We start from the raw sequence: 72,089 nt of genomic DNA, 5'->3' as shown, positions 1-72,089 counted from the left end.
ACACCAAAACTGCTTTATTCGAGGACAGGCCCATATCATATGGATTAAATCCGCTGCTGGGTAAGCACATTTTGGACAAGTATTGAAGTTGGAATTACACCATTTAAACCCTTTCAGTGGGGTGTAATAGGACCTATAGAGTAGCTTAATGTGTGACTCTCTCCAATTTGCCGATAGAGTCGTTTGAGTTATTGTAGCTATAGAATTTTCCACTTGATCTACCCTAATTTCTAGTTCGGGGGACAAAAAGTTCCATTTTTGTGTTATGTAGTGCAGATTTGATTCACCATTTTGGGAAATAATCAAATCATACCAGGTTGAGATGGCGAATAAATCGTTTTTAAACAAAATAGGCCAACTATCTAACTTTCCCCATGACCAGGTCCAGCCAAATTTCTCAATAAGTGAAAAGAGATAATGCCTAGCCTGGAGATACGCAAAAAAGTCCTTATTACTTAGATTAAATTCCTCCCTTAACCTCTCAAAAGTTTTTATTGACTGTGTCCCTTGATCTATAAACTGAGTAAGGAAAGTCAAACCTAACTCATGCCACTTTTGAAATATTTGAGACTGAGTACCTCTTTGAAATTCTGGGTTACCACACAACCCTTGGAATTTAGGAATAGAGAGATCTATGCCCAATTTTTTCCCCAGTTTTTTCCAAGCCTGTATGATCGCATAGATGGAACTTAGACGTTTCACTTCTTTCGGGATCGAGTGAGTCGGACAATGAATTAATGCTAACGGGTTATAAGGATAAAGTATATTCGTCTCAAGACTGTTATTCGTAAAATAGTCTTTCTTCAGAATCCAGTCTATTATGATACGTGAAAGAAACACCAGACTATAATTGCTAAGATCAGGAAGAGCCATACCACCAAACCTTCTAGGAAGGTACAATCTATTCATGGAAATTCAAGGTCTTTTGCATTTCCAAACGAAATACCTAAGAGCCTTATTCAGGCTTTTCCAGTCTTTAGTTTTCAGCGCAACTGGTATGTTTTGTAAAGGTAAAAGAATTTTTGGAAGGAGGACCATCTTGAAGAGAGCAATGCGCCCGGTTAGTGAAAGCGGAAAATTTTGCCAGCTTCTCATATGTTCTTTTATTCTAGTTAGGATCGGAGGAATATTAAGATTATACCACTCTTGTGGATTTACTGATATGTTAATTCCTAAATATCTAAAATGAGAAACCACTTCTTTAAAAGGCGTCTCGGATAGAGAGACCTCATTTTTCCTAGCCCACATTAATTCTGACTTGGACATATTGACCTTATATCCTGTGAAAGTTCCAAAGGAGTTTATAATCGAAAGTAATCTAGGAATATTTACTCTCGTATTTGATACGTAAACTAGAACGTCGTCAGCATATAGGGCAATTTTCTGTTCAATACCACCAATTTTTATCCCTTGTAGTGTCTGTCTTATCTTAAGAGCTAATGACTCCATAGCCAGGTCGAATAAAAGAGGCGATAGTGGGCAACCCTGTCTAGTGCCCCTCTGGAGATAAATTAAGTTAGATTCTAATTGATTAATAGTCAATTTTGTTGAAGAATTCTTGCATAGATTACTAATGAAAAATATAAAATTATCCTTAAAACCAAACCGAGACAGGGAAGTCAAAATATGCTGATGGTATACTGAGTCAAACGCCTTTTCTGCGTCGAGCGCGATAATTGCTAAGTCTACTTGATTTTGTAAAGGGGACTCATGAGAGTTATGAATGTAATCCAGGATCAAAAAGAGTTCTCTAATTTTAGCTGCTAGGCTTCGTTTAATTAAGAACCCTGCTTGGTCCTTATTAATAAGGATCCAAATCTCACACTGTAGCCTTTTTGCCAGAATTGACGATAGTAACTTATAATCAGAGTTAAGCAGTGCAATGGGCCGATAGGATTCCTTTTTTAGGGGGTCTTTGCCTTGTTTTAAAATTAGTGATGTGGTAGATGCAGCAAAGTTTAAAGGAATAGGATTACCCTCTACATATAAATAATTAAAAAGGTTTTTTAGATGGGGAGTGATAATCGGAGCCAAAATCTTATAAAACTCATTGGGAAGTGAGTCTGGTCCAGGGGTTTTATCTAAACGCGCGTCCTTAATCGCTTGGAGAATCTCTTGCTCAGATATGGGGGCATTTATTTTATTTGCTGCATCTTCACTCAGAGAGGAATAATTAAGACCATTCCAAAAATATTCTGATACCTCCAAGTTGGGGTTTTTGAAGGAGTAAATCTCCTTATAATAAGTAGAAAAAATTTCAAGTATTTCCTTCGGATCTTTAACTAGGGAGTTTTGTTCCAAAAGTGAATCGATGGCAGAACTTCCCTGTATATTTTTACACAACTTAGCCAAAAACTTACCTGCCTTATCCCCATGACGATAGAATTTTGCTTTAGCTTTCAAATCGGCTTGAGCTGAAGTATGCATTAATAGAGTATCTCTCTCTCTCTTGGCAGAGGTGTATCTTCTCCAGTTTGCATTTGTGGGCTGAGATAAATATTTGTTATATGAATTAGTTAATGCTCTCCTTGCTTCATTGTCTCTAAAACCGGCTTTCCGTTTTAAATTAACCATGTATGCAATTATCTCTCCTCTGATTACTGCCTTGCCTGCTTCCCAGAGTGAGTTTGGGTCATTAACTGAACCTAAATTAAGAGAAAAAAATTCCTCCATTCTGTCATTTAGCCAATTTTTGAATTTTAGATTTTTAAAAAGAAACTTAGAGAAAAAAAAACGGCGTGAATTAACTGACTTAGTATGCATCGGAATATCTAGTATTATTGGGGCGTGATCTGAGATAGTGATTTGTGTGATTTTGATTGTAGCGCCAATTTTTAATATATTATCACTAACTAGGAATAGGTCAATTCTAGAAAGAGAATTAGCATTCCTAGCTTTACATGTGAACCCTCTTTGAGCTGGGTGTTGGATCCTCCAAATATCTTTAAGGGCGAGATTCCTGTACAAAACTTTGAATATTTTAGCTTCTATCTTATCTCTCTTAGGCCTAGATTTAGAGTTCGGCGGTAGCCGTCAAAACCAGCGTTAGAGGCTCCTAACGCTGGTTTTGGCCGCCCGCTGGTATTTGGAGTCAGTGATTAAAGGGTCTAACGCTCACTTTACAGCCGCGACTTTTCCATACCGCAGATCCCCCTACGCCATTTGCGTAGCCTATCTTTTCAATGGGATCTTTCTAACGCTGGTATTTAGAGTCGTTTCTGCAGTGAGCGTTAGAGCTCTAACGACAAGATTCCAGCCGCCTGAAAATAGCAGGAGTTAAGAGCTTTCTGGCTAACGCCGGTTTATAAAGCTCTTAACTACTGTACCCTAAAGTACACTAACACCCATAAACTACCTATGTACCCCTAAACCGAGGTCCCCCCACATCGCCGCAACTCGAATAAAAATTTTAACCCCTAATCTTCCGACCGCCACCTACGTTATACTTATGTACCCCTAATCTGCTGCCCCTAACCCCGCCGACCCCTATATTACATTTATTAACCCCTAATCTGCCCCCCACAACATCGCCGCCAGCTACTTAAAATAATTAACCCCTAATCTTCCGACCGCAAAGCGCCGCCACCTACGTTATCCCTATGTACCCCTAATCTGCTACCCCTAACACCGCCGACCCCTATATTATATTTATTATCCCCTAATCTGCCCCCCTCAACGTCGCCGACACCTGCCTACACTTATTAACCCCTAATCTGCCGAGCGGACCGCACCGCTACTATAATAAAGTTATTAACCCCTAACCCGCCTCACTAACCCTATCATAAATAGTATTAACCCCTAATCTGCCCTCCCTAACATCGCCGACACCTAACTTCAATTATTAACCCCTAATCTGACGACCGGAGCTCACCACTATTCTAATAAATGTATTAACCCCTAAAGCTAAATCTAACCCTAACACTAACACCCCCCTAACTTAAATATAATTTTAATCTAACGAAATAAATTAACTCTTATTAAATAAATTAATCCTATTTAAAGCTAAATACTTACCTGTAAAATAAATCCTAATATAGCTACAATATAAATTATAATTATATTATAGCTATTTTAGGATTAATATTTATTTTACAGGCAACTTGGTATTTATTTTAACTAGGTACAATAGCTATTAAATAGTTAAGAACTATTTAATAGTTACCTAGTTAAAATAATAACAAAATTACCTGTAAAATAAATCCTAACCTAAGATATAATTAAACCTAACACTACCCTATCAATAAAATAATTAAATAAACTACCTACAATTACCTACAATTAACCTAACACTACACTATCAATAAATACATTAAACACAATTGCTACAAATAAATACAATTAAATAAACTAGCTAAAGTACAAAAAATAAAAAAGAACTAAGTTACAGAAAATAAAAAAATATTTACAAACATAAGAAAAATATTACAACAATTTTAAACTAATTACACCTACTCTAAGCCCCCTAATAAAATAACAAAGCCCCCCAAAATAATAAATTCCCTACCCTATTCTAAATTTAAAAAGTTACAAGCTCTTTTACCTTACCAGCCCTGAACAGGGCCCTTTGCGGGGCATGCCCCAAGAAGTTCAGCTCTTTTGCCTGTAAAAGAAAACATACAATACCCCCCCCCAAACATTACAACCCACCACCCACATACCCCTAATCTAACCCAAACCCCCCTTAAATAAACCTAACACTAAGCCCCTGATGATCTTCCTACCTTGTCTTCACCATGCCAGGTTCACCGATCCGTCCTGGCTCTAAGATCTTCATCCAACCCAAGCGGGGGCTAGACATCCACTGAAGAAGTCCAGAAGAGGGTCCAAAGTCTTCCTCCTATCCGGCAAGAAGAGGACATCCGGACCGGCAAACATCTTCTCCAAGCGGCATCTTCGATCTTCTTCCATCCGGTGCGGAGCGGGTCCATCTTGAAGCAGGCGACGCGGATCCATCCTCTTCTTCCGATGTCTCCCGACGAATGACGGTTCCTTTAAGGGACGTCATCCAAGATGGCGTCCCTCGAATTCCGATTGGCTGATAGGATTCTATCAGCCAATCGGAATTAAGGTAGGAATTTTCTGATTGGCTGATGGAATCAGCCAATCAGAATCTAGTTCAATCCGATTGGCCGATCCAATCAGCCAATCAGATTGAGCTCGCATTCTATTGGCTGATCGGAACAGCCAATAGAATGCGAGCTCAATCTGATTGGCTGATTGGATCAGCCAATCGGATTGAACTTGATTCTGATTGGCTGATTCCATCAGCCAATCAGAAAATTCCTACCTTAATTCCGATTGGCTGATAGAATCCTATCAGCCAATCGGAATTCGAGGGACGCCATCTTGGATGACGTCCCTTAAAGGAACCGTCATTCGTCGGGAGACATCGGAAGAAGAGGATGGATCCGCGTCGCCTGCTTCAAGATGGACCCGCTCCGCACCGGATGGAAGAAGATCGAAGATGCCGCTTGGAGAAGATGTTTGCCGGTCCGGATGTCCTCTTCTTGCCGGATAGGAGGAAGACTTTGGACCCTCTTCTGGACTTCTTCAGTGGATGTCTAGCCCCCGCTTGGGTTGGATGAAGATCTTGGAGCCAGGACGGATCGGTGAACCTGGCATGGTGAAGACAAGGTAGGAAGATCATCAGGGGCTTAGTGTTAGGTTTATTTAAGGGGGGTTTGGGTTAGATTAGGGGTATGTGGGTGGTGGGTTGTAATGTTGGGGGGGGGGGGTATTGTATGTTTTCTTTTACAGGCAAAAGAGCTGAACTTCTTGGGGCATGCCCTGCAAAGGGCCCTGTTCAGGGCTGGTAAGGTAAAAGAGCTTGTAACTTTTTAAATTTAGAATAGGGTAGGGAATTTATTATTTTGGGGGGCTTTGTTATTTTATTAGGGGGCTTAGAGTAGGTGTAATTAGTTTAAAATTGTTGTAATATTTTTCTTATGTTTGTAAATATTTTTTTATTTTCTGTAACTTAGTTCTTTTTTATTTTTTGTACTTTAGCTAGTTTATTTAATTGTATTTATTTGTAGCAATTGTGTTTAATGTATTTATTGATAGTGTAGTGTTAGGTTAATTGTAGGTAATTGTAGGTAGTTTATTTAATTATTTTATTGATAGGGTAGTGTTAGGTTTAATTATATCTTAGGTTAGGATTTATTTTACAGGTAATTTTGTTATTATTTTAACTAGGTAGCTATTAAATAGTTCTTAACTATTTAATAGCTATTGTACCTGGTTAAAATAAATACCAAGTTGCCTGTAAAATAAATATTAATCCTAAAATATAATTATAATTTATATTGTAGCTATATTAGGGTTTATTTTATAGGTAAGTATTTAGCTTTAAATAGGAATAATTTATTTAATAAGAGTTAATTAATTTCGTTAGATGTAAATTATATTTAATTTAGGGGGGTGTTAGTGTTAGGGTTAGACTTAGCTTTAGGGGTTAATACATTTATTAGAATAGCGGTGAGCTCCGATCGGAAGATTAGGGGTTAATAATTGAAGGTAGGTGTCGGCGATGTTAGGGAGGGCAGATTAGGGGTTAATACTATTTATGATAGGGTTAGTGAGACGGATTAGGGGTTAATAACTTTATTATAGTAGCGCTCAGGTCCGCTCGGCAGATTAGGGGTTAATAATTGTAGGCAGGTGTCGGCGACGTTGAGGGGGGCAGATTAGGGGTTAATAAATATAATATAGGGGTCGGCGATGTTAGGGCAGCAGATTAGGGGTACATAGGGATAACGTAGGTTGCGGCGGTTTACGGAGCGGAAGATTAGGGGTTAAAACTGTAATGCAGGGGTCAGCGATAGCGGGGGCGGAAGATTAGGGGTTAATAAGTGTAAGGTTAGGGGTGTTTAGACTTGGGGTTCATGTTAGGGTGTTAGGTGCAGACGTAGGAAGTGTTTCCCCATAGGAAACAATGGGGCTGCGTTAGGAGCTGAACGCTGCTTTTTTGCAGGTGTTAGGTTTTTTTTCAGCTCAAACAGTCCCATTGTTTCCTATGGGAGAATCGTGCACGAGCACGTTTTTGAGGCTGGCCGCGTCCGTAAGCAACTCTGGTATCGAGAGTTGCATTTGCGGTAAAAATGCCCTACGCTCCTTTTTTGGAGCCTAACGCAGCATTTGTTTTAACTCTCGATACCAGAGTTAAATTTATGGTGCGGCCAGAAAAAAGCCCGCGGAGCGTTAACAGCCCTTTTACCGCCGAACTCTAAATCTAGGCCTTAGTTTGGAGTGTAATCTGTGCTTGTCTGAGTCTATCGAGAGGGCACTGTGGTGCCATATTGAAATCCCCAGCTAAAATAACGTTCCCTTCACTCCACTGTAAAATTTTAGCTTGTAAGAATTCCCAAAAGGCTGACTCAAAATTATTAGGAGCATAAATGTTGCAAAGTGTAAAAATAGAGTTTGCCACTTTAATTTTCAAAATCAGAATTCTGCTTTCTGGATCAAGATATTTAGATATTACTTCATATGTTATGTTTTTCCCTAGTAAAATAGCCACCCCCCTCTTCCTACCTAAACTAGGTGTAAAAAAAATCTCCCTAACCCACGAGGTTTTCAACTTCAATGACTCTTCTGTGCTAAGACGAGTCTCCTGTATAAAGGCAATATCAGAGTTACACTTTCTCAGATGCGAAATAATCATTTTGCGCTTTATTGGGGTAGAAATACCTCCGACATTCCAAGAGGTTAAAACCAATTTTTTAACTTTAGACATTACATATCTTTATTAAGAGAGGAAGAGAAACAACAACAAAAAAAAAAAAAAGGGGGAGGGACCCCGTCCTTCCTCTCCCTCTGCTCCATCCTTGAAACCTGGTAAAAATGAAGAGAGTACAGAATGTCTAAACCTAGAAAAAATATGTGGATTCTGATTGCTATCATCAGTAAAAAAATAATCAATTACCATTTATATTGGAACATATCAAACTATTTAGCACATTTTTCAGAATAAAATTTTTCTGCCTCGGCAGCTGTTTCAAAAAAATATCTGAAATTCCACCTTAAGTTTGGCCGGATATATTACTGTGGCCGACAGTCCCTCTCTAATCAATCTACCGCAAATTGGAGAAAGTTCTCTTCTTTTCATGGATGTTTCATATGCAAAATCTTGAAAGATCAACATTTTGGTTCCTTCTAAAAGAATAGGTGCGGTTTTGCGGGATGACTGTATGATTCTAATTTTATCCTGGTAGTTTAGATACTTCACTATTATAGGTCTGGGCCTAGAGTTATTGTCGTCTGCAGCAGGAAGTCTCCCAATTCTGTGAGCCCTTTCCACTACTAAAGGTAGCATTCCTTGGGGTATGTTTAATAACTGAGGGAGAGTTTCAGCTGCAAATTTCAACAAGTCTGTATACTGACTGGATTCAGGAACCCCAATTATTCTCACATTGTTCCTCCTGGAACGATTTTCTAGATCTTCGATTTTGTTCTTTAGCTCTATGATAGACAGAGAATTTAGCTGTAGTTTAGTGTTGTGAGAGACCGTGAGGTCTTCCAAATCTGATATTCTCTGTTCAGCTTCCTGAATTCTTGTCGTAAACTGCTTGACCTCATTAGATAACGAATTCAGATCATGTTTTATCTCCAATCTAAGGGACTCAAATTTCGGATTTAAGGCTTCTAAGATGTTGCTTACTAGTGTTTGTGAATTTGTAATATCATAGGACTTTGTGATGGATCCCGCTTCAGGGTGTGAGTCGACTAAGGTCTCTAATGCCATTTTGTTCTTCCTATCCCTGGGTCTGGAAGCCATGGCTGGTGAAGTGGATTTGTGTTGTGGTGAATTTAAATATCTATCCATGCGTAAGATAAAAAAAAAAAAAAAAACCTGTGACGCGTGTGACGCTCTTAAAGTGAATTACTTGTGAGAGGGAAGAAGAAAAAAAAAAAGGGAAGGGAGGGGGGTGAGAGTGAAGTGGGGTAGAGTGAGGAAATGTTCTATCGACTTAAGTGATAAAGGGGTGATCTAGAGTGCCACGGGTTCTCACTCCCAGACGATAGGAGACGATTCTTATGTCAATTGACCGCCGAAACACCTCTTGTTAAGATAAAGTCCCTTAAAATTCCACCACGGTTAAGAAAAGAAATTTGTACTAACTTAGTAGCCTCTGAGAAATCAGTATATCCTGGACTAGATAAATAATATAGAGTTATCTTAGCTTATTAGGTCTCACGGGGTCTTTAAGCTTCAATTTAGGCTTCAGCTAAAAAGGTTCAGACCACCTCAAACTCTGTTAATTTAAAGCCTAGATCAGAATTAACCGATCACTGTCAGGCTAAGAGAATTCGTATGTATATCTGTGACCCTTAGTCCAGCAGATATCTACCAAGTAAGTGTCTAGATCATAGGCTTAGTTTTCAAGCCCACCTCAGTTAGCAAAAAAAATAAAAAATAAAATTATAACAGGTATAGAATATTTATAGAATTCCCTGTAACCTTTAGATAGGGTTTTTTTGTTTTTGTTTTGTTTTTCCCTTTTGCCCCTGTCTCCCAGGGTCTTACCAGACCGTTAAATCCAAAATTAAGATTAAGATACTGAACACCATAAATAACACAACTCTAGTGATCTACTGTAATATAATCAGATAATACCAGTGACTTTGATTAATTTAGTTGTCAGGTGTTTTGTGATTCTAATGTTCAATTTGAACACAAGAGTTGACAGGTGGGATCTTAGGCTATACTGCCAAAAAAAGAAAATATTTGTAAAGTATAAATCATAAGTCCATGTTCAAGGAACACACTACTATTTAAATTTAGACAATTCCCCCAGTGATACTAAGTCTTGATACAGAGTCCTAAGTTAGATTATGCAACAACCCCAATCGATTAATTTAGTTAGAATCATCAGGCTGTACCCCCAAAGATTTTTTAACAGTCAGGGCAAACAAGAAAAAACAGCATATTCCTCATTAATCTAATCACATGTAAAAGACAACAATCTGATCCATAATCTGCCGATAAGGTAATTTTATCAAGGTTGCTGCAGGCCAAGCCTCGTATTTTATGGCCGTTCAGATTTATTTGTAAAGTACTCAGGGGGACCCAAAAGCAGTCTCAATATAATAATTGCTTATAACGGCACTTCAGTTATTAGCGCTTTCCCTTAGCGGGGAACATAGGAGAAGAGGAGGAGAGTCCACTGCTGTATTTAAATACTTTGGCGTTTTCAGCACATAAGCACAAGAGTTAATCTTTTAGTTGTTCCGGACTCACCTCTCTGGCGCTGAAGGTCCTCAGGAGATCTCACTCAGGGCTCTGAAGGACGTAAGTATATGCACTCAGAGTTCCGTATCTGCCTTTCAGGTTCTTAACCAAATTTAGCCTCTGAGATAGCGAAACTCATATGGAAGCCACCAATGAGAGGGAGTGCCAGGGTTTCACCACGGGCCACCAGCGGTATTCCAATATTACCTTCAGATTAGAGGCTCTTTCCACTTTTTCCTTTCCCTTCGTATCGTAGCCCTGATTCCTGTCAGTCATGCAGGCAAAGGTAGAGATCAGGGGTACAATCCATGTTCTGTGCTTGCATCTACAGCGCCGGTCTCAATATGATTCACAGCTTCCCTTCACAGGTAGTTTGTTCTCACCTGTCCAGGCTGTCTACTCCCCTCACCCTCACGGGGTTGTTGTGTGAGTGGTGGGTTTTACTGTTGGGAGGGTGTTTGTATTTTTTTTACAGGTAAAAGCTGATTTCTTTGGGGCAATGCCCCGCAAAAGGCCCTTCTAAGGGCCATAGGTAGTTTATTGTAGGCTAGGGTTTTTTATTATGGGGGGGGGGCTTTTTTATTTTGATAGGGCTATTAGATTAGGTGTAATTCATTTTTATTTTTGATACTATGGTTTGTTTGTTTTTGTAACAGTGTTTTTTATTTTTTGTAACAGTGTTTATTTTTTTGTAATTTAGTAATTTTTAATTGTAGATTTAAATAATTTGAGTAGGGTTAGGTTTTTAAATATATAATATAGTTAATGTAATTGGTAGTTTAATGTAATTTTAGTATAATAGTTAGGGTAGGTCAATTAATAGTTTAATATAGTTTAATGTAATTGTAGTATAATAGTTAGGGTAGGTTAATTAATAGTTTAATATAATTTTAGTATAATAGTTAGGGTAGGTTAATTAATAGTTTAATATAGTTTATTTTAATTCTAAAGTTAAGTTTTAATTTATTATAAGATAGGGATGAGGTAATTTTAATGTAAAGTTACCGGATTGTTACGTTTAGGGGTTAATAGCTTAATTTTAGTTTATGGTGATGTGGGGGACTCGCGGTTTAGGGGTTAATAGGTTTAGTAAGTGGTAGTGATATGGGAGGCCAGGGGTTTAAACATTTATTTAGTGGCGGTGGGGTCCAGGAGCGGCGAGATAGGGGTTAATACATTTATTTAGCTGCGGCGGGATAGGGGTTAAACATTTTAGTATAGTTGAGGTGTTTAGTGACAGGGTATAAATAAGGTTGGTAAAAAGCCGAATAGCAGCGAGATCGATGACTGTTCATTAACAACAGTCCGCTGCTCATCGCCCCGTACTTGGTGCGCGGCTTTTTGCCAGCTTTTTTTTATAAATATGGAGAGCGTATTCAGGTCCGCGGCCGCGATGTTAGGCGAGCGTATTGGTGCCGACGAATGCAGCATAGTTGATGGCTTGATAAATAGGCCTCTCTGACTCACTGAAAGCTCAGATGATGCTTAGCATTTCTTTTAGCAATTAAGTATTTTTAATTAAGGTATGTACATTGTTTTTTTAGACATAATGCAATTGCACACTTAATAGACTACATTATAGTGTAAATATAACTTTTATATGCAGCAGGAAACAAAACAAAACAAAAAAAATTGTGTGACTCACTTTATTGCTATATCCGCTTTATTGCAGAAGTCTGGAATCGAACCCACAATATCTCTGAGACAAAAATCAAGTTCCTTGAAACTTGTCTAAGAGTATTTCACAGGATGGTAGTTTTTCATTACATCTTACCGAGTCATCCAAAAGCATTTATGCTATTGTGACTCAGCTCTCCCTTTATAATTTGCATCCATTGGCACTAGATGTTTTAAATTGGTTTTCACTTGTATTCTTACAATTTGTCATTTTAATATAAATACTTATTTACTAGTGAAGCTTTATTAAAATAAAAAAAAAATATTGAAATAAGTATTTTATTTATTGTACAATATAAATTACATTGATGTCCCAATGGCAAACTGATATCATATTTAAAATATATGATGTTTTTTCCTTCGCAAATTGACTTGTTAAATGTGTATTATTTTAAAGACTAACATTTTTGATAATATGACAAATGTTTTAATTTCCATAAAACATTTAAATAACAAATTGAACAGTTTACTTTACAACAACGTATTTATAACCTAAAACTAGCAGCTTGCATTTCAATGTATAGAAATGACGTATCGTACAAAAAATAAGAATAATATCATGTACTTGCTTTGTTATTTGCAAAGGTGAGAGATGGTTCTTTAGTAAGAATACCAAGCACATAAGACACAAAAGTTTAGTCTATTAATTGTATATACTTCTATCTACAGATAGAAAGTGATCATATTAAATAGTAGCAAACACTACATTTATGTGATAATAGACATTTCTTCACGATCTCTACTCTCCGACAAAGAGTTCATCAATCCTCTGAGGTACTTTATGAATTCCATTCTAAGGTCCTCTGGGTCTTCTTCTAGATTGGAGTGTACAAGTGGTAATTTACCTAGTGAGGGAGCTTAAAAAACAAAACCCTTTGATTAGAAAAATATTTTATCAGTCATTTAACAAATGTATCTCCACCTGAAATGTCCAGTTGTTAAGCAGATTTTATTTTTGTTTTGCATCATATATTGGGGCACTTATAAATAATGGGAGAAAAGACAGCAAGGCTACCATGTTAAAGGTTGTTTGAGTTTATGAAAGAGATGATGAGGCTGAAGGGTGTCTGAAACCACTAGACAAAGCTGCACAGTGAAGCAAACAAATAGCAGAAGTTAGAAAACACATAAAGCTGTACAGTATGCCCACCTCAGCAGCAAGTGAAGCAAACAAATAGCAGTAGTTAGAAAACACATAAAGCTGTACAGTATGCCCACCTCAGCAGCAAGTGAAGCAAACAAATAGCAGTAGTTAGAAAACACATAAAGCTGTACAGTATGCCCACCTCAGCAGCAAGTGAAGCAAACAAATAGCAGTAGTTAGAAAGCACATAAAGCTGTACAGTATGCCCACCTCAGCAGCAAGTGAAGCAAACAAATAGCAGTAGTTAGAAAACACATAAAGCTGTACAGTATGCCCACCTCAGCAGCAAGTGAAGCAAACAAATAGCAGTAGTTAGAAAACACATAAAGCTGTACAGTATGCCCACCTCAGCAGCAAGTGAAGCAAACAAATAGCAGTAGTTAGAAAACACATAAAGCTGTACAGTATGCCCACCTCAGCAGCAAGTGAAGCAAACAAATAGCAGTAGTTAGAAAACACATAAAGCTGTACAGTATGCCCACCTCAGCAGCAAGTGAAGCAAAGAAATAGCAGTAGTTAGAAAACACATAAAGCTGTACAGTATGCCCACCTCAGCAGCAAGTGAAGCAAACAAATAGCAGTAGTCAGAAAACACAAAGCTGTACAGTATGCCCACCTCAGCAGCAAGTGAAGCAAACAAATAGCAGTAGTTAGAAAACACATAAAGCTGTACAGTATGCCCACCTCAGCAGCAAGTGAAGCAAACAAATAGCAGTAGTTAGAAAGCACATAAAGCTGTACAGTATGCCCACCTCAGCAGCAAGTGAAGCAAACAAATAGCAGTAGTTAGAAAGCACATAAAGCTGTACAGTATGCCCACCTCAGCAGCAAGTGAAGCAAACAAATAGCAGTAGTTAGAAAGCACATAAAGCTGTACAGTATGCCCACCTCAGCAGCAAGTGAAGCAAACAAATAGCAGTAGTCAGAAAACACATAAAGCTGTACAGTATGCCCACCTCAGCAGCAAGTGAAGCAAACAAATAGCAGAAGTTAGAAAACACATAAAGCTGTACAGTATGCCCACCTCAGCAGCAAGTGAAGCAAACAAATAGCAGTAGTCAGAAAACACATAAAGCTGTACAGTATGCCCACCTCAGCAGCAAGTGAAGCAAACAAATAGCAGTAGTTAGAAAGCAAATAAAGCTGTACAGTATGCCCACCTCAGCAGCAAGTGAAGCAAAGAAATAGCAGTAGTTAGAAAACACATAAAGCTGTACAGTATGCCCACCTCAGCAGCAAGTGAAGCAGACAAATAGCAGTAGTTAGAAAACACATAAAGCTGTACAGTATGCCCACCTCAGCAGCAAGTGAAGCAAACAAATAGCAGTAGTTAGAAAACACATAAAGCTGTACAGTATGCCCACCTCAGCAGCAAGTGAAGCAGACAAATAGCAGTAGTTAGAAAACACATAAAGCTGTACAGTATGCCCACCTCAGCAGCAAGTGAAGCAAACAAATAGCAGTAGTTAGAAAACACATAAAGCTGTACAGTATGCCCACCTCAGCAGCAAGTGAAGCAAACAAATAGCAGTAGTTAGAAAACACATAAAGCTGTACAGTATGCCCACCTCAGCAGCAAGTGAAGCAAACAAATAGCAGTAGTCAGAAAACACATAAAGCTGTACAGTATGCCCACCTCAGCAGCAAGTGAAGCAAACAAATAGCAGTAGTCAGAAAACACATAAAGCTGTACAGTATGCCCACCTCAGCAGCAAGTGAAGTATACAAATAGCAGTAGTCAGAAAACACATAAAGCTGTACAGTATGCCAACCTCAGCAGCAAGTGAAGCAGACAAATAGCAGTAGTTAGAAAACACATAAAGCTGTACAGTATGCCCACCTCAGCAGCAAGTGAAGCAAACAAATAGCAGTAGTTAGAAAACACATAAAGCTGTACAGTATGCCCACCTCAGCAGCAAGTGAAGCAAACAAATAGCAGTAGTTAGAAAACACATAAAGCTGTACAGTATGCCCACCTCAGCAGCAAGTGAAGCAAACAAATAGCAGTAGTTAGAAAACACATAAAGCTGTACAGTATGCCCACCTCAGCAGCAAGTGAAGCAAACAAATAGCAGTAGTTAGAAAACACATAAAGCTGTACAGTATGCCCACCTCAGCAGCAAGTGAAGCAAAGAAATAGCAGTAGTTAGAAAACACATAAAGCTGTACAGTATGCCCACCTCAGCAGCAAGTGAAGCAAACAAATAGCAGTAGTCAGAAAACACAAAGCTGTACAGTATGCCCACCTCAGCAGCAAGTGAAGCAAACAAATAGCAGTAGTTAGAAAACACATAAAGCTGTACAGTATGCCCACCTCAGCAGCAAGTGAAGCAAACAAATAGCAGTAGTTAGAAAGCACATAAAGCTGTACAGTATGCCCACCTCAGCAGCAAGTGAAGCAAACAAATAGCAGTAGTTAGAAAGCACATAAAGCTGTACAGTATGCCCACCTCAGCAGCAAGTGAAGCAAACAAATAGCAGTAGTTAGAAAGCACATAAAGCTGTACAGTATGCCCACCTCAGCAGCAAGTGAAGCAAACAAATAGCAGTAGTCAGAAAACACATAAAGCTGTACAGTATGCCCACCTCAGCAGCAAGTGAAGCAAACAAATAGCAGAAGTTAGAAAACACATAAAGCTGTACAGTATGCCCACCTCAGCAGCAAGTGAAGCAAACAAATAGCAGTAGTCAGAAAACACATAAAGCTGTACAGTATGCCCACCTCAGCAGCAAGTGAAGCAAACAAATAGCAGTAGTTAGAAAGCAAATAAAGCTGTACAGTATGCCCACCTCAGCAGCAAGTGAAGCAAAGAAATAGCAGTAGTTAGAAAACACATAAAGCTGTACAGTATGCCAACCTCAGCAGCAAGTGAAGCAGACAAATAGCAGTAGTTAGAAAACACATAAAGCTGTACAGTATGCCCACCTCAGCAGCAAGTGAAGCAAACAAATAGCAGTAGTTAGAAAACACATAAAGCTGTACAGTATGCCCACCTCAGCAGCAAGTGAAGCAGACAAATAGCAGTAGTTAGAAAACACATAAAGCTGTACAGTATGCCCACCTCAGCAGCAAGTGAAGCAGACAAATAGCAGTAGTTAGAAAACACATAAAGCTGTACAGTATGCCCACCTCAGCAGCAAGTGAAGCAAACAAATAGCAGTAGTTAGAAAACACATAAAGCTGTACAGTATGCCCACCTCAGCAGCAAGTGAAGCAAACAAATAGCAGTAGTTAGAAAACACATAAAGCTGTACAGTATGCCCACCTCAGCAGCAAGTGAAGCAAACAAATAGCAGTAGTCAGAAAACACATAAAGCTGTACAGTATGCCCACCTCAGCAGCAAGTGAAGCAAACAAATAGCAGTAGTCAGAAAACACATAAAGCTGTACAGTATGCCCACCTCAGCAGCAAGTGAAGTATACAAATAGCAGTAGTCAGAAAACACATAAAGCTGTACAGTATGCCAACCTCAGCAGCAAGTGAAGCAGACAAATAGCAGTAGTTAGAAAACACATAAAGCTGTACAGTATGCCCACCTCAGCAGCAAGTGAAGCAAACAAATAGCAGTAGTTAGAAAACACATAAAGCTGTACAGTATGCCCACCTCAGCAGCAAGTGAAGCAAACAAATAGCAGTAGTTAGAAAACACATAAAGCTGTACAGTATGCCCACCTCAGCAGCAAGTGAAGCAAACAAATAGCAGTAGTTAGAAAACACATAAAGCTGTACAGTATGCCCACCTCAGCAGCAAGTGAAGCAAACAAATAGCAGTAGTTAGAAAAAACATAAAGCTGTACAATATGCCCACCTCAGCAGCAAGTGAAGCAAACAAATAGCAGTAGTTAGAAAGCACATAAAGCTGTACAGTATGCCCACCTCAGCAGCAAGTGAAGCAAACAAATAGCAGTAGTTAGAAAACACATAAAGCTGTACAGTATGCCCACATCAGCAACAAGTGAAGCAAACAAATAGAAGTAGTTAGAAAGCACATAAAGCTGTACAGTATGCCCACCTCAGCAGCAAGTGAAGCAGAAATAGCAGTAGTTAGAAAACACATAAAGCTGTACAGTATGCCCACCTCAGCAGCAAGTGAAGCAAAGGAATAGCAGTAGTTAGAAAACACATAAAGCTGTACAGTATGCCCACCTCAGCAGCAAGTGAAGCAAAGAAATAGCAGTAGTTAGAAAACACATAAAGCTGTACAGTATGCCCACCTCAGCAGCAAGTGAGGCAAAAAAATAGCAGTAGTTAGAAAACACATAAAGCTGTACAGTATGCCCACCTCAGCAGCAAGTGAAGCAAACAAATAGCAGTAGTTAGAAAGCACATAAAGCTGTACAGTATGCCCACCACAGCAGCAAGTGAAGCAAACAAATAGCAGTAGTTCGAAAACACATAAAGCTGTTCAGTATGCCCACCTCAGCAGCAAGTGAAGCAAAAAAATAGCAGTAGTTCGAAAACACATAAAGCTGTACAGTATGCCCACCTCAGCAGCAAGTGAAGCAAACAAATAGCAGTAGTTAGAAAGCAAATAAAGCTGTACAGTATGCCCACCTCAGCAGCAAGTGAAGCAAAGAAATAGCAGTAGTTAGAAAACACATAAAGCTGTACAGTATGCCCACCTCAGCAGCAAGTGAAGCAAACAAATAGCAGTAGTTAGAAAACACATAAAGCTGTACAGTATGCCCACCTCAGCAGCAAGTGAAGCAGACAAATAGCAGTAGTTAGAAAACACATAAAGCTGTACAGTATGCCCACCTCAGCAGCAAGTGAAGCAAACAAATAGCAGTAGTTAGAAAACACATAAAGCTGTACAGTATGCCCACCTCAGCAGCAAGTGAAGCAGACAAATAGCAGTAGTTAGAAAACACATAAAGCTGTACAGTATGCCCACCTCAGCAGCAAGTGAAGCAAACAAATAGCAGTAGTTAGAAAACACATAAAGCTGTACAGTATGCCCACCTCAGCAGCAAGTGAAGCAAACAAATAGCAGTAGTTAGAAAACACATAAAGCTGTACAGTATGCCCACCTCAGCAGCAAGTGAAGCAAACAAATAGCAGTAGTCAGAAAACACATAAAGCTGTACAGTATGCCCACCTCAGCAGCAAGTGAAGCAAACAAATAGCAGTAGTCAGAAAACACATAAAGCTGTACAGTATGCCCACCTCAGCAGCAAGTGAAGTATACAAATAGCAGTAGTCAGAAAACACATAAAGCTGTACAGTATGCCCACCTCAGCAGCAAGTGAAGCAGACAAATAGCAGTAGTTAGAAAACACATAAAGCTGTACAGTATGCCCACCTCAGCAGCAAGTGAAGCAAACAAATAGCAGTAGTTAGAAAACACATAAAGCTGTACAGTATGCCCACCTCAGCAGCAAGTGAAGCAAACAAATAGCAGTAGTTAGAAAACACATAAAGCTGTACAGTATGCCCACCTCAGCAGCAAGTGAAGCAAACAAATAGCAGTAGTTAGAAAACACATAAAGCTGTACAGTATGCCCACCTCAGCAGCAAGTGAAGCAAACAAATAGCAGTAGTTAGAAAAAACATAAAGCTGTACAATATGCCCACCTCAGCAGCAAGTGAAGCAAACAAATAGCAGTAGTTAGAAAGCACATAAAGCTGTACAGTATGCCCACCTCAGCAGCAAGTGAAGCAAACAAATAGCAGTAGTTAGAAAACACATAAAGCTGTACAGTATGCCCACATCAGCAACAAGTGAAGCAAACAAATAGAAGTAGTTAGAAAGCACATAAAGCTGTACAGTATGCCCACCTCAGCAGCAAGTGAAGCAGAAATAGCAGTAGTTAGAAAACACATAAAACTGTACAGTATGCCCACCTCAGCAGCAAGTGAAGCAAAGGAATAGCAGTAGTTAGAAAACACATAAAGCTGTACAGTATGCCCACCTCAGCAGCAAGTGAAGCAAAGAAATAGCAGTAGTTAGAAAACACATAAAGCTGTACAGTATGCCCACCTCAGCAGCAAGTGAGGCAAAAAAATAGCAGTAGTTAGAAAACACATAAAGCTGTACAGTATGCCCACCTCAGCAGCAAGTGAAGCAAACAAATAGCAGTAGTTAGAAAGCACATAAAGCTGTACAGTATGCCCACCACAGCAGCAAGTGAAGCAAACAAATAGCAGTAGTTCGAAAACACATAAAGCTGTTCAGTATGCCCACCTCAGCAGCAAGTGAAGCAAAAAAATAGCAGTAGTTCGAAAACACATAAAGCTGTACAGTATGCCCACCTCAGCAGCAAGTGAAGCAAACAAATAGCAGTAGTTAGAAAACACATAAAGCTGTACAGTATGCCCACCTCAGCAGCAAGTGAAGCAAACAAATAGCAGTAGTTAGAAAACACATAAAGCTGTACAGTATGCCCACCTCAGCAGCAAGTGAAGCAAACAAATAGCAGTAGTTAGAAAACACATAAAGCTGTACAGTATGCCCACCTCAGCAGCAAGTGAAGCAAAGAAATAGCAGTAGTTAGAAAACACATAAAGCTGTACAGTATGCCCACCTCAGCAGCAAGTGAAGCAAAGAAATAGCAGTAGTTAGAAAACACATAAAGCTGTACAGTATGCCCACCTCAGCAGCAAGTGAAGCAAAGAAATAGCAGTAGTTAGAAAACACATAAAGCTGTACAGTATGCCCACCTCAGCAGCAAGTGAAGCAAAGAAATAGCAGTAGTTAGAAAACACATAAAGCTGTACAGTATGCCCACCTCAGCAGCAAGTGAAGCAAAGAAATAGCAGTAGTTAGAAAACACATAAAGCTGTACAGTATGCCCACCTCAGCAGCAAGTGAAGCAGACAAATAGCAGTAGTTAGAAAATACATAAAGCTGTACAGTATGCCCACCTCAGCAGCAAGTGAAGCAGACAAATAGCAGTAGTTAGAAAACACATAAAGCTGTACAGTATGCCCACCTCAGCAGCAAGTGAAGCAAACAAATAGCAGTAATTAGAAAACACATAAAGCTGTACAGTATGCCCACCTCAGCAGCAAGTGAAGCAGACAAATAGAAGTAGTTAGAAAACACATAAAGCTGTACAGTATGCCCACCTCAGCAGCAAGTGAAGCAAACAAATAGCAGTAGTCAGAAAACACATAAAGCTGTACAGTATGCCCACCTCAGCAGCAAGTGAAGCAAACAAATAGCAGTAGTCAGAAAACACATAAAGCTGTACAGTATGCCCACCTCAGCAGCAAGTGAAGCAAACAAATAGCAGTAGTTAGAAAGCACATAAAGCTGTACAGTATGCCCACCTCAGCAGCAAGTGAAGCAAACAAATAGCAGTAGTCAGAAAACACATAAAGCTGTACAGTATGCCCACCTCAGCAGCAAGTGAAGCAAACAAATAGCAGTAGTTAGAAAACACATAAAGCTGTACAGTATGCCCACCTCAGCAGCAAGTGAAGCAAACAAATAGCAGTAGTCAGAAAACACATAAAGCTGTACAGTATGCCCACCTCAGCAGCAAGTGAAGCAAACAAATAGCAGTAGTTAGAAAACACATAAAGCTGTACAGTATGCCCACCTCAGCAGCAAGTGAAGCAAACAAATAGCAGTAGTCAGAAAACACATAAAGCTGTACAGTATGCCCACCTCAGCAGCAAGTGAAGCAAACAAATAGCAGTAGTCAGAAAACACATAAAGCTGTACAGTATGCCCACCTCAGCAGCAAGTGAAGCAAAGAAATAGCAGTAGTTAGAAAACACATAAAGCTGTACAGTATGCCCACCTCAGCAGCAAGTGAAGCAAACAAATAGCAGTAGTCAGAAAACACATAAAGCTGTACAGTATGCCCACCTCAGCAGCAAGTGAAGCAAACAAATAGCAGTAGTCAGAAAACACATAAAGCTGTACAGTATGCTCACCTCAGCAGCAAGTGAAGTAAACAAATAGCAGAAGTTAGAAAACACATAAAGCTGTACAGTATGCCCACCTCAGCAGCAAGTGAAGCAAACAAATAGCAGTAGTCAGAAAACACATAAAGCTGTACAGTATGCCCACCTCAGCAGCAAGTGAAGCAAACAAATAGCAGTAGTCAGAAAACACATAAAGCTGTACAGTATGCCCACCTCAGCAGCAAGTGAAGCAAACAAATAGCAGTAGTTAGAAAACACATAAAGCTGTACAGTATGCCCACCTCAGCAGCAAGTGAAGCAAACAAATAGCAGTAGTCAGAAAACACATAAAGCTGTACAGTATGCCCACCTCAGCAGCAAGTGAAGCAAACAAATAGCAGTAGTTAGAAAACACATAAAGCTGTACAGTATGCCCACCTCAGCAGCAAGTGAAGCAAACAAATAGCAGTAGTTAGAAAACACATAAAGCTGTACAATATGCCCACCTCAGCAGCAAAAGAAAAACACATATTCACAAATCAACAGCATTACTCAGTGATGTTCATCATTAACTAATTTGTTGTTCGCTTTAGTAAATACACAGACGTTTAGTGATGCACATACACTTAACTTGGACTCAGTTTTAGAAAACTGCTTTCACTGTATGATCTCAGAGAGTAAACAATAATATATATAGAAAGATGGACAGGTGATATTCTTAAAGGTGTTGTATGAGATTGGGAGTTTCCTACTAAACAGTTGAGAGCACTTTAAAAAGGATATTTATGAGGCTAGGAAGGAAAGGTACCTTACCCTTAAAGGGCCAATATAGTCGAAAAATTACATGATTTAATTTGTTTGTTTCTAATAAAGACCAGCAGTGCTCTTTGGATCATGTGTGGTACTTTAACTATGTGTGAACGCCCTCTGTAAGGGGGGGGGGGGGGTTAAACACATAGAGGTGCGGGGTTGCAAGTTTTATAATGACATGTTCTAACAAATTACAGCATGTCATTTGTAAACTGTAGTGGGACAGTTACATTAAATTTATTCTAAATGTGTGTGATAGTGTTTTCTCTGACTAGATTTTTAAAGTTCATTCAGAAATTATATTAACTATTGTGTAATTAAAAATGTACAATAGTTTGGCAGCTTTGAATTTAAAGTAGTTATTTTTGGTTTGTCTATGAAAATGTTATTTGTAGGTACATGACTAATGTACTTCTTGTAGTTCTAGTTATACTATGCTACCACCTAGTGGTAAAATATTAAATTAAATTACTTTCATTTTCATATGAGAAGCTAAAACTACATATTTTCTTACTCAGCATTTTTAAGCATCCATAGAATCCATTATAAGTAGCAAAGTTTGGCGACATCTAGATTTATTTAAACCATGATGTGGTGTTTTTGGATCTACAATATTTAATAAGCACAGTATTTTGAAAAGGAAACACTAGACTGTAGATGTACAATACCATTTTGAAGCCTAAGGAAAGGAGATAAGTAGGGATGTAAATGATTATGGCATTTAAAAAAGGCAGAAGTCACATATTTACAGTTTATGTTAAACACATACAAACTAATAATATTTTTACATTGCAAATGGAAGCAAATTGTATCCTGGAATTATAAAAATATGCAATGACATTCAATCAACTGAATAAAAAGCTGTAAACTTACAATATAGATAGGCCTTTACTGAACTTTAATAGAGCAAATGAATACTGTTCAATACATATTGTATCACAGCTGGTCTTTTACTTACCAGTACAGGTATATGCAAATATAAATTTTTTCCCCCTCATATGGATGATAGAAAGTAGTTTTGGGGAAGTGAACACAGCTCATTAATAGCCTTGAAGTATGTAGATATAGTAAACATACAGTATATGCTCACAGTATGCAAATATAGTAAACATACAGTATATGCTCACAGTATGCAAATATAGTAAACATACAGTATATGCTCACAGTATGCAAATATAGTAAACATACAGTATATGCTCACAGTATGCAGATATAGTAAACATACAGTATATGTTCATAGTATGTAGATATAGTAAACATACAGTATATGCTCACAGTATGCAGATATAGTAAACATACAGTATATGCTCTCAGTATGTAGATATAGTAAACATACAGTATATGCTCACAGTATGCAAATATAGTAAACATACAGTATATGCTCACAGTATGCAGATATAGTAAATATACAGTATATGCTCTCAGTATGTAGATATAGTAAACATACAGTATATGCTCACAGTATGCAAATATAGTAAACATACAGTATATGCTCACAGTATGCAGATATAGTAAACATACAGTATATGCTCTCAGTATGTAGATATAGTAAACATACAGTATATGCTCACAGTATGCAAATATAGTAAACATACAGTATATGCTCACAGTATGCAGATATAGTAAACATACAGTATATGCTCTCAGTATGTAGATATAGTAAACATACAGTATATGCTCACAGTATGCAAATATAGTAAACATACAGTATATGCTCACAGTATATAGATATAGTAAACATACAGTATATGCTCAACGTATGCAAATATAGTAAACATACAGTATATGCTCACAGTATATAGATATAGTAAACATACAGTATATGCTCACAGTATGCAAATATAGTAAACATACAGTATATGCTCACAGTATATAGATATAGTAAACATACAGTATATGTTCACAGTATGTAGATATAGTAAACATACAGTATATGCTCACAGTATGCAAATATAGTAAACATACAGTATATGCTCACAGTATAGATATAGTAAACATACAGTATATGCTCACAGTATGCAAATATAGTAAACATACAGTATATGCTCACAGTATGTGGATATAGTAAACATACAGTATATGCTCACAGTATGCAGTTATAGCAAACATACAGTATATGCTCACAGTATGCAAATATAGTAAACATACAGTATATGTTCACAGTATGCAGATATAGTAAACATACAGTATATGTTCACAGTATGCAGATATAGTAAACATACAGTATATGCTCACAGTATGCAGTTATAGTAAACATACAGTATATGCTCACAGTATGCATTTATAGTAAACATACAGTATATGCTCACAGTATGCAGATATAGTAAACAAACAGTATATGCTCACAGTATGCAGATATAGTAAACATACAGTATATGCTCACAGTATGCAGATATAGTAAACATACAGTATATGCTCACAGTATGCATATATAGTAAACATACAGTATATGCTCACAGTATGCAGATATAGTAAACATACAATATATGCTCACAGTATGCAGATATAGTAAACATACAGTATATGCTCTCAGTATGCAGATATAGTAAACATACAGTATATGCTCACAGTATGCAGATATAGTAAACATACAGTATATGCTCACAGTATGCAGATATAGTAAACATACAGTATATGCTCACAGTATGCAGATATAGTAAACATACAGTATTTAAGAAATTAAATAGAATCTAAAACCCAGGATAAACGAGAGCTATTTTGCCCAAGACCATAAAGAAAAAAAACGAATTGCAGGTGGAAAGGGATGCTGGGTATAGAAAGATCCAAATCATTCAGTTTTTTTCTTCTTATTACTTTGATATTTAATAAAACAAAACACAAAACATCAAAACCTTTATTGTTGAAACTAATGAATATATTATAATGTCTTAATATTTTAAATCTAGTGGATGGAGTATTAGGTTTATTTTGCCTCCAAATGCTGGTGAACTTTTTTCATCTTCTCTTGACAAGCAAGCATCACTTTTATTTCATCAAGTTTAAGGATCCCCTTCCTCAAATGTTGAAATGTATAGCAATAAAATTAAATTCATCTATCTAAACCAATTGAAAAGGTCATAGTTGCCAAAATATTAAAACAAATTTCCATGGACACTTTGCAGAAGAGCTCTGCCCACTCAGACCGCCAAAACCAGCTCATTAAATACTAGTATAATTTCACCATACTAATTGCTTAAAGTGATAGGAGAGTCTAATTTAACCTTTAATGATTCAGATAGAACATGTAATTTTTAAATTCACATGAATGACTTTTGTCTGGTTCTTTCTTGAAAATAGTATGTACATATGCTTAACAGCAATACACTACTGGTGGTTGGTAACTAGTTACACACTTTTGTCTTTTGTCATTGGCTCACCAGACAAGCTCAGCTAGCTCCCAGTAGTGTATTGCTGCACTAGAGATGACTTTAACAATGTATTTTATACCTTTGCAGAGGTTAAACAGATGGCTATATGCAAGCAAACATGCAAAAATAAAATTGCTCCAATATATTAGAGAATTTTCTTTACTTACTATTATAGCCTTTAACGCAGGTTAAATCATCAAGCTCTTCATCACCTCCCTTATTCTCAAGAACATAATAGGCTTGGGAAGAATATATTTACAGCAAGTACCAACATAAGCAACCAAGGGTTAAATTATTAACCTTTCAGCATATGTGTAGCAGGACACCAAAACGCACACTTGTTTATATAGAGGTTCCCACAGCCTGAAATTAGACAGTGATATTACCTCAATATGTTTAACCTGCTGACTACTGTTTTGGGGCTGCAGGAATTGAAAACAATATATGTAGATATACGGAGGATATGTTTTTTAATTTTTACTTTTGCTAAAACACTATTAAAAGTTTCACAAGTAGGTGCAATTTTATGAGGTACACAGTCCTTCTTTATCTTTGCTGCAGCAGTAATAGATCCGGAATTGCCCCAAGAAATTATTTAATTTACTTCCTTCTCTTGTTATACTTTATAGAAAAACCTATCTAAATAGGCTCAGTAGCTGCTGATTGGTGGTTGCACATAGATGCCTTGTGTGATTGTTTATGTGCTGGGACTGGAATTTAAAAAAAATATATAAAAAAAAAAAATCTATCTAATTTGCTTCCTTCTCTTGTTATCCTTAATTTAAAAACATATCTAAATAGGCTCAGTAGCTGCTGATTGGTGGCTGCACATAGATGCTTCGTGTGATTGGGTCACCCATGTGCATTGCTATTTCTTCAACAAAGGATATCTAAAGAATGGAGCAAATTAGATAATAGATTGTAGAGAAAGTAGATTGGAAGAGAATGAAGCAAATTAAATAATAGAAGTATATTGGAAAGTTGTTTAAAGTTGTATTCTCTATCTGAATCATGAAAGAAAAATGTTGGGCTTCATGTCCCTTTAAAGACTTAGGGTATTTTTCTAAAGTGACTTTCATTTTTACAAACAGTTCCCTTATTACACATTTTTGTGCTTCACTGTTGTCAATAGACAGATTTGAATTAAAATATTATTTCATAATGCTTAAGATGTATTCTCATCACATTAACCTCTGAACCTAATGGTTTGAAAAATGGTTCAAAATTACGGAGGTTTACAGTGTCAAATTATTTTAGAGAGTTGATATTACAGTTAAAATGATCTATTCTATTTTCCTGGCTTTCATATATATAATTCTTATTTTAGAGTACTTTGTCCAGATTATTTGAGGTTTTCCTTTGAAGATTGTGTTAAATATTTAAAGATTTTACTTTCCTCATGGTTATTCTGATAATATATTACATAGTTTTCTCAGTGGACCCACTGGCATCACTATGGGGTCAATCCCCTCAAGTGTCACGTCTCCACACCGGTGAGATAATGTGTCATTTTTATACCATTATAGTAAAATTAAATACAGGAAAAAAGGAATTAAATATCTAATCTAGAATATATATATATATTCCTGGATTTTATTAACAAGCTTAAAGTGGAGGTAAACTTTGATGAATGAAAGTCAGTTTTTTAAAAATACTATTAAAAACAGGGGCACTTTCATTCATCAAAGTTTACAAATCAGCCATTTTGATTAAAAACTTACCTTTGTTTCTTTTCACAGCTACAGCAGCTTTCCCCTCCTGGAAATCCTCTCTTCACACGTCAGCAATGACTAATCCGGCTTCCTCCAATCACGGCTTTCCCCCCAGGGTGGTTATTGCCTGAGGCCATGCTGTGATTGGAGGAAGCCGGATTAGTCATTGCTGACGTGTGAAGAGAGGATTTCCAGGAGGGGGAAGCTGCTCTGGCTGTGAAAAAAAACAAAGGTAAGTTTTTAATGAAAACGGCTGATTTGTAAACTTTGATGAATGAAAGTGCCCCTGTTTTTAATAGTATTTTTAAAAAATTGACTTTCATTCATCAAAGTTTACCTTCACTTTAACAAAAGCTCTAGAAAGTTTCAGTCAATGCACCACCATAACCAGGCTTACGTCAATTTCTGGACTATTTTCAGAGAATGGCGATGTTCCCTTAACATTACCTAAGTATAAAATAGAAAAATACATAAGCTAAAGTAAAAAAAAGTGTATTCTCTTAAGCGAACATTTTATAGATGATAGCAGTAGTAGAAAGGCTAGTGGCGCTATTTCATGAGTGAAGCTGTCCCCTCAAAATAACTCAACACCCAGCCATTAATATCTAAACCGTTGGCAACAAAAGTGAGTACACCCCTAAGTGGAAATGTCCAAATTGGGCCAAATTGGGCACAAAGTGTCAATATTTTGTGTGGCCACCATTATTTTCCAGCACTGCACTAACCCTCTTTGGCATGAAGTTCACCAGAGCTTCACAGGTTGCCACTGGAGTCCTCTTCCACTCCTCCATGACAACATCACAGAGCTGGTGGATGTTGCGCTCCCCCAGCTTCCGTTTGAGTATGCCCCACAGATGCTCAATAGGGTTTAGGTCTGGAGACATGCTTGGCCAGTCCATCACCTTTACCCTCAGCTTCTTTAGCAAGGCAATGGTCGTCTTGGAGGTGTGTTTGGGGTCATTATAATGTTGGAATACTGCCCTGTGGCCCAGTTTCCAAAGGGAGGGGATCATGCTCTGCTTCAGTATGTCACTGTACATGTTGGAATTCATGGTTCCCTCAATGAACTGTAGTTCCCCAGTGCCGGCAGCACTTATGCAGGCCCAGACCATGACACTCCCACCACCAAGCAAGACACACTTGTCTTTGTACTCCTCACCTGGTTGCCGCCAAACACGCTTGACACCATCTAAACCAAATAAATTTATTTGTCTCATCAGACCACAGGACATGGTTCCAGTAATCCATGTCCTTAGTCTGCTGGTCTTCAGCAAACTGTTTGCGGGCTTTCTTGTGCCTCATCTTTAGAAGAGGCTTCCTTCTGGGACGACAGCCATGCAGACCAATTTGATGCAGTCTGAGCACTGACAGGCTGACCCCCCACCCCTTCAACCTCTGCAGCAATGCTGGCAGTACTCATACGTATATTTCCCAAAGACAACCTCCGGATATGACGCTGAGCATGTGCACTTAACTACTTTGGTCGACCATGGCGAGGCCTGTTCTGAGTGGAACCTGTCCTGTGAAACTGCTGTATGGTCTTGCCAACCATGCTGCAGCTCAGTTTCAGGGTCTTGGCAATCTTCTAATAGCCTATGCCATCTTTATGTAGAGCAACAATTCTTTTTTTCAGATCCTCAGAGAGTTCTTTGCCATGCAGTGCCCATTGTCCAGTGACCAGTATGAGAGAGTGTGAGAGCGATAACACCAAATTTAACGCACCTGCTCCCCATTCACACCTGAGACCTTGTAACACTAACGATTCACATGACACCGGGGAGGGAAAATGGCTAATTGGGCCCAATTTGTCATTTCCACTTAGGGGTGTACTCACTTTTGTTACCAACGGTGTAGACATTAATGGCTGTGTGTTGAGTTATTTTGAGGGGACAGCAAATTTACACTGTTATACAAGCTGTACATTCACTACTTTACATTGTAGCAAAGTGTCATTTCTTCAGTGTTGTCACATGAAAAGATATAATAAAATATTTACAAAAATGTGAGGGGTATACTCACTTTTGTGAGATACTGTATAATGGGCAGGGTTCTAAGCTTTACCATCCTGCTTTTTCAAATAAAAAAAAGGTCTTCTTGAATAAGCTGGGCTTTGTCAGCGAAACGTACATCGGAGTATTTGCATGGACTAATCACCAGGAGGGGTTTACTTTGAAAAACAGCACGGCACTTTACCCACAGTGTTATTATACGTTCAATACCAAATTACTTACATTACATTACAAACATACATTATGTGAGTGTACGCCCAAGTGTTATACCCTAAGTGATGTCTGTCTGTTTTAATTAATTTTAATAAATTGTATGCTGCTATCCGGGAGATTTATTTGTTGAGAGCTTACCCTCGAGCTAGTTGTAGCTCTCGATCACGTGAGTAAGATCAGCTCTGGTGTGATACTGTATTACATTATATACAGATTTATGCTATGTTACCTTTCTCTTCCTTTGAGGATCACCTTTGATGATCTTTCTGCAATAAAGACTGTATTATATTACATCTAAGGACTGTTGACATTGGATATTTGTTTTATGGTCGGTATCGCAGTGTTAACCTTTATTCATCACTTTAAGCACATTTTTATTTTCATTTTTTTTTAATTATTTTATTATTTTAGAAAGTTGCTTAAAATTGCATGCTTTATCTGAATCATTAAATAAAAAATTGGGCTTAGTATCCCTTTAATAAGATGATCTACATTTTATTGTATTCTTCTTTGTCCTATTGCAAACTGTCTCCATAATATATAGCATTGATAGGTAATGAAGAAGGCAAAACAATTTAGAAAATCAAATAAACTTTGTATAGCCGTAAATCAGCAAATGTACAATATGGTAATAAATTAAACATTACAGTGAGTGAGTATGAGGTTATTACAATTATTACAAAACACGAGATATGTTTCTAACTTACATAAATCTGGATGCTGCCTTTCATCTCCTGATCCAGGCTTGTGATGTGCTATTAAAAGACACTGATTCTCCTGCAATCGTTGCTGCTGGATGAAGTTGGAATACCACATTTCAATCTCTTTGAGATGACTTGGAATGTCCATATTAAATACTATTATTACCCCATGTGAGTCTTTCATAATCGCTGGCCAACAGCTTTCAAATCTTAAAAAGAGAGTATGTTAGACAGTGGTTAGACAAATAAAAAATGTCTTTAACTAAGACACTTGTGACAGAAAAATGCTTAAAGTCAACATAAGGAAATAGTAAATATCATGCGTCAAATATAGTGCAAAACACATCCTTAAGAATTATTATGTAAAACAACATATGTATTTGTAATATTATGTACTGTGAAAACTGAAATTCTTGGGTATTCTCAAAGCTTATGACAGAAGTAGTGCACTCTCACAGATCAGTGGTGTTGCCAGCTGTTTGACAGATGTATCATTTACTTTGGACCAGTGTACATGAAACAACAAGTGATTTTTACATTTTGTATGCAGTTTTAAAGTTACACAAAATATATTAAAATAACAGAGCAATGTAGATGCTGCAAAAATGTACAGCTCTGTATCATGTACCCTAAAGCACATTATACGTTTGTCAAAAAGTCTGCAACATCACTGATCTGTAAGTGTGCACAGCTTGTGTTACAAGCGGTAAGAATACCTGTGCTCCAAGATGGCAGCTCCCATTATGAAGAGGCGGAGCTTCACCATCTGACAACTTTATGGAGTTAAAATAGAAGAAAAGCTTTGAAGACAGCTGCAATAACTGGAGGAAAATAAATAGTACAGTCGGTAGCAAAAAATACTGTTGTGCCCAGCAGTTTAATGTTCCTTTAAAGGAATAGTCTGGTCAAAACTAAAACTTTCATGATTCAGATAGATCATGCAATTTTAAGCAACTTTCTAATTTACTACGATTATCAATTATTATTTTTTTGCATACGAAGAGAGAAGCGCTCTACCAGGAACGAACCAGCCACCAATCTGCAAGCGCTACCCAGGTTGTTCTGAACCAAAAATGGGCCTGCTTCTAAGCTTACATTCAAATAAAGATAACAAAAGAAAGCAGAAAAATTGATAATATGCATACAAAGAGAGAAGTTCTCTACCAGGAACGAACAGCTCATCAGCTAGTTCTATGGCGATTTACCACCCAGGAGCAGCCTCTTTTAGACCAGTGTGCTTTTCACATTGGAAAACTTTCCTGTAGTATATCAGTCTGATCCTGCCAAGTAAGGTCAGCCCAGCCCCGAAATACCAGGCAATTCTCTTCTGAACAAGGAACAGGCCAACCCCAGACAATCGTTTTGGCGCCCTATGGGCCCATGGGAGGCTGAAACGATCGTCTGGGGTTGTTATGTTCCTTGTTCAGAGGAGAATTGCCTGGTATTTCAGGGGCTGGACTGACCTTACTTGGCGGGATCAGACTGATATACTTCAGGAAAGTTTTCCTCTGTGAAAAGCACACTGGTCTAAAAGAGGCTGCTCCTCGGTGGTAAATCGCCATAGAACTAGCTGATGAGCTGTTCGTTCCTGGTAGAGCACTTCTCTCTTTGTATGCATATTATCAATTTTTCTGCTTTCTTTTGTTATCTTTATTTGAATGTAAGCTTAGAAGCAGGCCCATTTTTGGTTCAGAACAACCTGGGTAGCGCTTGCAGATTGGTGGCTACATTTAGACACCAATCAGAAAGTGCTACCCAGGTGCTGAACTAATAATGCGCCGGCTCCTATGCTTACATTCTTGCTTTTTCAAATAAAGATACCAGGAGAACAAAGAAAAATTGATAATTGCTTAAAATTGCATGCTCTATCTGAATCATGAAAGTTTAATTTTGACTACACTATTTCTTTAAGCAAGCATATCCGATTACTCAAACAGTACTAACTGAATTTTACATTGATAGCCATCCTGGAAGGTTATGAGACTTTGCCACACATCAGTTAACCCATCAGTTCATTCACACATAAGACAAGGAACTTTTGTAAGTAATGATCCCCTACAAAGATTTGTTGTGTTATAAGCCTATTCTAAATCTTCTGTAATCACGGCTTTCCACATCTGGTAACTTTTTTTTGTTTTAAAAACAATATTGTTCTCTTAGTCCAGTCTGTCGTTTACTATCTGGCACAGACAAAATTTTATTACTTTGTCTACGCTTAAATATAACCACATATCATGGATTTTCACGGACCAAAGACACAAAGTCTTGTGGTATTACCAAAAAAAATCACAAATTATGCTTACCTGATCATTTTCTTTTCTTCCGTGGGAAAGAGTCCACAGCCGCATTCATTACATATGGGAAATAAGAACCTGGACACCAGGAGGAGGCAAAGACCTACCAGCCAAAGGCTCAAATACTCCCACTTCTCCTATCCCCCAGTCATTCAGCCGAGGAACAAGAAACAGTGAAAGAAGCATCAAGGTGAAAAGGTGCCAGAAGATGAAACAACAACAACAACGCCTCCAAAATGGGCGGGGGGCTGTGGACTCTTTCCCATGGAAGAAAAGAAAATTATCAGGTAAGCATAATTTATGTTTTTCTTCCTAATGGGAAAGAGTTCACAGCCACATTCATTACTTATGGAAAATTTATACCCAAGCCAAAGAGGACACAGAATGCCAACACGGGAGGGTAAGAGGCGGACCAATGAAGGCACCTACCGAAAAACATATTCCCAGAAAACAAAATCCAGTTTCGTCCGAAAACCGGGAACAACATTATTGAAAGAAAAAAACAACACAAAGTCACCGACAGTCCAAAGGACCTGAACAGTTTCCACGAGTATATGCAACCGAGACATAAGCCTTGAAGATCCCACTCTCAGGGGCAACAACCCAGTCACAGCCCCTGAAAACAACAAGGGGACCCGACTAATAGGACAGAAAGACCAACTCAGGTCTTCAAGAAGACAACCAAGATCCGCTCGCTGAGCTCACCAGGACAAATGTCAGGACAGAGAAAGACAGCAGCAGAAAACGGAAAAACGACCATAGAGAAACCAAAGAATCCTAAGGACCGGCGGAAGCATAAACCGCTACACAGCGTGGACTAGCGACAACCACCGATCAGGATCGCAAAGGGAAAATCCTTTACCGCAACCAAAACCCACCCCCAGGCCACAATAGACTGAGTATGTCTCACAAGCTAGGAAAAACTTCCGCAGCCGGAGAAGATTGTGAAAAAGATGATCATGCTAAATGCGTGAAAGAGGAAGCACAGCCGCCACCTGAAGGAACACAAAACATCACGCTCCTACGCAACCTAGACGGTGTAGACCAACAAAACACCCCTATAGGCCACAGAGCAACCGAAACTCATCCGAGAGCCAATCCTCTCAACGACCGAGGAATCCCTAAGGTTCCCCCATCTCCGGAGGGAGCAAAGAAACTCCTCTAACGGACCCATAAAGTTGGTTAGCAACCAAGGTGCAACAGCATCAGCAGAGCCAAACTGCAAATCCACCGCTCGCTAGGTAGCGAAGCTAATCAACAGGCTCTTACATCTGACATAAAGCCCCACCCCTGCACAAGGAGAGGGAGAAAAAAACAACCAGGCACGCGTTGGAGAAAAAAAAGAACCCCCGGGATAATTCCCACAAACTGGAGAACACGGAATCCCAAATGGTGAGCCCACAAGGCAACATAAGTGTAGAGAAACCAGTCGGAATCGAACCCCGATCTGAAGGAGCCATGAGATGGCTAGATCTAAGTCGAGCATCCAAATTAACAAGATGTATTCTCAGAAAAAAACAATAAGCACCAACGTGACCCTTCCTTCCACGGGGAACCAGAGTCCCCCAGATGAAAAGACTATAGGACGTAGCCCCGAGACACCTAAACGATCTACCGATGAATGCACAGACACTGAAAGCCTCAAAGAGCAGAGAGGCAGCAAACCCAAAAGGCACCCCCCTCCAGGGGAGTCTGCCACAGGCCATAGGAGAAAGGTCAGACAGACCATCCAGAGCCCAACCAAAAAAGGAATAAGATCTATGAGAAACAGTCTCTCAAGCCCCCACAAAACCGTCAGCAAGGCAACTAACATGCAACCACCATGTGCCGAGCAAAGGTCCGCAAAAGGCAGAGACCAGAAAGGGAAAGGTCAAACAGGCTAGAGTCAAATCCTAGACCAAATGAGGACAATAGGGCAACTAACCCCTAAGAAAGGAAGGCCCAGAAGCCCGACCTCACCACAGGTACCCAATCTGCCAACAATTCCAAGCCCCACAAGGAGAACAATGTAACCCATCCTGACCCAACCCCTAACACCCAAGGGGATAACAGGGACAAGGAGAAATAGCCCGAACTTGGACTAATGAGACCGAACCCTCAGAAAAAGAGGCTGGGAAAGCTCATAATAGACCGATCAGAGATAAAATTAACTCCATCTTATATTCCGAAGAACCGTGCAAGAACTGAGAAGTCCCCAGACGAAAAAGCAGAGAATTCCCCAACAAATCAAAAAGACGTTGTAGTAGGACACGCAGCCACACAATCCTATAATGAAACGCACAACATGGGAGAACAATCACCCCCGGGGGGAATATTATAGTGCCGTTCACGGTTTGAACACCCGGGAAAGGCAGGCAGGCACAAAACTGCAAGGAAACCTCAGGATCTTGCAGACAAATCAGCGGCAATAAAATATTAAAATGAAAATGTCTCGCCATCTCCGGGGGAAACAATCCACACTGCGTGGAGGAGACATCAAAGTCAGGGTCACCTGCGAAAGCAAAAGTAGTGTGCGATCGGGAAGGCGCCACCTGAAGAACAGAGCCCCCATAGGGCGATGGCTCAGCAGATCCAAGGTCCCCCGAGCCCAAGGGACCAGGAAAACTATGAAGGCCCAAAAGACAAGAGTGGTAGACTTGCAACAACAGGGCCAAACGACAGTCCTCGTCCGAGGACGACTCATCATCTGATAAAACAATAGTCCCGGGAATTAGAATCTTCCATGGCTAGGACTAATCTAAACGCCAATATTGGAAAACAAAAAACAAACGACTGGCACCTGACACACAATGGCTGGGGCACTCATCACCTCCTATGACCAGACCTCAACGGAGCAAACTCTTTTCCTCTGTCGCCACTCGGTCAGGAATGCGGAAGGGGAAGAACCCCACCCACCCAAGCGTAAACATGCACGGTCAGCAGATGCCCCGCAAAATCCAAAAAGGGTGCTACCGAAAGGCGGCAAAACTAGGCCCACATAAAAGGATACGCAAGACTATACAAACAGACATAAACCCAGAACCCAAAGTTTTTTAGTCATAGATCTGCATTCACAAGCCCAGAAAAAAGCCTCTATGCACTGCATAGAGTAACGCTACTTGTCTCAGCCTCAGAGCCCGTACACACATAACCAATGCAGGTTGAATCATATAAGAAACATAATAAGAGACCCATTCCCCGTTTACCAAACCACCCTAAGGAGGAAATATCCCTTGATTCCAAGATCTGTACTGAAGGTGCCTCAGCAAGGCCCATACTATACTGTCCTAATAAATCACATTACAGACAATGTAATAAAATGAAACAATCTTACCGAAATCTACGCCGTGGAACAGGAACACGGCCCTTCAAGGGTGACGAATAGTGGCAGCGCCTCCGTCATGGATTAGAGAGAAGACAGAAGGTAGCGAAATGAAGCTCGACAACGCCAAGTGCCGAAAGGAGCTGTTATAATGAGTCTGGATGGTGTCACAGGGGAAGCTCCCACTGCACCTCCGGACTCTAACTTTCGCCCAGGCCCTCCACGAGAGGCTAACAGGACTACTTAAAACTCATGTCCCATGTCGAAGGGTAGCACCCTCCATAAGAGACATATTAAAATAAAATAAAAGTAGAAAAAATGGAAAAAAATAAAATAAAACAAACTTCTGACACTTCTCTGCCAACCTCCTGGGATGAAAAGCAAAGAATGACTGGGGGATAGGGGACGTGGGAGGAGTATTTGAGCCTTTGGCTGGTGGGTCTTTGCCTCCTCCTGATGGCCAGGTTCTTATTTCCCATAAGTAATGAATGCAGCTGTGGACTCTTTCCCATTAGGAAGAAAATCCTGAGAAAGGCCTCTTTTTTATGCTGTATATAAAAAGAATATTTCAATATTTCAGTCATTCAGCTGTAACCGATGAGCCCTTATAAAGCTTGGATCATGATTTCTGTACATAAGAATCACTTGGTAATTCTGGGGAATAAGCTCTAAACTGATTTTCATTGTACCAATAAACACATATATTCTATCAGAGCATTTTATATTTACACATATCCCATTTTTATACCAGCTGCAAAGTTTATAATATATGGGATATTGTTTCTCTATGTATTTTTGTATATAAAATGATGGCTTCTGCTAACTGAAACCACAACCCAATAAAGGGCTTGATTACAAGTAGAGCGAAAGCAATAAAGGGTTTATCTTGGGTATTTGCGAGTGTCGGATTTTTCACTCGAATTACAAGTTGAAAGTAAAAACATTACAAAATACAGTTACGCTTCTAATAACATTATCTAATAAAAATTATTTAAAAAAAAATATTACACAAAAAGTTATAAGGGCTCAAACATATGAAGTCTCAGGAGTTAGAGAAATAAAAAGGTAGGCAAATGGCTTTAACATAGAGATACATACATATACATGTTTAATGATCTATATGTATGTATGTAGGTATATATATATATATATATATATATCCTATATAATAATTGGCCAAGTATGTTTGTCAGATGCAGTCATGCGCAGTAGAGACTGCACGTGACAAACATACCTGGCCTTGATCAGTGTCGGCTTGGAGCGAGGCCAGTAACAGCTGTGAGAAGCGGCCGCGCGCTACATGGGAGGTGAGTGACAGCGGGCGTGCGCGAGGTACACAGCATACAAGCTGAACAGCTGTGAGGTCTGGAGAGCGCGAGGCAAGCTGTCACTCACCTCACCTCCCATGTAGTGCCGCGATGGGGGCGTGGCCGGGCGGGTGTCACCGCGATGGGCGTAGCTGTGCGGATGTCGCCGCGATTGGGCGTGGCCGTGTGGGTGTTGCCGTGAGGGGCGTGGCCGTGCGGGTGTCGCCGTGAGGGGGCGTGGTCGGGCGGGGTGCCGCGATGGGGGCGTGGCAAGAGAGGGAGCAAGAGAGGGGGGAGAAGGCCCAAAGAAGGGGGGTGAAGGGCCAAAGAAGGGGGGGAGAGAGCCAAATATATGGGGGAGAGAGCCAAATAGAGGGGGGAGAGAACAAAAGAGGGGGCAGAGAGAGCCAAATAGAGGGGGAGAGAACAAAAGAGGGGGGAGAGCCAAAGAGGGGGGAGAGAGAGCCAAAGAGGGGGGAGAGAACAAAAGAGGGGGCAGAGAGAGCCAAAGAGGGGAGAGAGAGAGCAAAAGAGGGTAGAATGCAAAGGAGAGGGGGGAGAGAAAGCAAAAGAGAGATGGAGAGAGAGCAATAGAGAGGGGGTGAGAGCAAGGGGTGGGACCGCTGTACTGCAAAAAATGGCCCGTGTACACGGGCTTTAGTACTAGTATATATATATATATATATATATATATATATATATATATATGTGTGTGTGTGTGTGTGTGTGTGTGTATACACATATATATTTCTGTAATTATGTGTATTTATGTATTTACAGACATATATAAACAAATACATACATATATACACATATATAGACATACATTTAAATTTGTTTGCAACTGCCACTGCTGATTGAATCTCCAGCCATTTTCCCTTGGGATCAGCAGTTCTCTGTGCTCCCAATCAGTACTTTACCTATGTGTTTATACATTTTGCAGTGTTTAAAAACAGGGTGCAGGGTCACTAGTGCTACAATTACATGCTCTAAAGAATTAGAGCTTGTCATTTTTCCACTATAATGACCCTTTAATATATAAGTAAATCAAACACAATAACCAATTGTACTTACTTATGATCCCCTCCACAATCCCATAATTCAACTTCACAGCTGGAGCCTTTATTCACATTTGGACATTCAAATTCTAGAATCCTATAAATATAACCAATAGTTATTCTTCAGATAAATATTCCAGGACACATTAATCTCATTACATAACACAGCAATCATCAAACTTCTCTTATTTACCACATTATGGGCCAAATAACAAGTGGGGGCTATCTGGTAAAATTTTACAACAGAATGTTAACAGGGCCAACATTTTTATATAAACACACATTTACTGTCTTAACAGCCAGTCACATCAATTTCCTCGGCCATAGGCGCTGTACACACTCCACACCCATTTTTTGTTTCTTCCAGGGCTAGTTAGGAAGCCTTCTGTGCACAGCTAGAGGAATATATCCTAGCGCTTGGTCACTATTACCACTTAATTATCACATTATGGCCCAGATAACAAGTGGGGGCTATCTGGTAAAATTTTACAAGAGAATGTTAACAGGGCCAACATTTTTTAATGCCCCATATTTCAAAAGAAAATTGCAGTGTGCACTAACATTGATCATATTACAAGTGATTAGAGCACCTTGAAACCTGAAGTAAAGTGTTAAGGCTAGAATAAATATATATATATATATAAATAAAGAATTTTATATATATATATATATATATATATATATATATATATATATATATATATATATATATATATATATATATATATATATATACATAAATATACACACACACACAGTATCTCACAAAAGTGAGTACACCCCTCACATTTTTGTAAATATTTTACAATATCTTTTCATGTGACAACACTGAGGAAATGACACTTTACTACAATGGGAAGTAGTAAGTGTACGGCCTATATAACAGTGTAAATTTGCTGTGCCCTCAAAAAAACTAAACACACAGCCAATAATGTCTAAACTGCTGGCAACAAAAGTGAGTACATCCCTAAGTGGAAATGTCCAAATTGGGCCCAATTAGCCATTTTCCCTCCCCGGTGTCATGTGACTCGTTAGTATTACAAGGTCTCAGGTGTAAACGGGGAGCACGTGTGTTAAATTTGGTGTTATTGCTCTCACACTCTCTCATACTGGTCACTGGAAGTTCAACATGGCACCTCATGGCAAACAACTCTGAGGATCTGAAAAAAAGAATTGTTGCTCTACATAAAGATGGCCTAGGCTACAAGAAGATTTCCAAGACCCAGAAACTGAGCTGCAGCATGGTGGGCAAGACCATACAGTGGTTTCACAGGACAGGTTCCACTCAGAACAGGCCTCACCATGGTCGACCAAAGAAGTTGAGTGCACGTGCTCAGCTTCATATCCAGAGGTTGTCTTCGGGAAATAGACGTATGAGTGCTGCCAGCATTGCTGCAGAGGTTGAAGTGGTGGGGTGTCAGCCCATACGCTGCACACTGCATCAAATTGGTCTGCAAGGCTCTCGTAGCAGAAAGAAGCCTCTTCTAAGGATGATGCACAAGATAGCCAGCAAAAAATTTGGTGAAGACAAGCAGACTAAGGACATGGATTACTGGAACCATGTCCTGTGGTCCGATGAGACCAAGATAAACTTATTTGGTTCAGATGGTGTCAAGCGTGTGTGGCGGCAACCAGGTGAAGAGTACAAAAACAAGTGTGTCTTGCCTACAGTCAAGCATGGTGGTGGGAGTGTCATGGTCTGGGCCTGCATGAGTGCTGCCGGCACTGGGGAACTACAGTTCATTGAGGGAACAATGAATGCCAACATGTACTGTGACATATTGAAGCAGAGCATGATCCCCTTCCTTCGGAGACTGGGGCGCAGGGCAGTATTCCAACATGATAACGACCCCAGACACACCTCCAAGACGACCACTGCCTTGTTAAAGAAGCTGAGGATAAAGGTGATGGACTGGCCAAGCATGTCTCTAGACCTAAACCCTATTGAGCATCTGTGGGGCATCCTCAATCGGGAGGTGGGGGAGCGCAAGGTCTCTAACATCCACCAGCTTTGTGATGTCGTCATGGAGTAGTGGCAGAGGACTCCAGTGGCAACCTGTGAAGCTCTGGCGAACTACATGCCCAAGAGGGTTAAGGCAGTGCTGGAAAATCATGGAGGCCACACAAAATATTGACACTTTGGCAACCAATTTGGACATTTCCACTTAGGGGTGTACTCACTTTTGTTTAAAACAGTTTAGACATTAATGGCTGTATGACCTCTCTGTAATCTCAGTCAAGTTGTTAATAGAATTTATAAAACTTACTAATTATAACATTTAATGTGAGGGATACTCGCTAAGCCACTTCGGCACTCATAGCCTGTTAATTTGTAATGCTGAACTTAGAACAGCTACAACGCTGAACCCAGAACAGCGGCAACCTGTGTCCAGTTTGTAGGGAGACGTAATAGTTTCCTAGCTATCTATTTCCTTTAAAATATAGTGGTAGATTACACAATATTATCCTGAAATAATACTATTAGTCGGCGTATCTTTCTCAGATTACTATTTAGAATGCCGAACCTTATATTAAGTTACTAACAAAGACGTTCTCCAAAGCCATTTTATTTTTTGGCTAGTAATAATAAAAGCAGTAACTGAACCTATTGTAATATTGTTACAGAGAGACATTTGCTAAGTGATTTTCGGCACTCCCGATCGGCAATATAGAATGCTGAACGTGGATCAGCTGCTACACTTTTCCGAACTAGTAGGGAGATGAGATTGCCACTGAGGTATTAATTATATCTAGAAGCTTTAGTATTACAACAAGCGCATTACTATTTAGAAACTAAACCGTTAAGCTACTTTAATATTCTCAGCTTATGCAATAAAAACGTTTAAATACTAGGAATAATATACTAGGCTGAGATATAGTAAACCATAAAGGTGCTTGTACTACGTGGTATATACTTAAATCATACTATCAGATGTTACTGAGCTAGCTCCCTGTTGCTTAAAAAGCTTCACAGCAGTAAGAATTTATCCACTTTGTTTATGAATAGACAGAGATGAAGAGTTAGCAATACATACTATTACCAATATACTGCGCTGAGTAAAAATAATTTTACAGAAGTTTCTGATATATACATGGGTAAAACCAGATACCACCAAGTTGTTTGCAAACCTACGCTACTTAAGAGCAATACATGAATTATTAATTCATAAACAACTCATAACCTGTGTATATAAACAGGATGACACCAAATAATAGAAAGTTTGGGTGAACATTAACAGTAATAAAAACGATAAACTGTTCGTGTACACAGGAGAATATTATCTATCTGTCTGAAATTTATGGTAATAGGCACAACTAAGTACCGTTGTCCATACAGGTACAACGAAAACACAGTCTCTCAAGACCCTTTATGTACACACATATATATAGGTGCTTAATACACAATAACCAACACAATTTTCAGCATTGAGGACATATAATTTTTTACACAATTATCAGGAGTGGAATGATTGGTCAGCCATTCGTTGAATTAAATTCCTGTAATCAGACACAGTCCCAGTGTTTATGATAGTTTCAACTGGGTGTTGACGGTTCATACAATTACAGATGGTATCGGTATATATTACACACGTCAACCCACAGTAGGTGTCTGATATCAGGATATTATAAATCCATTTGATTTTATACTTGAGACACCTATCCTACAGAGAAACTCATTTGTGACTGACACTGTGCATATATATATATATATATATTATAACTCGAACATATCTATATACTGAAGTAAGTTGGGCTTAGACTGAGTAGCAGTACATATGCGCTATTTTCATTATAAAGCCAGACAGCCCAGTCAATTCTTATCTCAGGTACCTGACCCCAGGTGGCTATTGGGAGTCCCCCACTCAACTTTACTGAGGATATCATAATTTCTATAGGTGATAGCATTATTTACGAGGCCAATTTCTGGAATACTATAGCAATCACCCAAATATAGAAACAACACTTAACAGAGTGTAGATTTTAACAAATGTTTGTGTGTTTGTGTGTGTTTTTAACGTTTATTAATAAAAGTTATGTTTTAATTACACCCGGACCGCACGCCTTCTAGTCTAGGCATAGAGTGCTGCTTGCATTCTTTCAGTGGATCTCTATCCGCTATCGTTTTGTTTTATGTACTGTGACATATTGAAGCAGAGCATGATCCCCTCCCTTTGGAGACTGGGGCGCAGGGCAGTATTCCAACATGATAACGACCCCAGACACACCTCCAAGACGACCACTGCCTTGTTAAAGAAGCTGAGGGTAAAGGTTATGGACTGGCCAAGCATGTCTCTAGACTTAAACCCTATTGAGCATCTGTGGGGCATCCTCAAACGGGAGGTGGGGGAGCGCAAGGTCTCTATCATCCACCAGCTCTGTGATGTCGTCATGGAGGAGTGGAAGAGGACTCCAGTGGCAACCTGTGAAGCTCTGGCGAACTACATGCCCAAGAGGGTTAAGGCAGTGCTGGAAAATCATGGAGGCCACACAAAATATTGACACTTTGGTGCCCAATTTGGACATTTCCACTTAGGGGTGTACTCACTTTTGTTGAAAACAGTTTAGACATTAATGGCTGTATGTTGAGTTATTTTGAAGGGACAGCAAATTTACACTGTTTTACAGGGTGTACACTCACTACATTACATTGCAGCAAAGTGTCATTTCTTCAGTGTTGTCACATGAACAGATATAATAAAATATTTACAAAAATGTGAGGGGTGTACTCACTTTTGTGAGATACTGTGTATATATATATATATATATATATATATATATATATATATAAAACAGAATTTATGCTTACCTGATAAATTTCTTTCTCTTACGGTGTATCCAGTCCACGGATTCATCCTTACTTGTGGGATACTTTCAATCCCTACAGGAAGTGGCAAAGAGAGCACACAGCATAGCTCCCCTCAGGCTCCGCCCCCCCAGTCATTCGACCGACGGTTAGGAGAAAAAGGAGAACCATAGTGTGCAGTGGTGACTGTAGTTTTACAAAAAATAAATTTGAACCTGACTTAATTGCCAGGGCGGGCCGTGGACTGGATACACCGTAAGAGAAAGAAATTTATCAGGTAAGCATAAATTCTGTTTTCTCTTACATTGGTGTATCCAGTCCACGGATTCATCCTTACTTGTGGGAACCATTACCAAAGCTTTAGGACACGGATGAAGGGAGGGAACAAGTCAGGTAACCTAAACGGAAGGCACCACTACTTGCAAAACCTTTCTCCCAAAAAAATAGCCTCAGAAGAAGCAAAAGTATCGAATTTGTAAAATTTGGCAAAAGTATGCAGTGAAGACCAAGTCGCTGCTTTACAAATCTGTTCAACAGAAGCCTCATTCTTGAAAGCCCATGTGGAAGCCACAGCTCTGGTGGAAAGAGCTGTAATTCGTTCAGGAGGCTGCTGTCCAGCAGTCTCATAAGTCAATCGGATAATGCTTTTCAGCCAAAAGGAAAGAGAGGAAACGATAGCTTTTTGACCTCTCCTCTTACCAGAATAGACAACAAACAAGGATGACGTGTGTCTGAAATCTTTAGTTGCTTTTAAATAGAATTTTAAAGCACGAACCACATCAAGATTGTGTAACAGCTGTTCCTTCTTAGAAACTGAATTAGGACACAGAGAAGGAACAATGATTTCCTGGTTAATATTCTTATTAGAAACCACTTTCGGAAGGAAACCAGGTTTTGTACGCAAAACAACCTTATCTGCATGAAACACCAGATAGGGTGAATTACACTGCAAAGCAGACAATTCTGTAACTCTTCGAGCAGAAGAAATAGTTACCAAAAACAAAACTTTCCAAGATAATCACTTAATATCTATGGAATGTAAAGGTTCAAACGGAACCCCTTGAAGGACAGAAAGAACTAAATTTAGACTCCATGGAGGAGCCACAGGTTTATAGACAGGCTTGATTCTGACTAAAGCCTATGCAAACGCTTGAACGTCTGGTACTTCCGCCAGACACCTGTGAAACAGAATAGATAGAGCAGATATCTGTCCCTTTAAGGAACTAGCTGACAATCCTTTCACCAATCCTTCTTGGAGAAATGACAAAATCCTAGGAATCCTAATCTTACTCCACGAGTAAACCTTGGATTCACACCAACAAAGATATTTCCGCCATATCTTATGGTAAATGTTCCTGGTGATAGGTTTTCTAGCCTGGATCAAAGTATCTATAAGTGATCCAGAGAATCCACGCATAGATAGAAATAAGCGTTCAATCTCCAAGCAGTCAGCTGCAGAGAACTAGATTTGGATGCTTGAATGGACCTTGAATTAGAAGATCCTGCCTCAATGGCAGTGTCCATGGTGGAACAGATGACATGTCCACTAGGTCTACATACCAAGTCCTGCGTGGCCACGCAGGCGCTATCAAAATTACCGAAGCCTTCTCCTGTTTGATTCTGGCTACCAGAGGGAGAAGGGGAAACGGTGGAAAAACATAAGCCAGATTGAAGGACCAAGGCGCTACTAGACGCCTTGGGGTCCCTGGACCTGGATCCGTAAAGAGAAAGTTTGGAGTTCTGACGGGACGCCATCAGATCCAACTCTGGAATACCCCATAGCTGGGTAAGCTGAGCAAAAACCTCCGGAAGGAGTTCCCACTCCCCCGGGTGAAAGGTCTGACGAATCAGAAAATCCGCCTCCCAGTTGTCTATTCCTGGGATGTGAATTGCAGATAGATGGCAGGAGTGATCCTCCGCCCATTTGATGATCTTGGATACTTCCTTCATCGCTAGGGAACTCTTTGTTCCTCCCTGATGATTGATGTACGCTACAGTCGTGATGTTGTCCGACTGAAACCTGATGAACCTGGCCTCCGCTAGTTGAGGCTATGCCTGGAGCGTGTTGAATATCGCTCTCAGTTCCAAAATGTTTATTGGGCGAAGAGACTCTTCCCAAGACCATAGGCCCTGAGCTTTCAGGGAGTCCCAGACCGCACCCCTGCCTAACAGACTGGAATCGGTCGTGACAATGATCCACTCTGGTCTGCGGAAGCACATTCCCTGATACAGGTGATCCTGAGACAACCACCAGAGAAGATAATCTCTGGTTTTCTCGTCCATTTGTATCTAAGGAGACAATCTGCATAATCCCCATTCCACAGTTTGAGCATGCACAGCTGCAGTGGTCTGAGATGAATTCTGGCAAAGGGAACAACGTCCATTGCCGCAACCATTAACCCGATTACCTCCATGCACTGAGCTACAGAAGGCCGAGGAACAGAATGAAGAACTCGGCAAGTAGTTAAAAGTTTTAACTTCCTGACCTCCGTCAGAAATATTTTCATCTCTACCGAGTCTATTAGCCTTCCCAGGAAGGGAACCCTAGTGAGCGGGGACAGAGAACTTTTTTCGACGTTCACCTTCCACCCGTGAGACCTTAGAAAGGCCAGAACTATTTCTGTATGAGCCTTGGCTCTTTGAAAAGACGACGCCTGAATTAATATGTCGTCCAGATAAGGTGCTACTGCAATGCCCCGCGGTCTTAGTACCGCTAGAATGGACCCTAGCACCTTTGTGAAAATTCTTGTCCAGAAAGGCGAACCTTATGAACTGATGGTGATCTTTGTGGATAGGAATATGCAGGTACGCATCCTTTAAATCCACGATAGTCATATATTGATCTTCCTGGATCAATGGTAAGATTGTCTGAATGGTTTCCATTTTGAATGATGGAACTCTGAGGAATTTGTTTAGAATTTTTAAATCCAGGATTGGCCTGAAAGTTCCTTCCTTTTTGGGAACTACAAACAGGTTTGAGTAAAAACCCAGTCCTTGCTCTGCAGTTGGAACTGGGTGTATTACTCCCATCTTTAGAAGATCTTCTACACCACGTAAGAACGCCTGTTTCTTTGTCTGGTCTGAAGACAAACGAGAAATGTGGAACCTTCCTCTTGGGGGAGAGTCTTCAAATTCTAGAAGATACCCTTGAGCAACAATTTCTAATGCCCAGGGATCTGGAACATCTCTTGCCCAAGCGTGAGCAAGAGAGAAAGTCTGCCCCCTACTAGATCCGGTCCCGGAGCGGGGGCTACCCTTTCATGCTGTCTTGGTAGCAGCAGCAGGCTTCTTGGCCTGTTTACCCTTGTTCCAGCCCTGCAAAGGCTTTTATGTTGCTTTGGGCTGGGAAACGTTACCCACTTGCTTTGCGGTTGCAGAGGTTGAAGCAGGTCCGCTCCTGAAGTTGCGAAAGGAGCGCAAATTAGCCTTAAAAGGACTATCTTGTGGAAGGGCATGGCCCTTTCCTGATATTAAGTAATTTTGTTTTGGACGACACGTCAGCCGACCATGATTTGAGCCAGAGCGCTCTTCGCGTCACAATGGCAAAACCAGAGTTTTTCGCCGCTAATTTAGTTAATTGTAAAGCGGCATCTGTAATGAAAGAATTAACCAGCTTTAGAGCATGAATTCTATCCATGACTTCGTCATATGAAGTCTCCCTCTGGAGCGACTCCTCCAGCGCCTCAACCAAAAAGCCGCTGCAGTAGTTACAGGAATAATGCAGGCAATTGGTTGAAGGATACCTTGTTGAACAAATATTTTCTTTAGTAACCCTTCTAATTTGTTATCCATAGGATCTTTGAAAACACAACTGTCTTCTATTGGTATAGTTGTGCGCTTAGCTAGTGTTGAAACTGCTCCCTCTACCTTAGGGACCGCCTGCCACGCGTCCCGCCTGGGGTCAGTTATGGGGAACATTTTCTTAAAGATAGGGGGGGAACAAAAGGTACGCCTGGTCTCTCCCACTCCCTAGTCACAATATCCGCCACCCTCTTAGGGATTGGAAACGCATCAGTGTATACAGGGACTTCTAAAAACTTGTCCATTTTACACAATTTTTCTGGGACCACCATAGGGTCACAATCAACCAGCGTAGCTAAAACCTCCTTAAGCAGTACGCGGAGGTGTTCCAGCTTAAATTTAAACGCTAAGAAATCTGATTCTGCCCGCTGAGAAATTTTACCTGCGTCACAAATTTCTCCCTCAGACAGTACATCCCTCACCGCCACGTCAGGGGGATGTGAGGGTACAACAGATAAATTATCCAAAACTTCTGATTGCTCATCCTCTGTTCTTAAAACTGAGCTATCACGCTTTGTAGGAAAAACAGGCAGTTTGGATAGAAATGCTGCAAGGGAATTATTGATGACTGCTGCTAATTGTTGCAATGTAATAGGGGCCAATGCGCTAGAGGTACTAGGCATCGCTTGCGCGGGCGTAACTGGTGTCGACACATGGGGAGAGGAAGGAGGGCTATCCTCATTACCTTCCGTTAAAGAATCATCCTGGGCCACATTTTTAAGTGTCACTGCATGGTCTTCAAAATGTTTGGTCTTTAAACACAAATGTAAAAGGGGGGACCGCCATGGCTTTTAAACACATAGAACAAGGTCTATCTGTAGGCTCAGACATGTTAAACAGACTTAGACAGCACTCAAATACAGTAAAATACAATTTTTGAAAAAACAGTACTGTGCCTTTAAATAATAAAACGTGCATACTTTTTTACTAAACCTCCAAAAATCATCCAATCTTTATGAAATTTTCACCATATGATCCTAATGCTTGGAAATGATTGCACAGTAAATTTCAAGTCAATTAACCCCCTACTGCCCAAACCGGAGCAAATTAACCATGCCACAGCCTTTGCTGTGTTCCTACCTTCCTTGGGGATTAGTTTTGATTGAAAATAAGCCTCTCTGAAGTCCTCAAGTAATCTTTGGACCCTTCACATGTGTCTGCATGAAGCTGTTTGTAAAATCAACTGCGCAACTGAGGTGCGAAATTCAGGCCCCCTCCATCTTCCCTCAGGAGTTTGTGGGGCCTTCTTAAGCCAAAATAGGTATCTAAATATATGCCATGCGGAATAAAACCCCAAAAAGTGTTTTAAATGCAATATAAAACTTGTATAATGTCAGATTATCTTAAAAAATAATTTATTGCCCCTTAACAGTGTCCACCAGTGTATTGAGCCCTTTCAATAAGCCTTCCTTCTATACTAAGTCTCAGAATATGGCTTACCTTTCCCACATGGGGATTCCTGTCAGTCTTCTAGCATTACTAAGTCTTGACTAGAAAAAATGACTGAAACATACCTTAAAGCAGTTAAGCCTGCAAACTGTTCCCCCCAACTGAAGTTTTCCTGTACTCAACAGTCCTGCGTAGGAACAGCAATGGATTTTAGTTACAAGGTGCTAAAATCATTTTCCTCTCAGCAGAATCTTCATCATTTTCTGCCTCAGAGTAAATAGTACAAACCGGCACTATTTTAAAATAACAAACTTTTGATTGAAGAAAAAAACTACAAACTAACACCACATTCCCTTTACACTCCCGTGGAGATGCTACTTGTTAGAGCGGCAAAGAGAATGACTGGGGGGCGGAGCCTGAGGGGAGCTATATGGACAGCTCTGCTGTGTGCTCTCTGTAGGGATTGAGAATATCCCACAAGTAAGGATGAATCTGTGGACTGGATACACCAATGTAAGAGAAATAAAATAAAAAAATAATATATATATATATATATATATATATATATATATATATATATATATATATATATATATATATATATATATATATATATAGATAGATAGATATATATTCACAAAACAAATGCACTCACAGAAATTTTGGATACCATCAAAGTCAAAATGTATTGACGTTTCGAGGAGTATAATATCCCCTTAATCAGAATAAAGAATATGTGCAAAACATCAGTCCTAAATAGTGTACAATCATAAAAATACCCTTGTGGCGCCACACATCGTGAATGGAACGCAAGCCATGCGTTCCAGTGAAAGCGGAAGTGACGTAATGTCCGGTCTGAAAAAATATAATTTGTCAATTAAAGGGACAGTAAACGTTCAGAATAATTTTATATATTTCTGCACACAGTTCAGAATTATATAACATTATTTTAGCGGTAACTTCAAAAATTAAAAGTATTTGCTGATTTTGTAGTGTAACGTTGGACTCCACTCCAGGATCTACTGAGCGGGTCTTGGATATCCAAAGCGATTTGCGGGCTTGCTGGCTAGTTACAGTATGCCCGGTCACGCTATTGGACTAAATGTAGCTCGCTCCGACTCTGGTCTAGTAGCAGGAGCGAGCTACATTTAGTCCAATAGCGCCACCGGTTTACAATATTTACAATTTTGGTACAAAAGGGATGGGTATGTTTATGATTGTACACTATTTAAGAGTGATGTTTTGCACATATTGTTTATTCTGATGAAGGGGATATTATAGTCCCCGGAACATCAATACATTTTGACTTTGATGGTACTGTGTTTGCCCTTTTTATTTGAACGAAAAGCACATAACTATTTTTTAAAATGAAGATGAGGACAAGGGTTAACATGAGGGTCCCTCCCCCCCTTTTTAAACATAAATAATCAAGTATTCTAAGTGGGGGAAAACCAAGTCATGAACCTCGACAAGCAGAGTAACATGAATAGTGCAAAAGGAGATCTCATCCTTCAATACATGCAAACTATGCTCAAATCACATTACCTAACACCTTGTGTTGGGTTGTATTCTCCACCAACAGACTCTGTAGCATCAGCCAAAAAATTTCCTAAAAATGTTTTACCCGACTGTAAGAAAACAGAAATAATTAAGGGCACGAGATCATAAGAAAACAGAAAAAAAAAACACGTTTTGAAATAAAAAAAAAAATTCTTTGAAATAATTACCAACGGAAGCACAAAATTTCTATTAGAACTATAACTTTCTTTCATGTAATTGTCAAGAGTCCATGAGCTAGTGACATATGGGATATACAATCCTACCAGGAGGGGCAAAGTTTCCCAAACCTCAAAATGCCTATAAATACACCCCTCACCACACCCACAATTCAGTTTTACAAACTTTGCCTCCTATGGAGGTGGTGAAGTAAGTTTGTGCTAAGATTTCTACGTTGATATGCGCTTCTCAGCATTGTTGAAGCCCGATTCCTCTCAGAGTACAGCGAATGTCAGAGGGACGTGAAGGGAGTATCACCTATTGAATACGATGATTTCTCTAACGGGGGTCTTTTTCATGGGTTCTCTGTTATCAGTCGTAGAGATTCATCTCCTACCTCCCTTTTCAGATTGACGAAATACTCTCAAATTTACCATTACCTCTACTAAGAACTGTTTTAGTACTGGTTTGGCTATCTGCTTTATGTGGATGGGTGTCTTTTGGTAAGTATGTTTTCATTTACTTAAGACACTCTCAGCTATGGTTTGGCACTTTATGCAAATTATATAAAGTTCTAAATATATGTATTGTACTTATATTTGCCATGAGTCAGGTTCATGTATTTCCTTCTGCAGACTGTCAGTTTCATATTTGGGAATATAAACACTTTAAGAAATGTATTTCTTACCTGGGGTTTAGTCTTTTTCAATTTGACTACTTTTTGCATTTGCGGGTATTAGGCCCGTGGGTGCGTCAAATGTTAGACTTTATTACGTCATTTTTGGCGCAAACTTTTTTGGCGCGGGAAATTACGTTTTTGACGCAACTTCGTAATTTCCGGCGTCATACGTGACGTCGAGACCTTTCACACGGCAGCGTCATTAGTGACGCAAGTGTGTCAATTCCGGTCATTTTTGGCGCCAAAAAAAGTTTACGTTACGTTGTGCGTCATACTTGGCGCCAATTTTTTCTTCATTATTTCAATACCCCATTGTTGTTTGCCTCCTGTTTTCTTTTCTATCAAGAGGCCTATGCTTTTGCATTTTTTCCCATTCCTGAAACTGTCATTTAAGGAAATAGATAATTTTGCTTTATATGTTGTTTTTTCTCTTACATTGAGCAAGATGTCCCAATCTGATCCTGCCTCTGAAGTTTCTGCTGGAACATTGCTGCCTGACATGGGTTCTACAAAAGCTAAGTGCATTTGTTGTAAAATTGTAGAAATTATTCCACCGAATGTCATTTGTAATAGTTGTCATGATAAACTTTTACATGCAGTGTTTCTATCAGTAATAGTACATTGCCAGTTGCAGTTCCTTCAACTTCTAATGTGCATGGTATACCTGTAAATTTTAAATAATTTGTTTCTGAATCTATTATGAAGGCTTTGTCTGCATTTCCACCTTCTAATAAACGTAAAAGGTCTTTTAAAACTTCTCATTTAGCTGATGAAATTTCAAATGACTAACAACATAATAATTCATCCTCTTCTGATGAGGATCTATCTGAAACAGAAGATCCTTCCTCAGATTTTGACACTGACAAAACTACTTATTTATTTAAAATAGAGTATATGCGTTCTTTATTAAAAGAAGTGTTAATTACTTTGGATATTGAGGTAACCAGTCCTATTGACGTTCAGTCTAATAAACGTTTAAATGCTGTTTTTAAACCTCCTGTGGTTTCCCCAGGTGTTTTTCCCATTCCTGAGGCTATTTCTGATATGATTTCTAAGGAATGGAATAAGCCAGGTACTTCCTTTATTCCTTCTTCAAGGTTTAAGAGATTGTATCCTTTACCAGCAAAATCTATAGAGTTTTGGGAAAAGATCCCCAAAGTTGATGGGGCTATTTCTACTCTTGCTAAACGTACCACTATTCCTATGGAAGATAGCACTTCCTTTAAGGATCCTTTAGATAGGAAGCTTGAATCTTATCTAAGGAAGGCCTATTTATATTCAAGTCATCTTCTCAGACCTGCTATTTCTTTGGGTGATGTTGCGGCTGCATGAACTTTCGGGTTGGAAAATTTAGCGCAACATGAATTGAATTCTGCCATATCTAGCATTGTTCGCTTACTGCAACATGCTAATCATTTTATTTGTGATGCCATTTTTGATATTATCAAAATTGATGTTAGATCCATGTCTTTAGCTGTATTAGCTAGAAGAGCTTTGTGGCTTAAATCTTGGAATGCTGATATGACATCTAAATCTAGATTACTATCTCTTTCTTTCCAAGGTAATAATTTATTTGGTTCTCAGTTGGATTCTATTATTTCAACTATCACTGGAGGAAAAGGAGTGTTTTTGCCCCAGGATAAAAAAACCTAAGGGTAAATCTAAGGCTTCTAGCCGTTTTCGTTCTTTTCGTCAGAATAAGGAACAAAAACTCAATCCTCCTCCCAAGGAATCTGCTTCCAGTTGGAAGCCTTCCTCAAATTGGAATAAATCCAAGCCATTTAGGAAACCAAAGTCTGCCCCTAAGTCCGCATGAAGGTGCGGCCCTCATTCCAGCTCAGCTGGTAGGGGGAAGATTAAGGTTTTTCAAGGATTTTTGGATAAAATCTGTCCAAAATCATTGGATTCAGAGCATTGTCTCTCAAGGGTATCGAATAGGATTCAAAGAAAGACCTCCTGTGAGAAGATTTTTTTCTCTCATGCATTCCTGTAAATCCAGTAAAAGCTCAGGCTTTTCTGAAGTGTGTTTCAGACCTGGAGTCTTCAGGGGTAATCATGCCAGTTCCTCCTCAGGAACAAGGTTTGGGGTTTTATTCAAACGTATTCATTGTACCAAAGAAAGAAAATTTGTTCAGACCAGTTCTGGATCTGAAAATTTTGAATCATTATGTAAGGGTCCCAACTTTCAAGATGGTGACTATAAGGACTATTCTGCCTTTTGTTCAGCAAGGACATTATATGTCTACAATAGACTTGCAGGATGCATACCTTCATATTCCGATTCATCCAGAACACTATCAGTTTCTGAGATTCTCTTTTCTAGACAAGCATTACCAATTTGTTGCTCTTCCATTTGGCCTAGCAACAGCTCCAAGAATCTTTTCAAAGGTTCTGGGTGCCCTACTATCTGTAATAAGAGAACAGGGTATTGCGGTGTTTCCTTATTTGGACGATATCTTGGTACTAGCTCAGTCTTTACATACTGCAGAATCTCACCCGAATCAACTAGTGTTGTTTCTTCGGAAACATGGTTGGAGGATCAATTTACTAAAAAGTTTCTTGATTCCTCAGACAAGGGTCACCTTTTTAGGTTTCCAGATAGATTCAGTGTCCATGACTCTGTCTCTAACAGACAAGAGACATTTAAAATTGGTCGCAGCATGTCGGCTCCTTCAGTCTCAGTCATTCTCTTCAGTGGCTATGTGCATGGAAGTTTTAGGTCTCATGACTGCAGCATGGGACGCAATCCCCTTTGCTCATTTTCACATGAGACCTCTACAGCTTTGTATGCTGAATCAATGGTGCAGGGATTATACAAAGATATCACAACTAATATCCTTGAATCCCAATGTACGACACTCTCTGATATGGTGGATAGATCACCATCGTTTGGTTCAAGGGGCTTCTTTTGTTCGCCCAACCTGGACTGTGATCACAACAGATGCAAGTCTTTCAGGTTGGGGAGCTGTTTGGGGGTCTCTGACAGCACAAGGGGTTTGGAAATCTCAAGAGGTGAGATTACCAATAAATATTTTAGAACTCCGTGCAATTCTCAGGGCTCTTCAGTTCTGGCCTCTACTAAAGAGAGAACCGTTCATTTGTTTTCAGACAGACAATATCACAACTGTGGCTTATGTCAATCATCAGGGTGGGACTCACAGTCCCCAAGCTATGAAAGAAGTATCTCGGATACTTGCTTGGGCGGAATCCAGCTCCTGTCTAATCTCTGCGGTACATATCCCAGGTGTAGACAATTGGGAGGCGGATTATCTCAGCCGCCAGACTTTACATTCAGGGGAGTGGTCTCTCCATCCAGATGTGTTTTTTCAGATTGTTCAGATGTGGGGGCTTCCAGAGATAGATCTCATGGCCTCTCATCTAAACAAGAAACTTCCCAGATACCTGTCCAGGTCCAGGGATGTTCAGGCGGAAGCAGTGGATGCGCTGACACTTCCTTGGTGTTATCGACCTGCTTACATCTTCCCGCCTCTAGTTCTCCTTCCAAGAGCGATTTCCAAAATCATCATGGAACAGTCTTTTGTGTTGCTGGTGGCTCCAGCATGGCCACACAGGTTTTGGTATGCGGATCTGGTTCGAATGTCCAGTTGCCCGCCTTGGCCACTTCCGTTACGGCCGGACCTACTATCTCAAGGTCCGTTTTCCATCAGGATCTCAAATCATTAAATTTGAAGGTATGGAAATTGAACGCTTAGTTCTAAGTCATAGAGGTTTCTCTGATTCAGTGATTAATACTATGTTACAAGCTCGTAAATCTGTCTCTAGAAAGATTTATTATAGAGTTTGGAAGACTTACATTTCATGGTGTTCTTCTCATAAATTCTCCTGGCATTCTTTTAGAATTCCTAGAATTTTGCAGTTTCTTCAGGATGGTTTGGATAAGGGTTTGTCTGCAAGTTCCTTGAAAGGACAAATCTCCGCTCTTTCTGTTTTATTTCACAGAAAGATTGCTATACTTCCTGATATACACTGTTTTTTACAGGCTTTAGTTCGTATTAAGCCTGTCATTAAGTCAATTTCTCCTCCTTGGAGTCTTAATTTGGTTCTGAGGGCTTTACAGGCTCTTCCATTTGAACCTATGCATTCTTTGGACATTAAACTACTTTCTTGGAAAGTGTTGTTCCTTTTGGCTATCTCTTCTGCTAGAAGAGTTTCTGAGCTATCTGCTCTTTCTTGTGAGTCTCCTTTTCTGATTTTTCATCAGGATAAGGCAGTCTTGTGGACTTCTTTTCAATTTTTACCTAAGGTTGTGAATTCTAACAACATTAGTAGAGAAATTGTTGTCTCTTCTTTATGTCCTAATCCTAAGAATTCTTTGGAGAGATCCTTACATTCTTTGGATGTGGTAAGAGCTTTGAAATATTATGTGGAAGCTACTAAAATTTCAGGAAGACTTCTAGTCTATTTGTTTTATTTTCTGGTCCTAGGAAAGGTCAGAAAGCTTCTGCTATTTCCTTGGCTTCTTGGTTGAAACTTTTGATTCATCAAGCTTATTTGGAGTTGGGTCAAACCCCGCCTCAGAGAATTACAGGTCATTCTACTAGATCAGTCTCCACTTCATGGGCTTTTAAGAATTAAGCTTCAGTTGATCAGATTTGCAAAGCAGCCACTTGGTCCTCTTTGCATACATTTACTAAATTCTACCATTTTGATGTATTTGCTTCTTCGGAAGCAATTTTTGGTAGAAAAGTTCTTCAGGCAGCTGTTTCAGTTTGATTCTTCTGCTTTTTGATTTAAGTTTTTTTCTTTCAAAAGTGAAAATAAACTTATTTTTGGGTTGTGGATTATTTTCTCAGCGGAATATGGCTGTTTTTGTTTTATTCCCTCCCTCTCTAGTAAATCTTGAGTGGAAGACTCCACATCTTGGGTATTGATATCCCATATGTCACTAGCTCATGGACTCTTGCCAATTACATGAAAGAAAACATAATTTATGTAAGAATTTACCTGATAAATTCATTTCTTTCATATTGGCAAGAGTCCATGAGGCCCACCCTTTTTATGGTGGTTATGATTTTTTTGTATAAAGCACAATTATTTCCAAATTTCCTTTGTTGATGCTTTCTACTCCTTTCTTTATCACCCCACTGCTTGGCTATTCGTTAAACTGAATTGTGGGTGTGGTGAGGGGTGTATTTATAGGCATTTTGAGGTTTTGGAAACTTTGCCCCTCCTGGTAGGATTGTATATCCCATATGTCACTAGCTCATGGACTCTTGCCAATATGAAAGAAATGAATTTATCAGGTAAACTCTTAGATAAATTATGTTATTTTTTTTATTAGTGTAATAGTGAAGTACCAACAAAGTTAAAATTGTATTTTGTGATTTGGATAGAACATACAATTTCAAATAACTTTCCAATATACTTTTGTTATCTAATTTGCTTTGTTCTCTTTGTATCATTTGTTGCAAAGCATACTTAGGTAGACTCAAGAGCTGCAATGTATTACCAGGAGCTAGCTACTCATTGGTGTCTGCAAATATGTCTCTTGTCATTGGCTAACCTGATGTATTTAGCTAACAACCAGTAATGTATTGCTGTTCCTGGAAAAAAAGACACCATGAGAATGAAGCAAATAAGATTATGGAAGAAAACTGGAAAGCTGTATACAATTGTACACCCTATCTGAAGCATGAAAGAAAATGTAGTCCTTTAACCACTTAAGGACCGGGCAGTTCAGACTAAGACTTCCCCAAAAGACCAGAACATTTTTTAGCATTTTTGCCATCACTACATTTAAACAGAAATGGAGCCTTATTTTTTTATTTACCTATCAAAAAATATATATACATTTTTTAGTAGACAACCCTAAGTATTGATCTAGGCCATTTTGTTATATTTCATGCCACCAAATAAAAAAAAAAAAAGTTAACTTTTTCACAAACTTTGTGTTTCTCACTAAAATGATTTACATACTGCTTGTACAATCATGGCACAAATTATTGTAAAAGCTTCTCTGGGATCCACTTGTTCAGAAATAGCAGACATATATGGCTTTGCCATTGCTTTTTGGTAATTAGAAGGCCGCTAATTGCAGCTGTGCACCACACTTTTAAAATTCCTAGCAGTGAATGGGTTAATTAGGTAGCTAGTAAGGTTAATTTTAGCTTTAGTGTAGAGGTTAGCCTTCCACCTGACACCTCTCACCTCATGATCCCGCCCTGATCCCTCTCAAACAGCTCTCTTCCTTCCCCCACCCTCCAATGGTCACCCCCATCTTAAGTACTGGCAGACAGTCTGCCAGTATGCAGTTTTATACCTTTTTAAACATTTTTTTTTTTAATATATTATTATTATTTTCCATAGTGTTTGATTACCCCACTACCTTCCCACCTCTGTGATCCCTCCCAAAAAGCTCTTTAACCCTCCCCCTTCTAATTCCCACCATCTTAGATACTGGCAGCTATCTGCCAGTACCCAGTTATCCATCAATGTTGTTTTATTTTATAATAATAATACTTTTTTCTGTAATCTAGCTGCCCCCCTTATTACCCCCCCCCCCAGATCGCTTTCCCACCCTCTAATCCCCCCTCCACTATAAGAGCCCCCTCTCCCTCCTTCACTCTCCCTCCTTCCCACTCACTGCCGCTCTAAAAAAAAAAATCTGTAGCGTAGCGGTCCCCCCTGCCCCCTCCAGCAATGGGACTCCCACCCTCCTAACCCTCCCACACCACCAACGATTGGCACCATCGGTACCTCTGCTCTTTTATTTCTGCACTGCCCCACATGTTGGGCATGCAGAAATAGCGTGATCTCGCTACTTTTAGCGAGATCGCGCCAGAGAAAGACCCAGGACAGCAGCGCTGTACAGGGTATGTCGCTGGTCGTTAAGGGGTTAAAGTCTTATGGCTGTTCCTAAGCAGGATATGGGCAGTGTGCCAATATGGGTATCCATTTGCATGCAACCACTAATCATTGGCGCTGTCCTGCTCAGGAGCAGCTTGGCAATACTCCTACTGCTTAACTATGTGTTCAACACCTTTGTGAGGGTTTAACAATTATTATGGAACATTAGTGTAATAATAAAATATTCTAATGAACTGCAGTAGTTTACCTTTACACATTTTTAAATCTTGTTTATGTTATGTATATAAAACTAAAATATCCCAGAACCCTCCCTCTACAATGCACCCCTGTCTAAATTTTCTTCCTCACTACTAAACATTTTGGGCCAGATTACAAGTGGAGCGTTAATTAACGCTCCCGCTCGAGCATTAACTGCACTAAAAGTTTAGCTTATTGCGTGCGTCGGGCCCCTACTTGCGTGCAAACACGATCGCACATTCTTATGTGCTCTAACCCAACATGAAAATAAAAATATTTCCCATTCCAATGTTCTTTACATACAATGTTATATATATATATATATTTTTTTTGGCACAATAATATATCTATAACATACATATACACATATATATATATATACATATATATATATATATATATATATATATATATATATTTTAAGGCTGAGTTAGACTAGTCGACTAATCGATTAGTCTCTCATTAATCGACTAGTACGGCATTAGTCGATTACTGATATATTCAATTTTGCTATATTTTGATAGTCAAAAACAGCCCTTAGCCAGCCTACCAGCCCGCAGCCTTAGCCTAAGCCTACTACCGATTGCGGATTGTCTCACTTGGTGGCAGTTATGATAACGTGTTATTAATAAATTTTAAAAAATAAATTTAAAAAAAAAAAAACAATTTTACGACATTAAAAATATTTTGCATTTAATACCTATTTTCTGGCAAGAGGGGGTAATTTCGACTAGTCGAAAGCAACAGCCCTCGACTAGTCGATTGTAAAAACATTGGAATGGGAAATAAGTACAGTAAATACAAAGTATAACACTTTATGAAAACCTTGGGGTCTAATCATTTTAATCCATCTCTCATGATGTTGTGGGGTTTCTACTACATATATGTAGGAGAGTCCACTAGATCCGCTAAGGACAGAATTATCGAACACAAAAGTAATATATGGACTGGTAATACAAAAGCCCCCCTAGCTGCCCACTTTTTAAAGGCTGGCCATTCCATTAGTCAATTAAAATTTCAGATAATTGACAGTATTGACACTCCACGAAGAGGGGGTAATAGGGAGTTAATGCTCAAACAAAAAGAGTCCTATTGGATATATGAACTTGAGTGTTTAGAACCAAAAGGGTTAAATAAAGACTGGGACCTCACTGTATTCTTATGATGAATTAATGTTGATTATAAATATTGAATTTCTTATGATGAAATGACTTTCTATGATGAAATGATGTTGATTTAAATATTTTTTACACATTGGTTGCTGCTGTACATGTCAGGCGCGATGAATTGCTAATATTGAGACTTAAAATTGTATAGTTAAATTGTGAATATATATATAAAGAATGGGTTAATTGTTCTTGAGCGCCACCTAGTGGCACACCTGTATATAAATCACTCTGTTGTTTGTGTTAAGCATGGCATGACTAAGGGATAAGGTCCCGAAACGTTGCCCTACTTTTGTCTTATTTAATAAATTTATATTGGAATTTGCGGTCACTCTTGCTATTCTTCATATGTATTTTTGGGCCTAGGCAGTGGCCCTTGGGTGACTTGCAATACCTAGCTAGAGTGCTGAAATATTCTCATTGATATGTTTCTACTACATGATCAATCTGTTTGTTCTGTTTTGCTCTGCTTCACTTATGTCTCTTTATTCAGTATTGCTTGTTCATTTTGGAGAGAGAGAGAGAGGAGAGAGAGGAGAGAGAAGAGAGAGAAGAGAGAGAGAAAAGAGAGAGAAGAGAGAAGAGAGAGAGAAGAGAGAGAGAAGAGAGAGAGAAGAGAGAGAGAGAAGAGAGAGAGGGAAGAGAGAGAGAGAAGAGAGAGAAGAGAGAGAGAGAATTATAAACCTAATAAAATAATCACACAACACAGAATATATAATTAAACTAAGTTAAATGAGCAAAAACATTTGCTAAACATCATTATAAACCTAATAAAATAATCACACAACACAGACTTTACTTTCATTTTTCTTCAAACAATTATTTCTATGCATTTCAATCTGGACTGATTTATAGACAGGAAGATCTTGTTCCTATGAAAGCTGCTCGATAGCTCAGGTCTAGTTATACTGATTAATTTTAGCTTGCTTGACTTGCATATCTTTGCTGCAACACAAGCGGACAGCTCCACCTACTGGCTATTTTAATCAATGCACTGCTTCTCAATGCTTTTCAATAGCAGTCACATGACTGGAAAAAAAGGTTGTTATTCTGAAACGGTGCAAATTGAACCCGAGGGCCACCTGGGTGTATATATATATATATATACATCTTTTGACATGTATATGTGTATATCTCTATGTTAAAGCCGTTTGCCTGCCTCTTTATTTCTAGCACCTGAGACCTCATATGTTTGAGCTTTTATCACTTTTGTGTGCAATATTTTTTTTATTTAATTTTTATTAGATGGTGTTATTATGACTGTGTGTGTACTTTGTAATATATTTTTGATGTGTTTTGTTTCGTAAAACAGTTAACCAGTGCCCTGAGGACGCGGTAATCATTCTAGAGTAAACAGCGATTGCGCTCAACTTAAATTTGTAATACCAGTATTAAACCCAATGAGCGCAAACACACGCTATAAACCCCTTATCGCTCTCGCTCAAACTTTAGTGCTCCATTCGTAATCTGGGCCTTTGACTGTTTCCCACTCACATTTTCTCAGTAGTACCAATATAGTTATCCTACAGTGTATAACTGAACTAGCATGTCCATTATTACTATATAATTTTTGTTGTTTTATTAGAGAGCTGAGGATATAGCAGACAGAGGCATATATGACCATTGTTAGAGCCATTGGCCGAACTACCATTGGTGCAGCAGGTACCGTGGCACCAGGGCCCAAATGCTGGAGGAGGCCCATAGCAGCCAGTCTATACAGATTCAGTAAAGTGTCCAATCAGAAAAAAGGATTTTAATTATGGTAAATTAAAAAAAAAATGTTTTTTTGTTTTGTTTTTTTTTGTTTGTTTTTTATTGAAGTTTCAAAGAAAAATAATATACAGAATTCGCCCGTTGCCAACAGTTTCATCAGGGCAAGATATACATAGCTAGTACATGACAGATAAACCAATAAGACAGTATAAATGTTGTAACTTCACATATCAAATCTGTTTTCTAATATTGGAAAATACATAGATACTAATAAAAGTATTTGACTATACAGAAATAAGAGCTGTCCACTAGGGGTAGAAAAAAACGTATCAGTGTGCAATTTTAAAGTTACATATCATGACTTGATGAGGTGAAAGAAAAGGATTTGGGCAATAGAAAATAAGACTCCATTTTATATTATATTAAATGAGAGATAATCTCCACATCTATAGAAGAAGTACTCAGTGATTTTCTGTTGTAGTGATGACAAGATGTGGAGGGTTAGCTTTTGTGATGACCACATTTGGGCCACAGTGTGTAGGGGGGGGGGGGAAAGAAAATCAGCGGGCAAGAGCCGCTCGAAATATAGGGGAAGATGGGGGGGGCGGAACCACCTAAACAGCAAAATAGAGTAACAAGGGGAGAGGTAAGCGGGTGAATAATATGAATAGAGGAGAGGTTATTATTAATGGTAGATATCTGTGGCCAGGTAGAAAGACTATTTATCATTTAGTCTAGAGCTACTCAATGTATTACCTAGTCTAGAAGGCTAATCAGGGCCATAACTAATGTAGGTTAATAGGGAAAGTACATCACTTGATATAGATACTTAAAGGGACATTAAACACTAAATACATGCTAGATAGAATGATGCATTCAAAGAAAAGATTAGTCCATGACTAACATGTAGATGTATTTTTTAAAGTTTCATTAGTTGTTTGAAAAGTGACAAAATAAATGTAAAGTTTTAGTGTCTATAAAACACTGGGAGCTGCCATGTTGTAACTTGTTTTACCTTCTCTGCTGTGGCCAATTAGGGACAGTTATATATAGGTCATTAGAGAGTGCAGCCAATGGTTGTGCTGGATTTAACAGTGTTCTGCACTTCCATTTCTAACAGGAACTGAAAAGCTCACAATTTCAGAATGGAATAACAGGCAAAGAGGACAAAATAAATAATGAAAGTATATTGCAGAGTTGTTTTATATATACAATTTATCATTTTATATTACCATCTCAAAGTGTTTAATGTCCCTTTAAGCATAATACACAGTTATAACAATGGTAATAAGTCAATAAAACAAAACCTGACTGTCTTGGGAGGTATGTAGACCAAACATGATAAATATCCATAATCCTGCGTGTCTCATTTAGTAAGAGATATGGACCTGCGTATCTAGCCAGTCAAGTCGCGAGAATTACTATAGTAAGTAGCGAAAAGGGATTGGAGTCTGGTCCCGTGTCAGGCTTGAGATTAATACAAAAATATTTAGCCCAGGAAATGGATATAACTCATAAACTTTTTAATAGTGAGGGCTATGGCTGCAGCAGTAAATTATTCACTCAAAAAACAACTTAAACACTTAAAAATAAAATGAATTTAACTATACAGGGAGTGCAGAATTATTAGGCAAGTTGTATTTTTGAGGATTAATTTTATTATTGAACAACAACCATGTTCTCAATGAACCCAAAAAACTCATTAATATCAAAGCTGAATAGTTTTGGAAGTAGTTTTTAGTTTGTTTTTAGTTATAGCTATTTTAGGGGGATATCTGTGTGTGCAGGTGACTATTACTGTGCATAATTATTAGGCAACTTAACAAAAAACAAATATATACCCATTTCAATTATTTATTTTTACCAGTGAAACCAATATAACATCTCAACATTCACAAATATACATTTCTGACATTCAAAAACAAAATAAAAACAAATCAGTGACCAATACAGCCACCTTTCTTTGCAAGGACACTCAAAAGCCTGCCATCCATGGATTCTGTCAGTGTTTTGATCTGTTCACCATCAACATTGCGTGCAGCAGCAACCACAGCCTCCCAGACACTGTTCAGAGAGGTGTACTGTTTTCCCTCCTTGTAAATCTCACATTTGATGATGGACCACAGGTTCTCAATGGGGTTCAGATCAGGTGAACAAGGAGGCCATGTCATTAGATTTTCTTCTTTTATACCCTTTCTTGCCAGCCACGCTGTGGAGTACTTGGACGCGTGTGATGGAGCATTGTCCTGCATGAAAATCATGTTTTTCTTGAAGGATGCAGACTTCTTCCTGTACCACTGCTTGAAGAAGGTGTCTTCCAGAAACTGGCAGTAGGACTGGGAGTTAAGCTTGACTCCATCCTCAACCCGAAAAGGCCCCACAAGCTCATCTTTGATGATACCAGCCCAAACCAGTACTCCACCTCCACCTTGCTGGCGTCTGAGTTGGACTGGAGCTCTCTGCCCTTTACCAATCCAGCCACGGGCCCATCCATCTGGCCCATCAAGACTCACTCTCATTTCATCAGTCCATAAAACCTTAGAAAAATCAGTCTTGAGATATTTCTTGGCCCAGTCTTGACGTTTCAGCTTGTGTGTCTTGTTCAGTGGTGGTCGTCTTTCAGCCTTTCTTACCTTGGCCATGTCTCTGAGTATTGCACACCTTGTGCTTTTGGGCACTCCAGTGATGTTGCAGCTCTGAAATATGGCCAAACTGGTGGCAAGTGGCATCTTGGCAGCTGCACACTTGACTTTTCTCAGTTCATGGGCAGTTATTTTGCGCCTTGGTTTTTCCACACGCTTCTTGCGACCCTGTTGACTATTTTGAATGAAACGCTTGATTGTTCGATGATCACGCTTCAGAAGCTTTGCAATTTTAAGAGTGCTGCATCCCTCTGCAAGATATCTCACTATTTTTGACTTTTCTGAGCCTGTCAAGACCTTCTTTTGACCCATTTTGCCAAAGGAAAGGAAGTTGCCTAATAATTATGCACACCTGATATAGGGTGTTGATGTCATTAGACCACACCCCTTCTCATTACAGAGATGCACATCACCTAATATGCTTAATTGGTAGTAGGCTTTCGAGCCTATACAGCTTGGAGTAAGACAACATGCATAAAGAGGATGATGTGGTCAAAATACTAATTTGCCTAATAATTCTGCACTCCCTGTAGCAAGGGCCTGGAAGCAAACCCAACCCCCAGATATTACAGCTATTACATCTATAATGCAGGTATACGCCAAAATGGAACAAAGTTTCTATTCTAGCATGGATAAGGAAGAGCTATATTGGCAGATTTGGTAAACCTGGTTTAACTATCAGGGAATTCACAACTAAATATATAGTCATGATAAAGTTTCCGACCACTCCCATTATCATAATTAAACTTTCATACCCAGTTAAAGATGTGCTAATTAGCCGATAGCACCCGCTTCTCTAAACTTCCTACCAAAAACTGATCGCCCCCCCTCTCTCTTGCCCTCCCCCCCCTCCTCTCCCCTCCCCCCCCCCTTCCTGTAACATGGGACCTATTTTTCGCCCTAGCTCATGTTTCTCCCTTCCCTCCTTCTTCCCATAAAAAGCCTCCCCCGCCTGGAGCTGCGAACTGCGATTACTAGATGAAGTGTACGAACAGATATTCCTAAGCTGACTTTATGAAGTCCCTAGAAAGTTGTGTTAATATATAGGACTGAAGTATTACCCAGTCCCTGTACTCAAAGTCTGCTCATATTATTCAAAAATGAGGTTTCTGTAGTTGATATTTGTGTTCATATTAATCGAAAAATGAGGTTTATGTGGTAGATATTTTATTTCATACTTGACATGCCCGATCTATATGCTCTGCATTTCCATCAATAGCTATATTTACTGTGTTATTACAACAACATAATGTTTATATATGTGTGAAATTGTTAGTCACCTGCGTTGTGACATCTGTTGTAATGCTTAATCCTCAATAAAAAATATTTAAAAAAAAAAAAAAAAAAAAAATGAATTTAACTGCCCTATAATTTGCTTGGTGTCCACAACTAGTATTATAATATATTGCTCCCAATAGTGTTCTTAAAAGGGATTATTTCAAGGTTCCTTCATCCCTAAAAACTATACACTAGGGCTAAAATGAAGTTTATCCAAATTCCGACCCCCACAAGTGTACCACAAGGGTTTGTTATCTATATGCTAAGCCATATTTCCTAGGTAGAGGGGGTGATCATAGATCCCTGTACTATATCTGAATACCATAGCTCAATAAAATATATGTGAAATATTCTAACGCAAATACAGTTAGTTAATCTATAAGTGCCCATATACCTGGATCCCAACTATTTGCATTGGGGATTATAGTCCACCAGATCGTAAACTATTTCAGACAATAATAGTATCTATGAGACATAAAATAGGCTTTAGACTCACATTTGTATGAGTGTCTAGCTTGAAATAACAGGAGCAAAATCCGCTGTCATAGACACCTCTCTGGTGATAGCTTAAATACTCATTATTAAGGGATGCTCAATCCAAATAGGTATAGATAGACTGTGGAACATATGAGTTAGAGTTAGATCTGACAATGTGGTATGGTAAATAGGTCAGTATGAGGTGTATAAATATAAGTAAATGTCAAATTAGTTGCTCAACAGAAATTCAGGGAATATGAAAACAAAATGAAGGAGCAGGGAAAGGAAATAAAACAAAAACATTAGCACTCAGTATCATAATGTGATAAGTAGGGCTGCAACAACTAATCGGTAAGTTTAGATCATAAAAATAGTTGTCAACAAATCTCATTATCAATTAGGTGGTCAGCGATTAGTTGGTCAGTTGCACAGCACCAGCTGCTTTAATCTGACGATCTACTGCAACTAAGATTGTGCAAAAAAAATTTAATTTATTTATTTTTTTAATCTTTTTTCTATCCGATTAATCGGACAATAATTATCCGATTAATCGGATAGAAAAAATAATAATAAATAAAAATGTTTGCACAATACCATGTGCAGGAGTTCATCGGATTGAAGCAGCTGGTGCTGTGCAATAACCAACTAATCGCTGACCACCTAATTGATAATGACATTCTTTGACAACTATTTTTATGATCAATCTTACCGATTAGTTGTTGCAGCCCTAGTGATAAGTGGCATGTTCTGCTGAACGATAATACTTGCAAGTTCAATCAGCCTATGCCAGTTTCCACAAAAGTCCCGGGTATATCTCTGAGCATAAACACAGCTGGTGTCTGCGTGTCCCTTGCAGAAGACTATAGACTATACAAGTATAGTCGCGATCAGCTAAGGAGCCTGAGGGTTGTTGTTGGCAGGTATTTATCATGTCTCCCATAAGGAGCAATCATTTCACCACGGGTCAGCTCTCCTGATCTGTCCAGGACCTTCCAATAAAAGTGCTTACCCAATTCCGGCTCGAACATCAGAACGTCCCTGTCTGGTAAAGTATGAATGGCTCCTAGAGTATACAGTTAGGGACTGCTGCTTAGGACGCAACTTCAACCAGATCTCGGCATCTAGTGTCTCACTTGACGGAGCCTCTGGGTTTGAGGTAGGGCTTCTGGTTATATCATGCTCCACATTGTTAATGGGAGTGTGGGTTGTGGTTTTTAGACTGCTTATTCGACTTGTTCCTTTCATCCGCATCTGCGACACCTCCAGCTGAACTGCGCAATGCTGCTCAGGATCTGTGTAAATGGCGGAGGGCTGTAGGGCACTGTACTGCTCACAAATACATATCTGTTCTGCCATCTCAGGTCTGGGACTCTGAATTGCTGTCTTTCACACCTTCTCTGCATCCTGATGCGTATCTCCTTTCCAATGTGGCATGTCTGAATCACGATTACTGGCAACCTCCTCAGTTTCCCCTGCCAGCGGTGCAATTTGTTGTGGGTCAACAGCAGCTCTCAACTTCCTAGTAAGAGCTTGCTGATGGATACCCAGTGAGAGCATTAAGTTGTGCAGCGCAGATACAATTTGCCTCTCCATAGGATAGCTTAAGCGGTGGTTAAAGAATAAGAGATGTATCTCCGATTAAAGAGATGATGCTTAGGTGTCCCCTAACATGGCGGCTTACTCCATGCAGCAATCCCAGCGAGCTGGAAGGCCTTTGTACTGTTGCGTTGTCAACTGTTTTGCTTTATTGTCCCATATCATATGTCCTATTGTTCCAATACATGTTAAAAGTCATATATTGTGGTATAAGAATTCTTAACGTGCCAAAAGTATGAGTTTTTTTGTGATCAAATGTCAGGAGCTCTAGAATGGCACGTCTTGCTGCTTTGGCTGCTGGCTCCGCCCCAATTGTGTTTAAAAAAAAAAAAAAAAAAAAAACCTTAAAAAAAATTAACACGCCCCCCTTAGGTACAACACCCCCGCCGACGCCACCAGATGTGATCCCATCCCAACCAAGTAACCCATCCCAAAAATTAATCATCCATGTTGCGCAATTAGAAGGCAGTGAGCCGTTCTGCTGCCCTCTTTGATTGCGCAACATGGATGCTGATCAGTGACGTGCAGTGACGTCAGAGGCTGGTGAGGCAGTGGCAGGATACGCCTTCATTCTTTGTATATCCTTTGTTGAAGAAATAGCAATGCACATGGGTGAGCCAATCACATGAGGTATCTATGTGCAGCCACCAATCAGCAGCTACTGAGCATATTTAGATATGATTTTCAACAAAGGACATCAAAAGAATGAAGAAAATTAGATATTAGATGTAAATTGGAAAGTTATTTAAATTTGCATATGGGTTTCATATGGGTTTCATGTCCCTTTAAATGGTGTCTTGGAAAACTGGTCAACTTAGTAAACATCTGATTTTAGTTTAAAGGATTGTAACAGAAACTCTTGCCAGATAACACACTGCTTGCTCTGATTATGAGATCTAGAAATCCATGACCATTAAAATATGTTTAAAACATACTTTTTACTTTAATGCTGCAAATTATGCTTATAGATTCTTTCATTACATAAGGGATGAGAGTCAGAGGGGGAGGAAGAGAGACAGAGAGAGAAAGAGACCATGGGGGAGAACAACACATAAGGAGAGAGATGGATAGATAGAGAGAGACACACACACAAGGGGGGGGGGGGACCACAGCATTTTAAAGTAATAAAACAGCAGAGCTACAGAGAGTTCAGAAGATTAGTCTATAATTTAGTGTGAAGTACAGAGGCAAGCTGCTAAGTTAGTGGGTGTAAAGTTTGAGTAAACAAAATACAAAAACGACCCTGCTGTAAAAGAGTAAACAAACACTAAACCACATTCATTAAATTATCATTTTCACTAACAGAATCTCTTTCAGTAAAATCTTACTTTAATAAGATGTGGGTGAAACACTGCTCTCTGTGCCTCTCTCCTGCTCTGGAAGGATTCAGGAAGTGACAGTGGCACATTCCACTGCACTTAGAGGGGAAGAACAGAACTCTCTTTTTCACTTTAGCAAAGCTAGCAGGTTCACAGGACAGCAACAAAATATATGAAAGTTGTTTTTTTCCGTTCTTGTTTTGTTTTATATGATTTAACATCCAGCCCCAACCCTATGTTCCACTTACTAATGCCTCTCGCTGGATTGGTTCAGCCCAAATAGGACTGCCTCAAATAAGCAGTTAATGGGCCATGCAATGATCTTAACCACTTGCATCCAGTAGATGGCGCAGCATGTTGTGTAATGGTGGGCAGACCTGCTTGTGCCTCTTCATTGCACAACATATAGCTGTGAGAAAAAAAAATGCTGGGAAAAAAAAATTACAATTTTTTTTTAAAGCCAATAAAAAAAATATATATTTTTGCCCATATGAGAGGTGATGCACTGCCTCACCTGCCTCTAGTGACTGCACATCACTGATGCTGATACTGTGTTCTTAGCTCACTATGAGCTAGCACCACCCAGTAGTGTCTGACCGGGCCCATACCACGCTCCAATAGAGGCGTTTCACAAAACCGCCTCTATGTGGAGCTCTAATCCACAGCCAATCAGCATCAGCGCTGCTGGGGAGGTGTACCAGCCGGGCTTGATTAAGTGACGTTGGACACAGTAGAAGCAGGAGGGAGCTGCTGCTGCAAGTGCCTGCCGACTCTGTCCCACCCACGTTTGTTGCCCTAAAATAATTTGTGGCTGATGGTGACCGTTCTGAAGGCATTCATTGAGGCAGAAGAAAGAATTGAAATACTAGTAAGTTGAAGTTCACTTCACAATTCACGCTCAGTCTAGCAAAGAGTTGACTCACAAAATGGAACGGATGGGATCATGTAACTGTAACTACTGACCGGTGTCTGTCAAATGATAATTTTTTTCCATTTTTTATAACTAAACAGACATAACTTCACAATACTTTTTTTATAAGAAAAAATAGCACAGCTTATACTGCAATGCAAACTTTTATTTCTGAGACCTGTTGAGCTGCACAGTGAGTTACACTGTAAATCTTTAACTGCAGCTCAACAGGTCTCAGAAATAAAAGTTTGCATTGCAGTATAAGCCCATTAAGGGAGGGGCTGCTGCACTGCAACTATGCGATATCACACTAAATCATTTTTATCTCAGTGCTTCTGATCACAGCCCTTTTCAGTGTGTTACAGCAGTGCTGGAAAAGCTGTGATCAGAAGAACTGAGATAGAAATGCTTTAGATTATGATATCGCATACCACAGTTCCTGCAGCAAGTCAAGTCAAGCAGCAGCCTTCACTGAAACAAAATCTCTGTTAGTGTTACCGTTTTCTACAGCAGCTGTAAAGGATGGAGCTGGGGCCAGTGATAGATGCAAAGCTGTTTCTCTGAACAAACGGAGGTGTGGGGGGAGGGGACTGAACTCTTTCCTTGAGAAAGAGAGAGAAAGAGAGACTGTGAGAGAAAGAGAGTGAGAGGAAGAAAGAGAGAGTGAGAGGAAGAGAGAGTGAAAGAGAGAGTGAGAGAAAGTTAGAGAAAGAGACAGTGAGAGAAAGAGTGAGAGAAAGAGAGAGAAAGAGAGACAGTGAGAGAGAGAGTGAGAGGAAGAAAGAGAGTGAGAGGAAGAAAGAGAGTGAGAGGAAGGAGTAAGAGAAGTGAGAGAAATAGAAGTGAGAGGAAGAGAGTGAGAGGAAGAGAGTGAGAGGAAGAGAGTGAGAGGAAGACAGTGAGAGAAAGAGACAGTGAGAGAAAGAGACAGTGAGAGAAAGAGAGACAGTGAGAGAAAGAGAGAGTGAGAGAAAGAGAGACAGTGAGAGAAAGAGTGGGAGGAAGAAAGAGTGAGAGAAAGAGAGTGAGAGAAAGGGATAGTGAGAGAAAGAGAAAGTGAGAGAAAGAGACTGAGAGAAAGGGAGAGTGAGAGAAAGAGAAAGAGACTGAGAGAAAGAGACTGAGAGAAAGAGAATGAGAGAAAGAGAGAGTGAGAGAAAGAGAGACAGTGAGAGAAAGAGTGAGAGAAAGAGAATGAGAGAAAGAGAGAGTGAGAGAAAGAGAGACAGTGAGAGAAAGAGTGAGAGAAAGAGAGTGAGAGAAAGAGAGTGAGAGGAAGAAAGTGAGAGGAATAGAAGTGAGAGGAAGAGAAGTGAGAGGAAGAGAAGTGAGAGGAAGAGAAGTGAGAGGAAGAGAAGTGAGAGGAAGAGAAGTGAGAGGAATAGAAGTGAGTGAGAGGAATAGAGTGAGAGTAAGAGGAGAGAAAGAGAGAGTGAGAGAAAGAAAGCGAGTGAGATAAAGAGAGTGAAAGAGAGAGAAAAAGAGTGAAAGAGAGAGAAAAAGAGTGAAAGAGAGAGAAAAAGAGTGAAAGAAAGAGTGAGAGAAAGAGATAGAGATAAAAAAAGAGCGAGAGACAAAGATAAATAAAGAGAGAAAAAAAGGAGAAAGAGAGAGAGAGATGAAGAGAGAGAGAGATGAAGAAAGGGAGAGATAAAGAAAGAGAGAGATAAAGAAAGAAATATATAGACAGTCTTTGACCTCACCGCACATCACTGATACAGAAGTGTGTGCAGAATGTGTACAATCCTAATGCAGTAGAGTATTTTATCTATCCTCCAAAATCATTATACAGAGCAGCATGTATATTATCACTATTGCTTAGCATAAAGTTATCTTTAGAGGGGCCAAAAATATTTTGCACCAGGGCCCTCTGTTGAGTAGGTCTGCTACTGGTTAGAGCTATCCTACAGTACAGTTTATGGTTAAAAGGGACAGTGTAGAACATGCTATCTTATATCCTTTACTTTTATTTTGGCATTGGAACTGCTACTTTAGGCTGTGGTATCCCCACATATACTAAAAATGTCTAAAGTAAAGATATGTAAGCATAGCCAGCAGAATAAATTACACTCACAGTGGGAGGTAGGAGAAATACATAATGAAGTGCTAATTTGCAGTTGTTCTCTCTAAGTATTAGCCTCTGGTATACAAACAGAGATAATATAAGGAATTATGTGCGTGTATAGAAAGTGATACCATAAGGAGATATGATTTCCTTGTAAGTTCAGCCCATTTAATGTCAAAGCACAGGACCAGCTATTTCATACTAAAAATAAACCAAAAGAAGCAATATTTCATATATTTTATACTCTGCTGTTGGTAAGTAGTTGGAAACACATTAAGGGGAAAACAATTTTACAGTAAAATGCCCCTTTAATGTTCACTTTAGATGATCTGGAGGTTACTATAAATTTCTCTGTTGCAAAAATGTAAACTTAAATATTTAAAATCTGGGCAAATTGATCTTATATGTAAATGTCAATTGCTTGGCTACAAATAAGTTATGCAATAATTTTAGGTATGCAGACTACTTCAACTGGCTTTTATTGATTTGGCTAACAGAGTTATCATAGCATAATTATTACATTTCTAGTGTAATCGTGTAAATGTGCGTATAATATAAAGTTAGGCGGTGTGTATGTATACTACATAGCAATAGGGACTTGCCGATAGGATATTCTTATAACTTACTATACACGTTGGGTTAAGTGACATATACCAAAGATAGAAACACACTGTAGCAGAGCCAGTATCAAATTAAAAACAAGTCCCCGAATCATTTCAACTACATATTCTAATACTATTAAATATTAAATATGACGTACCTCACTCGGTCCTATAAGGAGCACCTTTGCTTTAAACATTTGAAGGACAAAGAAAAAAATGAAATGATCCTAAATGGGAAATACAATACTAAAAGAAGACCGCAAACGTTGTTCCAAGAGAACCACCGACTAGAGTGCTTCCCTGAAATGAAGACTATAGCTATTAATAACTAAGATAATTCTATACCCCCCTTTGCTACTTGTTCGGTTCCAGTGGTTGCTTCTTTGACTACAAACGTCGCTTTCATAAACATAACATAACTGCGAGATGTCACAGTCTTAGGCCTTATGTCACAGCGCGTCCTTCGTAGTTGCTGTGGTTACAGTAGTTCTCAGTGTTGATTGGGTAGCGGCTAGATTCCATCCCCTTCTGACTTCACAGCATTCACGTGACTTTAGTAATCACATGGTACAGAAGCATAGAAGGGCCGGGGTAGCGGGAGGCTCACAATTAGCAACTTGTATGTCTTGTGCGTGTACAGCAGTTGCTATCTTGGCTTATACTGAATGTGAAAGAAACACCAATGTGTCAAGGAGTGAGAAGAATACTGTACATGTGTTTCACGAAACAAGACGTGATTAGAGGCTGCTTTGTAATCGACAGCCAGAGATTTGGAGATAGTCTTTTTTCTTGTATATGTCTGTATTAGGGACATGAATACCTGGCTGTGGGAGGTCACAAATGGAGCCCAACATTTGTTTTAATCTATTTATTTTTTTATTATTTGGTTTGGAGGAGAAAGGAGAAAAGCTGTTATCTGGAATTGCAGATGAACAATGGGAATGGCAAATCACTAAGATAATTGTTGGGGGTATCAGTGTTTAGATAATTAGTGAAATTCAGCTTAAATTAGCATTTAATGGAAATAAGGGAACCGGAAAGAGTTAATTATCTTATTATTGTCACTATATAGCGTAACTACTTTGTGTATAATCTGATTATTATTATTTTTTGTGCTGGTAATGTAACTACACTATGATGATTGACAGCAAGTCTGATGGCCACTGCTTGATACATCATGATTGCA

The 72,089-nt window shown here is 39.3% G+C and overlaps 1 protein-coding gene across 1 annotated transcript; it reads right to left on the bottom strand.

The window, feature by feature from the left end:
* Nucleotides 1-12,173: 12,173 nt before the first annotated feature.
* Nucleotides 12,174-71,358, bottom strand: IFT22 (intraflagellar transport 22). Its single transcript, XM_053704599.1, has 5 exons — nucleotides 71,062-71,358; nucleotides 49,221-49,303; nucleotides 37,698-37,778; nucleotides 29,728-29,930; nucleotides 12,174-12,765 (listed from the first exon to the last, which is right to left on the bottom strand). The coding sequence occupies exons 1-5, from the start codon at nucleotides 71,098-71,100 to the stop codon at nucleotides 12,617-12,619; spliced, it is 555 nt and encodes a 184-aa protein (XP_053560574.1). The 5' UTR covers nucleotides 71,101-71,358; the 3' UTR covers nucleotides 12,174-12,616.
* Nucleotides 71,359-72,089: the final 731 nt, after the last annotated feature.

The sequence above is a fragment of the Bombina bombina genome, chromosome 3 (genome assembly GCF_027579735.1).
Source record: "Bombina bombina isolate aBomBom1 chromosome 3, aBomBom1.pri, whole genome shotgun sequence".
NCBI classification, from domain to species: Eukaryota; Metazoa; Chordata; class Amphibia; order Anura; family Bombinatoridae; genus Bombina; species Bombina bombina.
Note: the sequence above shows the minus strand (reverse complement) of the source record. Positions and strands in the feature narration are given on the sequence as shown.

Coding starts and splice junctions, on each gene's coding strand:
- IFT22 (XM_053704599.1), bottom strand. CDS start 71,100: ATGTTTAAAGCAAAGGTGCTCCTTATAGGACCGAGTGAG. Junction 49,304..71,061: donor TCCTTATAGGACCGAGTGAG/GTACGTCATATT, acceptor GTTTTCTTACAG/TCGGGTAAAACATTTTTAGG. Junction 12,766..29,727: donor AAGGCAGCATCCAGATTTAT/GTAAGTTAGAAA, acceptor TTGTTTTTTAAG/CTCCCTCACTAGGTAAATTA.